Raw genomic sequence first — 53,890 nt, forward strand, 5'->3', positions numbered from 1 at the left:
CAGTAGCAAAGAACATATTCGAGCATTGCAAAAGCACCTGAACTGGAACTGAATATATGCACGGGCGCAAGCTCATTTCCACATTCTTTCTACGAATCTCGAACTATCTCACTTTGTTACACACCGGTTAAAATACAGCATACGGGCACCACTTTCTGGGGGAATTGTAGTTTTGCTTTTTTACTTTAATAGACGGACACGAATAATAGATGTACCTCACATTTTCATATTCGCCGCTGTAAAAAGAGCAGTCAGATCAGTAACAAATCAATCTATATGGCATTCTCATTACCCGCTTTGCTCGTTTTGAATTGACCGCTGCGGCCCTCTCTCTTTCTACGCTCCGCCCCTCCCCATTTTTTCTGTCGCTCTTTCGACTGTTCGACTGTCTATTCTTCTTCTACTTTTGAGTCGTTAAGTGCTTATCAGAGCATTTGGATTTACCAAAAACCAGGTAACGCTGTGAATATGCCTCAGCTTGCTTTGACAATACTTCATCTACAGAACTCAACCGATCTAGCAAATATCATAAAAAGAACTTAAAGTCGAATGAATCTCAACAATCTCTTACCTCTCACAACACATCTCAGCTTGCCTATACAACGGTTCCGCTCGAGTGGAGCCCTTCCTTATTTGATTTGTTGTGCAACTTTTCTAACAAAAGTACTAGTTTATGTGTATGTGTATGTATGTATATATTAACACATGGCACATATTCGATTCAATTCAGTTACATTTTTAATTTGTTTGCAACCAGATTTGGTGTGGCTCCTAGGCCTGGCCTACCTTATTCGGCACACCTGCAGGCCTTATTTGCGCACCCGTGAATATAATATTTGCTGCGTATTCACAACAATATAAACACACATTCATATGTACGTTCGTATGCGTCATGCTCATATTTTTCAAAACCTGATTTTATACATTAGAATTCAAGCTAAATATTTACAGTTGTTATCGTATTGCACAAATTATAAGTCAATTCCGAGTCTATGTTAAAAGAAGTTTCCTGCGGAAATCATATTCTTATGAGAACTTGGAAAGTTTTATGGCACTTAGAATTATGGATTGATGGCACATTTTTGGTCGAAGTAACCTATTTTCAAGGTGAAATTTAAATTTTATTCGCTTTCGTAGAATTTAATGGTTTTTTTAATTTGAAAATTGTAAATTGGGCACAAGTTGATTTCAGTTCAATGGGGAAAGTGTACAAAAGACTCTTGTCAGTACAGCACACTTTTATAATGAAGTCGATGATTTAATTTTTACTTTCTTTTTATTTAGTTTCCTATATACATACTCGAACATGAGTCAAAATCAGTCGTTTTATGTTACACTTCTGAAATGGGCACCCGTGTTTTAGGTCAGAAGTTAGGACTATTTTTGCTGACTACCAATAATCGGAAGTTCCCGAAATGTTACTAATTCTGATAAGGCATCGAAATAAGACCGTGTAAGTATATAATTATAGGGCGTAGGATTACTTAGTTGCTAGAATATTGAAAATAATTATAAATATGTACAGATTTGGGAGTTGGGATAATTCGAGGATTAATTTCACACATTTTTAGCTGCAGCATAACCTATATTACGCCTTTACTAAGTTTTTCTAATAGCCCTGACAAACGAGCAAAATTAATGCGTCTTAAGCAACGCTAAGGCGCATTGCAATTTTATGGTGACAGACGGCAGACTTGTGCATTTAGACAGCTGATAGTGAATTTTGTTTATTTATTACAAAAAAAAAGTGAAATAAAAATGAATAAAATAAGTTATTAATAGAAATTTTGTTATTTTTGGAAAATCAATATAAATTTAACGAATAAATTCGTTTTTTATTAACTACGCTCAAAGATAATAAAATTAATAGCAATAATTGATTGTAATGAGGTAAAATTGTACAAAGGGTGCGAAAAAGTTAGGAATATTGGAAAAAATGGATAGCAAACTGTGCGTTGTTTATTTTCTGCCTTTTAAAAATATTAAAATTTGTTTTTGTTAATATACTTGCACATAATTTAATTAGCAATATAAAACTGCTTACCTTTGATGCTGTAAACGCAAAGGAGGCGGCAGACTTCAACCGACATCTGTCAAAAAAATAGCAAAAATCGGCAATTTTTGAGCAGTGTTGCCTACTAATATTTGGTAAATTCAGCTAAATGCACGAAATTCTTGTGCATTACAAACTTGCATTAACATGGCACTTTCTGAGAAAATTTACGAAAAGAAAATAGAGATTTGAACAAACATAAATCCAACTGAGTTTAAGGAGTTGTATACAGTAAGAAGACCGAATAAAGCGCATTTTCCAGAATTCTTACTTATACATTTATTGATCCACGAATTTTTATACATATTATCTTTTAACTGCATTTTAAGACTTACCATTAGTAAAAATATTTTTTTGGAAAGGAATTACAGCGGAGGTCCTCTCAAAAAATACGTTTTCCGGTGACCACAATATCTCTGAACTGAATTCTCTGAAATTAAAAACAAGAAAAAACGTTAACTTCGGTAGCACCGAAGCTAAATACCCTTCACAGGTGCATTTCTCTTAGTAGCTATGTGTTCAGTTTGTATGGCAGCTAAATGCTATAGTTAACCGATCTGAACAATTTCTTCGGAGATTACATTGTTGCCTTAGAAAATAATATATACCAAATATAATGACTATATCTTGTCAAATGTGAAAGTTTTCCATACAAGCATTTGATTCCGATCGTTCAGTTTGTATGGCAGCTATATGCTATAGTTAATCGTTCTGAACAATTTCTTCGGAGATTACATTGTTGCCTTAGAAAATACTTTATTCCAAATTTTGTGAATATATCTTGTCAAATGTAAAAGTTTTCCATACAAGAACTTGATTCCGATCGTTCAGTTTGTATGGCAGCTATATGCTATAGTGGTCCGATATCGGCCGTTCCAACAAATGAGCAGCTTCTTGAAGAGAAAATGACGTTTGCAAAATTTCAAAACGATATCTTAAAAACTGAGGGACCAGTTCGTATATATACAGACGGACGAACGGACGGACAGATAGACAGACGGACATGGCTAAATCGACTCAGCTCAACATACTGATCATTCATATATATACTTTATAGGGTCTCCGACGCTTCTTTCTGGGTGTTACAAACATCGTGACAAATTTAATATACCCTGTTCAGGGTATAAACGGAAAGGAAACGGATTTCGTTAAAGTAATGTTAAATCTAATAATTAATTGGAGGAATAAACAAAATAAAATTATATGAACAAATGTTGGCTTCTCAAAAAAATAATCAATTTTTGATAAAAATTTCGGCTTTCAATTGTTTATAAAAAAAAATTGTGTTGATTAAATTTATATTAATTACTAAAAAATATATTTAAGAAAATCGTGTTTAATCGTTTTAGCCATTTTCGAGTAATTTTGGTCACCGACTTTGAAAAGACCATTTCGAGAAAAATGAGAGCGCTCTGAAGCAACTGTTCGAATTTGCGTGTAACTTCGAAAATTCACCGGAACGAAATGATTTCTGTGTGTATTCGTAAATTCTTAAATACATTAAGAAAACAAAATAAAAAATTTATTTTTGAAAATTCTAGCTGTATAGTATAACCACTCAAAAAAATGGGATATTTTGCTGCAGCGGATGCTCACTAAACTTATTATAAGGTGGGTGAAAGCTCACTTTAAAGAATTGTTTTGCCCACAAATATTCCAGTACCCAGGCAGACAATCTTAAATTATAAGATTATTGAGGCGAATTAATTTAGCCGAAACTAAATATACAATCGCCTTAAGCTACCGAAACCTGAAATTAAAGTTAAGATACCTAAATCAATGAAAAATTCGTCCTTGACGGAGACGAGTAGAGCCTGATTTGGGTTCGCGTCCAGACGGAAGAGCCTGCCCTGCAATAATTTGCAATATTATGCTTGGCAATTTTAACGCCAAGGTGGACAAAAAAGGTAGCTTCGTAGATACAATAGTTGGAGGATTCAGCCTCCATGGTGAAACTTCTCCAAATGGACTTAGTCGACTACGCAGGGACTCGAAAGATGGTTGTATGCATTATGTTGCAGTGAAAGTGTAAGTCCTGGAGATGACGAACCCCATTCCCCAATGGATTACGAACCCCGGGAAGGATCGTGCTTCTTTGCATGATATGGTCGTATGAAAGCGAACCGGACAATGGGAACTTAAGTGTGCTCTGTCCAATCCACAAAAAGGGGACCGGCAATCTGTGCCAAATACGGTGGGATAAGTTTATTTAATATCGCATATAAAGTCCTAAGTAATTAGACCTTATCAATGTTGCTTTATACCTAGAAAACCTACTATCGATCAAATTTCGACCGTGTGCTAAATTTTGGAAAAGTTACGTGAAAAGTATAGCGATATATTGTTATGTAAAGCTGGGTCACAGGCCCACAATGTAACCAAAGGTCTTCCACATCAACATTCACTAATTTAGGAACGGAAAAGTCTTTGATCATGGCTCTATAATGTTTCCCATTGAATGTAATATTATAGGTGGTATAATTTTTGAAGAGATATGAATCAATGATTCCCTTTACTCATAGAGCAAAGCCAATTGTGACTTTTTAGGAAAGCAACGGGGTCTCAATAATGACTTGTGTATAATCATCTCTCCAAATGTGAGAATTTTGTTCACAAAGGTACCCATTCAACCAAAGTGAGTTTCATCGGTGAACCAAAATTTGCTTGTGAAAATCGGAGTCGGTAGTCAGCTCGCATTCACTGAATGTGCGGCACGCCTAATATTCGGTCGGTTTTAATTCCTACACGAGTTGGATATTGTTGAGCGTGGTGGTGGACTCATTGGCTTCTTGCTCATTATTCGTTCGTGTAAACGTGATGCGAAACAGATCGATGGTTGCTTGAATTACCGACTCTGATCTGGGATTAATGTTTAAAGTCTCCGAAAAAACGTCTAAACAAACTTCCGTTATTCTTACCTATTGAATGTCGTTAAAGAAATCAAACGATCTTTACACTTTTTTGTTTCTTACCCTTACCTTTTGTTTAAGATAATATTTTTATTAGACTTCCATTAGGCATTCGTTAACATTATTAATTATACCTCGATTCTTTATAAATTACTACTCGTTACGCAAACTTTTAAGTAAAGTTCTAACGTCATTTGCACTACAATTCCTCCGCTGAAACAACAGAGAAAAGAAGAAAGAAACAACGCGAAAAAGTCAAGAAGCGCATGCAAGCGGTAGAATAATCTTAAGACGAACCAGCTTAAAAACAGAATTGTGTCGCTTTATAATAATCTGCAAGAATATAAAAATAATAAAAAACAAATGAACTTTGACGAAAATAATAATAACAATAACATTCAGCAAATGTCAAATGTTTGCGTAACTTGTTGTTGATATTTAAAGCTACACTCCCCACCGGAGCACCACCGACATGTTTCCCCCGTCACCAACGTGCCGCCACAACGAAATGCCCTTGGGGGAAGCGCGCTTATCGGCAAACTAATGCGATACTCTAACGCGTCGCACCAACACGCCCGTGTTCCAGCTGCAGGCGCCGAAGTGCTGCTGATTAAAGAGCCACCGACGCAACCAACTACGCCCTCACCACTCTCGCCGCGAACATTTGCGACACATTGCCCACCATCGTTTGTTGTCGTTTTTGCTAGCTGCCTACCTTCCTACCGCCGCTGCTCACTCGTACTTTTTAGCAGCCTCGCACTCGTGCAACCCCTTCTTCGACTTGCCTTCGCGTTGAGCATTTCGCATTTCGCATTTCGCATTTTCGTTTTCATTTTCCTTCAGCCATCATTTTCAGCACTGCCGCACTTTGGTCCATCCACCTTGCTGCTTGTGTATATGTGCATGCATGTGTATCGACTTGGTATCTCAGCTGACTGACTGACTGAGTGGTGCTGGCGAACCCCTGTGTCGCTTGTTGTTACATTCGGCGCTGTTGCTGGATGTTTACTGCTGTGCGGCACACAAATTTCTAGTACAGTGACTAAGTCGGTGTCGGTGTCGGCGTCGGCTGTGGCAGCGTTGACTTCAAACGGCTCATTGCGAGGAATGTTGCATGACACAAGGAAAAAGCAAAAACAAAACAACGCGTGTGCAGTGAAAAACAAAATAAAAGTAGCAACAACAATAGCTACTGCATTGATAGCGAAGGCGAGTCGACATGCAACAGCCAGTCAGTCAGCCAAGCGAAGGCAAAGGCAGTAGCAGCAACAGCAATAGCCAGAGTTGAGGCGACGCAGCCATGCGAACAGACATGCAACCAGACGCCTGAAAGCGGCGGCAGAGCGACAGACAAAATGCTGTTCTTTGTTATCCTTTATTATTGTTGCATGCTGCAAACTGAACTGAAAATACCACGAAGCAGAAAAAATACAAAATTTCAAACATCCACGCACGCACAGATATCTACGACAAGTGACGTCAAATGAAAGTATACAGATAAAATAAATATTTTATGCAAAGGGATATTCTTGTTTAATAACTTAGCCCTAACCCTCTTCTTATGTAAATTTTATGCACTTTTGAAGCTCAAGTAGAAACTTCATAGATTCAAAATCCGGAATTGGTTCACGATATTGGTTTGGAAAACCTTCCCTTGTGTAAAATGTTATATATTTTATTTTATTTGTTGCTGGAATGATAACACATACTGAAATACATTTTAAAAGCAATTGGTTGTGGTGAAACAGTGGCAAGAATTGCTTTCTTGTTAAATTCCCGTTCCGAAAAACTGTCTCTCAAAATGCGCTCGAGTTCAGCAGTCAACAAACAGCCTCCTACTACAGGGTTTTTCAATAAGAGTGATGTGATTTCTTTTCAAAGAAACAAAACACAAATTGTTGAGGAACGTTTTCTATTTAATGTGAAGTACAATCGATACAATTAAGTTCTGAATATTACATCAATGAAATGGCATCCACGACTTCTTTTGCAGGAACGAATTTAATGAACCCAATCTTCGAGTACTTTTCCATCACTAAATCAAGTCGCGTGCCATGAATAGCACGTTCAGTATTGACTGCTAAAGCTTTGCGAGTCAGGTTTATTGCTTGAAACCAATGTCTTCAAATAACCCCACAAGAACTAGTCTAATGATACAAAATACCAACTTCTTGGAGGCCATTCAATGTCACAATTTCTTGAAATAATCAAATCTCCAAACTTTTCCCACAATAATTCAGTTGTTGCACGTTCTGTGTGGTACGTAGCCCCGTATTGTTGAAATCAGATGTTGTTAAGGCCATCTTCTTCTAATAGTGGCAATAAAAATACTTAGGTTATCATGGATCATTGACAGTAACGCATTATTTCGAAGGAAGTACGGACCGATGATTTTACCAGACTAAAAACCACATCAAACTGTCAATTTAGGTGAACGTAATAGTTGTTCATGAATAATTTGTGGATTATCCAAATCGACAGTTTTGTTTATTTACCGCACCACTCAGATGAAAGTGAGCCTCAACGGAGAAGACGACTTTCTTAAAAAAATCGTTATCGTTTTCAAGCAAATTCACGACGTTTACATTGGTCCAATGGCTTCAGTTCTTGAATGAAAACAAATCTTAATCCAAAATCCGCCAGGTTAGGGTTTAAAACAGTAGGGTTTTTGAGAACGTCTTGAAATCAACATATTGCGGTTTTCAGCAAAACTTGTCTGAACGACACAAATGTTTACATTACGCCACTTGAACGATTTTTTTTAATCTTACGTGTGTCCATCAAATCGGAAAGAAATTATAATTTCCTTTGCAAACGTGTTCTCTAAATTGTCGCATAGTGTACCTTACAAGTGGTGTATTTCTTATACAACAAAGAACGTAGCAAATAAGCAAAGAGAAGCATGAACACAAAAGTAACAAAAAATCGATGCTTTCGTTCGATATTCATCCCCATTTTTCCAGCTTTCCATACTTCCTATGCCATTCTTTATGCATTTGCTGATCAAACATGCGCTTTATTTATAAATATGCAAACGCAATCTTAAGTGCTATTGCAGGAGGTACTACCATTAAATAACCCAAGTGACGAATAAAGGGCTCCAATATTTTCCGCTATTGCTTTAAATTTTAAATGGAGGTCTTAGGCTGCGAACTAATTGAAAAAATTGCCAGTACCAGACATCGATTTTTTATTGATTTTTTTCTTTCACAGATTCCCCTCAAAAATAAATCACTCTATTTAACATCGAAACACTTTAGAAGTCCAATTACTCTGTTTAAAATTAAAATACTTATTATAATTTAGATGGGAAATTAACCGATAAAGAACTCAAGATAAAATGCAAACTGTCTTTATTTTTTTCTCAACTTTATCCGCCGCCATACTCCTTAAGCCAGAGGAAAGAAAAACGTTGAACTTTATTCTGCATTTTCTCAGCACTAAAAATTTGTTAAAAAACGGCGCATTGGTGGAATAGCTTTGCGGTGACGTTAATACGTAAGGGCACAGATCGAAATCGTAGGAAATAAAACCCGAATAAGGTGGTGTTTCATCACCTGGATGATTTAATTTTCGCTAGTAAACTTAGTCCAATTCTTTTGTGTTTGGAAAAGGAAATAAAAACGAATTATTAGTATTCTTGAATATACAGTGGCGATCATATAAATAACATAACTAACATCTAAAGGAATAAACCTTAATTCATCATAACATTTTTATTTGTGCTTTATTTTAAATAAATACAAGAAAAAACTATAACTTCGACAGCACCAAAGCTATATTTCCCTTCACAGACGCATTCCTTATATCATAATAATGTATAAGAGATATTGGCATTATCGAGTCGAGCAAGAACACGTTTCATACCCAAATATTCACCAAGACTCACAAGAGATGTCGAGCTCATCAGCTGAAATGGTCAAAGATCGTCCAGAACAGAGCATGTCTTCAATGATCTCTCGACCGCCTTTAAAGACTTTGAACCACTTGTGGGCTTGAGTTTTTGATACTGCACACGAAATTCGGTTAGAAATATAAATTTGAGACAAATCCTTTGTTCGATATTTTTATCCATTGAACTTAACAGCTGCTGTAAACAATCTGGTTGACAGATCGAGCTCATATTTGTCCTGGCAACTTAGCAAAATACATTTTTTTGAAATATCATTTATCCAGAGAATTAAATTACAATTTGCGGGTGCTTTTCTGTCATAATTTTCATGTCCAAAAAAATTTTCATTTCATAAATAGCACATTATAGATGAAAAATGAAGAATGAAGAAGAAGAAGATGAAAAATGAAATATAGTAAATCGAGGAAAATATAAGTAATTATTTACTGTATTCTGCTTCCAAAGGCAATATTTCATTCTCCGCAAACTACCAGCCAGTAAATTCTCGAAATCATATACATATCAAATTTTTAAGAGGTTTATAATCCGGTTTTATTGGGCACGAGAAGGGAATCTGCAATTAAAAATCCAGTAAAATATTCACAAAGCTCTACTGTGAAACAGATTAAGATCATGAATTTCGTAAATCCATTCCACACAGTGCCATGAGAGTATGATACATCATTCTATATGGCTCGATTTACCCTAGCCTTGAAGAAACTTTTTCTTTTCTTCTTCAATCGGTTTTGTTGGTATGTGTGAGATCAATTGACTTTTCAACAGAATTTTGAGATTTTCTGTCAAACTGTCATTAGAGCGGGTCAATTCTTTTCAATTCATTCTGAACAAGGCGAAGTTTATCTTTTAGGGATTATATAATTTCTTCATCAGCTTTTAAGATATCCGAACGAAGTTCAATACGTTGGAGCAGTTTAACATTCTCTTGATCATTTGTCGGAATCGACCAGATCATATAGCTGTATCACATTACTCCCATATGTTATAGATTACTTTGAAGAGGATGAATATGATTTGGAAGAATAAATTTCACCTTTCTTTTTGATCAAAGTAAGTAAGAGGACGGAGGCATGTGTAGAAGTCCACGCAAGTGAGGAAAGTTCTCTGAGCGCCATTCACTTGGGAGTCGCCAGAAACGATTCTCTTACATATGACTCAAGCAACTCACGACTTATGGCCTTGTTCCAAGTATCGTCTGGGTAACCAAAACACATTCGTTTGAAAGCGATCTAAGGTGAGAAGGCGAATTATCCTTTCAGGGCTGTGCGTGTGGTTTTGGTTTGTTACGTAAAAAACACCCGCAATGAAAAGGACCCAACATCCTCCGATGAGAGACCCCCTCTTGATGACTACAGCAAACGTATTAGGAAAACTGACGTTGAGCAATACCAAAAGCTCCGTTAGGATCGGGAAGGAGCGCTCCGAGCTGTTCAATGCCAAACGAGGTTTCAGACAAGGCGACTCCCAATCGTGCGACTTCTTCAATCTGCTGCTGGAGAAAATAATTTGGGCTGCAGAACTTTATCTAGCAGTTACAATCTTCTATAATTGTGTATAGCTGCTGTCGTACGCCGATGATATTGAAATCATTGGGCTCAACACCCGCGCCATTAGTTCTGCTTTTTCCAGAATGGATAAGGAAGCAAAGCAAATGGGTCTGGCAGCGAACGAGGGCAAGACGAAATATCTCCTGTCACCAAACAAATAGTTGTCGCACTCGCGAGTTGGGTCCCACGTCACTGTTGACAGCCCTAACTTCGAAGTTGTAGAAAATTTCGTCTATCTTGGAATTTAGTATCAACGCCAAGAACAATGTCAGACTTCAAAGCTAACGCAGAATTACTTTTGCCAACAGGTGCTACTTCGAACTGAGTTGGCAATTGAGAAGTAAAATCTCTCTCAACGAACAAAGATCAAATTCTACAAGTCACTCATTATTCCCGTCTTGCTGTATGGTACAGAGGTCACTCATTATTCCCGTCCTGCTATATGGTACAGAGGCATGGACGATGACAATATAATGATGAGTCGACGTTACGAGTTTTCAGTGAAAATGAAGAACGACTGAAGCGCTGTTATAAACTCAGCTATAATGGCATAAGCGGTGTCTACGCCAATAAAGAAGAAGAATAATAAGAAGACAAGATCCATTCTCGTCGAATGGATTTGTAAAATGTACCTATTTTATTTACTTACACCGGTACTGGTCTCTTGTTTGTACTTTTCTCTTTCATTACTCTGTTCTAAGAATTATGACGGCTAAATGCGTTTTTAGTAGTTAGTGTTGGATCGGTCGAAATACACTTAAAATCTTGTAACGACAGCCGCTGTTCATCATAAACAAGAAAAAAATTGATTGAAAAGGATAAGAGAGATTCCTTGACCTTAAGTTTAAAAGAGTAAGCTTATAAGTATTTAGAAATTGCAACTTTGGATTCCATTTACTAATGTACATATGTACATACATATGTATGTAAAATCCAGGTTCCCTGGTGAACGAGACTGAACACTTTTTAAACCATTTTAATCCTCTTTTATGCGTTTATTCTCGGGAGTAAATCACCGTTTAATTGTCGCAGTGATTCCCGACTTACGGTACACATCACTCTCCCTCCGCACTTTTCGCATGGCTCATTTTTTATGGCTTGGCCTTTCCAGCGAAGCACGTGACAGCAAACAGCCAATTGACACTTTCAACCGTCAGCCATCAACCACTACTGCCTCGATGACGGTGTTGATAGCAATCGGAAATGGTCTGTCATTGCGCCGGTATCATCTGTATGTGTATGTACCTACATATGTACATATGTATGTGGGCATGAAAATACATTTGTTGAACTCTTCACCTCGGTTCTAGTCGCTGGTGCACTTTCGTCAACACTTGTTGAGCACACGAAATCAGCAGAATTATTCAGAAATGGTAAATGTGATTCGTAAACATACATACATATGAGCAACAAACTTGTTATATGCCGGCATCTGTAGGTCAAATTGATACATTGACATATGTCAAATCTCTGGCAGCGAGTGTATTTTCGGTACTTTTTCACATATGTATGTTCGTTTATATTTAGATATACGTACTTACTCGTATATGTAAGCATATATGCACTTGTCGAGGGAATATTTTTGGAAAAATTTGCACATGTTGCGTTAGTAATTTTTTTAGGGTGATTACTTGGCGTATTTCGTGCCATGTGGCGCTTTTGTTGAAGAAGAAAGATTATGGAATCTAGTGATGGTGGAATTGCCATTGATCGATTCTTATCTGGTAGTTGGATCGTTTTATTTAATATTAGATCGATGTTAAATACAATAATCCATTGTTGAGGTATGTACATGGTATGTTCGATATGTAATTACTAAAGTCCCAAACCGCTTGCTTCTGCCCTCAGTCGCTTTTAAGCGCTGCCTTAATTTATCGTATAAAGTTCATAATTTCTGGATCTATCTAGGAATAACATAAGGAAGAGGGATAGGGGTAGTGTTATGGATAGAGATAAGATTATTAGAGATGTAGATAACTATAGAGATTATGGAGACAGAGATAGGGATACGAATAGGTTGAGATTTTTATAAAGCTATAAATAGATAAGAAGAGAGATACTTATACTACTTATACTTTACATGCTCAATCTATGTCATCGTAAACTCATAATTTAAAGCTTTCGAATAAAAATATTGTATCAGAATTGACCTAAGTGTATAATCAGGGTACGAACTTACTGAAGCTTCATAGGAATACATAAATATGTACATACATATACATATGCTGAGACGTAGAAAGTTTTCGCACAAGTCTACTTCAAACTTCCATCAAATATTATTTTATACATACATATGTACATATTAAATCACCCATGGGCCTCGAGACAGTGGATCCACTATCGCTGTGAATTATACGAAAACCTACGAATATGTGCGAACTTACCCGCATGTTGGTGTAAAAATACTGGCGAAGCAAATATTAACCAACATAAGGCAAATGAAACGAATACTTGTAGAACCTGAAGTGGAATAAATTAAAATTTTAGTTGAAAATTGAAAAAATAATGCGAAAACCTCAGATAAAAATACGGCTGCTAAAAACATGAAATACGAAACGAAGCACAAAGTGCGATGGCAGATAAAAATGCCTACAAAATAAAATGCCATTTTTTATATATAGTGGCGCGATATATGTAAGTAAGTGCTAAATATATGGTATATAAATATATATCCATAGAGGCTACAGCAGTTGTTCATCATAGTGAGACTGCTGGTTATTTTAAAATCAACAAATGGTGAACTATTTCTAAGGAAAGTAAAATATTTAGAATGTGAAAATATTAACATTATAACACAACTCTGCTAGTTTTCAATACTAAACTTCGGCCCATTCCGAAAGGCACAACGTACCACATATTACCATAAATTCATTTCATAAATTCAGATTATGCCTCAGAAACGAAGTAGTATTTCAATATTATTCCGGAAGTGACATAGATAGCCATAGAGGTATCAGTAGAACTGCTGCTCCGGGTGGAAGCCTCCTTCAGATTAGTGAGTGCTCATTCCGAGCCCGGCCACAGCGGTATTCCAGGAAACTGCAAGACTGATGAGCTTGCTAGAAGTGGTACTGCGGTCTCGATAAATGTGTCGTTGGCTTCTTGTGGCTCTTTACTCAACTGTTGGGCCTTCAATCGGCTCACGAAGCATTGATAAACTACTAGTAGCTGTGCAGTCGCATGATGGCCAAAGGTAAATCGTAATAGGGCTAGTGAACTCTTCGTTTACAGCAAAGTCAACCCTACAATGGTTGTAGGAGCTCTTACCGGACACTATGCAATCGTTTTGGAGAAAGATGGGTTAGAGTCATCTCATCATTTCCTCCTTGATTGTTCCGACTTTGTCAAATCAAATCAAAGACACCTTGGAACTCCTAGTTTTAAACATCCAGGAAAAAAGCGGAAAAAGAAATAAGCGTTGATCACCCAAGCAAATTTGCGACAAATTCAGGCGGTAGAGTTTTTCACTGGCTTCACAAAGAACCATACATAACAGTCTACGGGTGCCCGCAGAGTGTACGCGTAAAGCCGAGCCGTGCGCATTTTCCTATTTATGCAACACTCCCAAACATACGTATATGCTCGGCTAGGTTTTTAGCGATTTACATTTAGTTAGCGCTGGTGCCGTAACTAAAAATGTAGAAACTTTTGTCAGTAGGATACAGTTCTATACTAGAAAGGAGGTAATTTTTTCTTTAAACGAAAGCGCACAAAATGCTGTTCATATATAGAGTCGGGCCCTACAGTATTCCTATTTGCTGACTAAAAAATCTTTGGTTGAAGAGCCGTAGCACTAGGGAATCTACATAATGTAAGCATTGAACTATGTACATATATCTCTAAATAGTTTGACGTACAAAAATTCATATTCTCCACCGATCTCAATCTGGTGGTTGGAGACTGTTAGCGACATATGCAAGTACAAAAGAGCAAAAGTCCGAGACGCCGTCACCGGCGTTTCTGTCACGCAAATGCCACAAAACGGCCGTTATGCTTGCACACTCATAGGCATGCATACAAACTATATAATCTGATATATACTTAGGTATACATATGTAGTAAATATGTAGCTGAGTGTGTCTTTGCATGCCTGCACTTGTGTGCAGTCTTAAATGTTTTCCAACTTTGTGTAGCTTTCGGTGTTGTTGCTGTTGCTGCGACCGTTGCAGGTGTCTCACAAAAGCAGACCCATGGCAAAGCACGACAATGGTCCCAAGTACCCAAAATGCCGTCATCGCCACGCCAAAGACGCAGGCGACGCAAACACAGACGGACGGTCGGACTTGCAGTTACAATGCTGCCCAAGTCGAAAGCGGAGCCATTGGTCTTTTGAGACTCTGTGCTTATTTATTTATTTATTTTCTGCTTTTTCAACTTTTCGTTATCTTTTCTGCTTGCTATTGTAGCAGTCGCCGCAGCTGTCACAGTAACTTGCTTGTGTCTTAGCTTTGAACAGCCTCAAGCACCGGGGCCACCGTCAACAAACTGTGCGCATGCGTTTGTTTGCGAGCAAAAAGTAGCGATGACAACAACAAGTCCGCAGCAGCGGGGGGCCTGCAACGCATTTGAGTGCAGCGCAACTGTGCTGGGGGCCAAACAAAGGCTGCGTCTCAAGGCAGCTTAGCTGTACGACGAAACCGAACAATTACAGCAACAATGCGATCGATCCAACAAACGAAACGAAACCAGAATTTTGTCCCATGTGAAGCGTGTGCGTCCGCGCGCTGCGATACGATGTGAAAAGTAACAAAATCAACACACTAAAAATAAGAGACAAAGAAACGAGCAAATAAAACAACGCTGCTTACAGTGCGCCGTTCGAAGTTGAAAAATGTAAATATGGTGGCGGCATTTTTGTGGCTCCCCTGCCCCAGGCAAGTACCACAAAGAGGATGTTGTTTGCTACGAGCCTGCAAGAGGCGTCCGCAAACCTAACAACGAACCCGCAATGTGGTCGCCTGTTTTGCGAATAATTGTTGTAATTGCAACGGCATGTAACAGGCAGGTATCACTTTCTTGCAACGCCGGTAGCCTCTTGCATCGCACTCAGTTGTCTCCAATAGCGCCCAACCGCACTCGCTCCGGATCTGCTGCAAATCAACCGAGTTGCCCATCAGCCATCGTCAACTGGTGAAGCCATCTTCACGACGACCTCTGTTGCAGGTTACGCAGGCGCAAATGAGTCATGTGTCGTTGTTACCCAACCGATATCGCACAGACGCAGACACGGACACACAAACTGCACAGCAGATGCCAACCGGAGGCGACGATAAAAGCGGCTTAGTGCATGGCAAGGCAAAAAAGTTCAATCAAGTTTATACATACGCAAGTTTATTACACGCATACATATACATATGTATGTAGGAAATTTGAACTCACTGGGTACTTGATCAACTATGAAAATAGACGCAACGCATATTTTAATTATAAACAAGAAAAAACGTTAACTTCGGTTGCACCGAAGCTAAATACCCTTCACAGGTGCATTTCTGTTAGTAACTATGTGTTCACTTTGTATGGAAGCTATATGCTATAGTATTCCGTTCTGAACAAGTTTTTTAGAGATTACATTGTTGCTTTAGGAAATAATATATACCAAATTTCGTGAATATATCTTGTCACATGTGAAAGTTGTCCATACAAGAACTTGATTCCGATCGTTCAGTTTGTATGGCAGCAATATGTTATAGTGGTCCGATATCGGCCGTTCTGACAAATGAGCAGCTTTTTGAAGAGAAAATGACGTTTGCCAAATTTCAAAACGATATCTTAAAAACTGAGGGGCTAGTTCGTATATACATATACAGACAGACAGACAGACGGACAGACAGACGGACATGGCTAAATCGACTCAGCTCGACATACTGATCATTTATATACATATGTATATACTTTGTAGGGTCTCCGACGATTCCTTCTGGGTGTTACGAACTTCGTGACAAACTTAATATACCCTGTTCAGGGAATAAAAATAACCACACAAAACTGGAATTTACCTTATGTCAGCATATACATACTTACCGTACATATTATGTACATATATACTCACACGCATTTGTATGTATGTGTGTATGTATATATGTATGTATATCAATCGCTACTAACGCTTTTAGTCGCATCTCGTGATCTGGTTTCCCGTAACTATCAACAATACGTAATGAGGCAGCGACAATAACTTTGTCAATGAAATAAAATATGTGAATTTTTCTCTTTATTTTCTCGAATTGAAAATGCATAATAACACTCAATGGATCAACTTCCAGCAGATGCAAAGTTCAAAAGTAAAGATTTCTACGTAAAACCATGTCGAGAAGAGTCAAGTTCAGGCAGTGGGGAAGATTGAATTCTTTTCCAAATTAGTTATAAAAAAAAAATGTTACTAGATAAAATATATAGAAGGCTCGAATCTGTGCTTCGACCCCTATTTAGAGGTCGAGTCGGAATCTCCATCCGGTTCAGTTAAAAATAAAAACGAGCATATCATCTAGAATTTAATTAAATTCTGTCTCTTTAAAACTGCTTGTTTGGAACATTCAAAATAGTTGGAGTTAATACAAAATTTGCTGAATTTCTTTTGCTATATTTTAAACATTACTGATTTTGTAATTTCTTTCAATAACTGTTTTTCCTCTCAGAATTTTATAAAACTATTCATCGCTACAAAATTGCAAAAAGTTTATAAACTAGTCTTTAATAGGTTGAAGCTCAATAAGATCGCCAATATTTCAAGTTAGGGCAAAAAAGAAAACATACACAAACTGTTTACTCGCTAAAACAGTAATGATTAACTAAAAACAAGAACAAAATTGTAGACTTGTTGTTTGATATACATACTAAATAACTTAAAGCTGAGAGTAATCGGAGCTGAACAATATGTTCCAAGATTGCAGCGTTGTCTATGCCAAATTTCTCAAAGATGTCTTGTCAAATAAGGCAAAGTTTTCTATACAAGAACTTCATTTTGATCGATACAGACGGTCAGACAAACAGACGGACATCTCACGCTGATCGTATATATATATTTTTATAGCGTCTTCCCCATTTTCTTCTGATTGTTACGTACTTCGTCGCTCACGCTGTTCAGGGTAGAAAAGAGGCTGATCTTGTAGAGGCTTTATGGAGGAAGAAGAAATGTACGGTTTTACAAGTCGTTAACAGACAAAGCTAGACCAATGGTTTGAGTAATTGGATGACGCCGACTTATTTCCATTTTTGGCGTCGAATTCAAATAACGAATAGCTAAGCAATATTCACATGTATTATTAATAACCTATCATCTCCTTTGACGAAATAAAGAACTGGAAGCGCGAATTTCATGGATGAATAACAGCTGTTTTTTTTAAATGTGCGTTTTTAAATCCGACAATACTTTTTTCGGAATTGCTCTTTTTGACAGTTGTAACTGGTGATTAAATAATGAGAATAAACGAAATTGTTGGGAGGCACTTACTACATCCTCAAGAAGTCACTGATTTGTGTACTTTACGGGCAGAGAGAGTGATTGATTTTTTCTTCTTCTTCTTTACCGCTTTCGCGGTTATAGCCGAGTTAACAAAAGCCTTCCCGTCGTTTTCAAGTGCATCCACGTTCTTCTCCACCTGATCTCTCCAAGGAAGTGGAGGTCTTCTTCTTCCACCGGCGGGTACTGAATCCAAAACCTTCAAAGCTGGTGTGTTTTGTTCTGGAATGCGACCCAAGTCACGAATGCGATGACTGTTTGTTTAATAACAGGAGATATTTCGTCTTGTCTTTGAGTCGCCTTGTCTGAACCCTGTTTGGTATCGAACGGCTCGTACATGTCCTTCCATTATCCCGACAACCCTTTAGCTGTCGGTTGTGGTTCTAGGTTCTCGACGTCGAAGCTTCCCTGTGTTTGTTGACGGGCGCGCCTTGCTCTGCCTCTGTGGCTCTGTGTCATGTATTTGCTACAACAAGATAGTGGTCCCAGTGTTAGGTTTACTGGAGCCATGTCGTCCATCTATCACAAGATGATCGATCTGGTTTCAAACTTTTCGACCCAGAAACTGCCAAGTAGCTTGATCAACTTTCCTGTGCTAGAATCTAGTACTACAGACAACCATATTTCAGGTCTCTGCGAAGTCGATCAGCCTCAGCCCATTTGGAAAGGTTTCGACATGGAGGCTGAATTTTCCAACTATAGTACCAGAGATGCCTTCTTTGCACACCCTGGCGTTAAAATCGCCAAACGCAATTTTTACATCGTGGCGGGGGCAGCTGTCGTTAGCTCGCTCTTACAGCTCATAAAAGGTGTCTTTGGTCGCATCGTCCTTCTTTTCCATCGGGGCGTGGGCGCAAATCAGCGGTATGTTGAAGAACTTCGCTTTGTGGCGGATTGTGGCTAGCCGTTCACCCACCGGAGTGAACGACAGTACTCGGCGACGGAGTCTCTCTTCAACCACGAATCTTACACCGAATTTGCGCTAAAGGTCACAAATAGCTACTCGTCTCCTTTGTCCCGTCCAACGCATTTCTTGGACGGCGGTGATGTCAGGCAGGCAGCGGCAACTTTCCAATTTAGGGAAAGGATATTGCAGGTGCTTGCTCTTAAATCATAGTCCTTATTACGTTTGCTGTGGTCGTTATCAAAAGTTGGGTCTTTCTTCCAAGGCTGCTGTGTTTTTTTCATTGAGGGTTGTTTCTACGTGGAGGGTCCCAAATCCAGCGCACATTCTCACTAGGCGAGTAGTACAGAGTTTTACACACATTTATATAGCGAGCCGTTTGCTTCAAGACTGACGCCCGCTCGCAGCCGCACCTCAATTAGACTTCATTGATCTACATTTCTTCAAAAATGATGCCGGTGGCTTTTCGTGCCTGAATCGGAGCGCGTTGAAGTGGACAACCTTTGTTTCCAACAAGACGGCGCTACAAACCATACAGCGAATGAAACAGTATATTTATTAAGGAAATCTCGGGTCGTGGGCCTTTGGCGCGGCCTTCAAAATCGTGCGAATTAACACCGCAACTCAAATACCACTCTGAAATTTTGCACAAATCCCTTTCTCTTCAAGTAGCTGCTCATTTGAACGCTGATATCGGACCACTAAGGCTTATGGCTGCAATACGAACCGAACTATCAAAATCAAGTTCCGGTATGGAAAATTTTCTATTGTTGAAGGGTATTCTAGCTCTAGCTAGCGGTTTGTCATGTTGTTCCTGGAACATACAAGAACTTGTATATTTATGGTTGAGGTAAGTTATTCGTCTTATAAAGCAGCAGAAAACCCGAGCAGACTTTTTCGCTCCTGGTGTGACTTCTTTGTCCAATATCTCAACGCCTTTGCCTTTTTTTGTTTTACCTAACAACGATCCAACGTTTTTCTAAATTTTCAAAATTGAATGCGCATTTTGATCAGCATATTTACTAGAATCAAGCAAAATTGTACGACATCTTGTTTTATAAAGTGTTCACACTGGACTGACGAAAGTTTCGACCAACTTTCTTCAAAATAACTTGCCACACACAATCAGCGTCGACAGCAAGAAATCAATGTATTTTAGTGTGCCTATTGTTAAGTAGAAACAAAACATTTTTTTTGCCACAGTTATTTTAAATAATTGAAAGTATGTATGAAACGTTCAGCGAGAATAATTCATTTTTTGTACACCGAGCTTTTATAGGTTCGCTTAACAGAATTTTTTGCTGCGCGCAGTTTGCGCTGCTTGTGAATTGCAGCGTGTTGAGAGCGAGCAGCCTGTCGAAGATAAAATTCAATTTTGTCCTTAAAATTTCAACAAATTCCAAATGCGCTTTTTCAATACAGTTACGCAGCAGAATTTTATATTATTTTTGTTTTCATTTATTTATTTATTTATATCACATTTCATATGCACACGCAGCAGCCGCGCTAACTTGATATGCATGCGAGTGTGTGTATGTGTGTGTGGGCTTAATTTTTTTTGAGTTGCCCCGGCTGCCGCAGCTGTTATTGTCATTTCAATCGCTCGGCAGATGTGCGTGTGTGTGTGTGTGTGAGTGCGTGAACTGAAATTGCGTATACGCGTTGTTGGCCGATGTCAAAAGCCGAGCTGCAGCAGGGCTGACGGGCGTGCTGAAAGAGATGTCGGCCATTCGATGCCCACTTAGCATAAATTTCATTAAAAACGCAGTTAAAGCTGTGGCCGGCGCAACAAAAAACCAATTTTAATAAAATAAAATGAAATAAAATATGCAGTTGCAACAAAAACCAGCAGTGTGTACAACAAAAAAGCACTGCCGTTTCTATGGCTGTGGCTGCGGATAAATGAAATGCTAAAAAAATTACTTTTCGCTTATTTGCATATAGTAACACAAAGGCCGGGAATGACGCACACACACACACACAGGCGCTCGCCACTGCATTCGTGCGTATTTATTTAGCCGCTTGTATGTTTGCTTGTGGCACTGTGTGTGAACGCCAGCGTTGCATAAATTAATAAACAAAAGTAAATAAATAGAAACAAAAAACAGCGGCCACAACAACAACAACAACAACGAAAAAGAAAAATTTAAATTTATCGTACGAATATAGGCAAAAATCAGTCAGCGAGCGCATTTCAATATTTTATTTTAAATTTATGCAGCTTTGGCAGCAACAAAAAATGCCAAATAACGGTATTACGAAAAATAAAACAAATTTAATGAGACAAAAATCCTGCAAAAAATGTACTTTTAACACAAAAAGGCATTAAACAAAATAAATTAAAATTGCGTCAGCGAGAGCTCCCCATGCATGTGTGCGGGTAGGTGTGTTAGCTAGCCGCCTGTTTTTGTTTTTGCTATGCTGTTTAAAGTTTTTTTGCCATCCTGTGGTGGCCAGCGCGATAGGCATTTTATTTATGCTCATATAAATTTATTTTGTTTTATTTTAAATGTAAAGTGCGGAAATTGATATGAACGCACGCACAATAGCTGCGGGCAGCTACATATGCAACGGTCCGTGTGCGCTCACGCACATGTGTTAGTAAATGCTGCCCACACGGACAAAGGATGCAGCAAGCGCCACTAGTGGATAAGCGAACGGACTTGCGCACACAAGCGCTGCTGTCGTCTGTCAAACGCACGCAAAATGCGTGAGTTGATATTTATGGAAATAAATTGTGATTACGGATTTAACAGTACACATAGTGCAGCGTCGAATTCGTTACGAATGTTGCTGAAAATAGTTTCTAAATGGATGAACGCTGAGAAACGTTGAGAGAAAATGCAAAAGGTAAGGACTGGACGGGACTGTTGTTCGACGCAAGGCGCACACATTTCGTTGTCAATTGCTGAATTCCGAACAAGCCACATAACATCGAAAACTATGAACCCAGTGGACTTCCCAAGAACGGTGTTTCGGATGAAAGGGTAGAAAAGGCTTAAAAATGATTTTAGATAGCCGTAAAATGAGGTTAATAGAGATAGCTTACATTCTAAGGAATTCCTTTTTAAGGTTGCCGAGGGTTCCGACTGATAATAGATACCAAGGTGTCTTCATGGAAGCCTTCTTGTTCTGACAAAGAGTGTGCTCACAGCAAGAAATATATTTAAATAAATAGATAGTCAAGCGACTTTGGAGTCATAGTGAAAGAGTGCCTTCAACTCTTAGTGGAACTAACATCTTATTTCATAATAAAACTGCAATTCCAGGATATAGTGATATTCCTGGTAACTGTGAAGCGGATGAACTAACCAGAGCATTCACCAAACGTCAAACGTATGTATTATAGATATAGCTGAGTCTCGGTGGAATCAATCCCTAATTTGCTGAACAAGCAGACAAACGTAACATGAATCGAATATGAGTCGCTCATGCCGAATATCATATTTCAAAAGCAATTGGGGCAAAAACTAGTAAGATTTTCAATTTAAATTTCGCGCGAAAACCAATCCAACGAATTTTATTTTAGGTTGGTATGACTGACAGTGACTTCTATGTCAAATCTCACATCAAAATAACCATTAGTGTTTAGTGTATGCTTGTCTTTCTGAAGTACATAAAGTGCATCCGGCGACTTTTACAATGACTGAAATTATTCAAGACAGAAGTTCCGAAACATTCAGAATGAATGTGAATGTGAAAAGCCTTCGAGAAAGAAAGCATGATTGGTTCCAAAACCACTAAATAAATAAGTCTTGGTTCTACTTATGCTTACGACCCCGAAACCAGACGATCAATCGGCCGAATATCGTGGCAAAGGTGAGCCAAAGGCCATGTCAAAGCAGGTCAAAAAACAAGTTATGTTTACATTTTTCTACGATTATCGAGAATCCGAACTCCTTCCGATCGGCCAAAATATCAATAAGGAATACTATTTGAGTGTATTGCGTCATTTGCGCGAAACTATTCGTAAAAAAAGACCGGAATTATGAGCCAACAACTCTTGGTTTTTGTATCACGATAAAGCACCGTCACCTACTACATTGATTCTTCGTGAGTTTTTTGACAAATTTTCAACCAATGTCGTCCCACAACCTCCGTATTCTCCTGATTAAATCCGTGTGACTTTTCGCTATTCAGGAAACTCAAACAACCGCTCTGGGAAAACTGTTTTGAGTCACTTCAGGACATTAAACATAAATCGCTACGCGTATTGACGGCTTTTCCGTCTAGGATTGGAAAAACCATTGGCACAAGTGTATTGGGGCTAAAGGGACTACTTTGAGGTAAACGACGTAGATTTTCAAGAATAAATTAATAACAATAATAATAATACCCAACGATTACCCTTCTCCCGCCCAACCGAGCGCAATTCGCAAACGAGCAGAATTAGTCGAGTCATAAAAGGCAAGAGAGTTTTAAGCGTTGCGATCTGAAGCTGCTCAGCTACAGAAACAAAAACTTCAACATCCAAAACTAAGAATTAGATTAAAGACTTAGATTTAATATTTTTAAATGTTATTTGTTAAGCGTAGATAAAATAATTTTTTTAATTGTAAAGAGTGAGTCTGTTAGATCAAATGTGCTGGAATGAAAAATAAAATCGTGACATATACGGCGGAATGGTTCGTTTAACTCAAAATTTGTTCTAAAAAATTTTAAAAGTTAAGATCTAGACTACCTGGTAGAGCGAGCGGAAACGTTAAAATTAATATCAGATAAGAGAGATGGACTGCAGACCGTCCCATTCATGAGTTTTACAATAAATATTATACCAAGCATTTCGCTACGACTAGCGGAGTAGATTTATAAGCTTTAAACGTTTCGTATAAGGGGTATGATTTAACCTGGAATCCCAATGCAAATGATTTAAGGCAAAAAGTAAAAATTGTTTTTTGTGGGACGAGCCACAATATATTATAATATTTTATTTGAACTTTTACTACGACATGGCAACATCATGTCAGCAAGTCAGCTGGGCCTTGCTTACAAGCAACGCTGAAACGAATACGACACAAAACGAAACAAGGAATACATAGTTAACCGTTAGGCTTGAGGACGCCCGCTGCTATTACTATATAGGACTACACATCATACGATCAACTCTCTTCTCCTGCTGGCAGCCACCGCGTGCGCATCGTACAATAACCACCACAGTTTTGAACCGACTCTAACTTTTCCGAATAGACTTGATGATGTATTAAGATTAAAATTGAGTTTGGGGTCCATAGTAACTCCTAGATCAACAAAACTGCGTACTTGCCCCAAGCTAAAGTTTTGTATTACATATGAAGTAGGGTCTACAGGTCTACGTGAAAAGGGCATCGTTTTACATTTTTTAAGGTTCAATGGCATATCATTTCTAACACACCAAGAAACTAGGTTGTTTAAGTCGGTCTACGTAAGAACAAATTACTCATAAAAAAACTTGCAACTGGCGAATAGAACATGAATTGACAAATGCAGCTTCTCTCTTTCTAGTTGCGAACTAATGTAAATTTTTTGACATGAAAGCACACTTTATAATTCAAAATCAATATACGTCATTGTAACGTTATATTAATTGAAACATTTTCCGAACTGTCAACGTTTGAAATTCAAATTCGGTCTTATTCGTTGCACATCTAAAACATTCATTGACATACATATATCCATTTATCACAGGTATACATATGTGCCTAAGCTTAGGGCTATTTATGTGTAATACTTACTGGTATTAATTAAGGTTGAGAATAAATTTAAGTTTAGTTATATTAAGTTAAGAAAAAGTTAGTTAAAAAAATATTAAGACAATGTATGGAGACTATTAAAATGAATTATACTCATATTGACGTTTTAGGCAGTTGGCGATCATCTTCTCGTTTTAGCTTGACAATCGAAAAATAGTAAGCTTGCGCCTTTAAAAGTGTAAAAAGAATATGCTGTTAGAATTTAAAAAAATAGGGAATAGCTACAAATTGACGATGTTTAAAAATGCTAGACTAGCAGGGTTGCCATCCATTATTATTAAATTAAACTTATTTCGCATTGCGTGATATCATTCGTTTGAAGATTTCAATGCAAAATATTGAGTGGAAAAAGAAATCCCACAATTTGATGGGGTTCAATAATGTGTAAAGTTAAAAATAGCTTCCACTACTGTTGCCATTACTGAACTGGTATAAAAAGTTTGGCACACAGTTTGTAATATACAGAAGGAAACGTGCGAGACTCTATTAAAATCAAATTCTTATAAGAAAAACTTTTTTATTCGACAAAATATGTTTACAAGCCATGCCATGTTGTCCGAAGAAATTTTGCTATTCTCAGTTCTATTATAACATTAGCGGTCAGGTCTTTTACGACGAGCCTCATCTGCTTGCATCGCAGCATTTGTGGTACTATGTTGTCCGGTGATACGCCCTGTGCTATCTGCTGTGCTGTCTGTAGAGTTCTTCTACATTAAATTTCGGGCACCGAAAATGTGCAGAGAATTTTCATTACTATTCCCACAAAAGGAATCCGGCACTCCGTTATCGTGCCCATACTTGTATGGGTATCCTCTAAAGCAACCGCGGTCAGTTAAAAATTGCGTCCATCCAGCTTTTCTCCGTTTAATATGCCGCTGCGTCTATCGCCCATCAGCCGTCTGCCGTGGTTTGGCCTACCTATGTTGGCCACCATTCGCGATAAGGCCGATATAACTCGCGCATCAATTACCACGCCCAAGTATTTTAGTGATGGCTGTGTTGTATTTGTATACCCGTCAATATTTAGAGTAATGGTCTCTAGTTTTTTCCTGCTCGGGATCGGAACTGCTTCTGTTTTCTACCCCGCTAGCAGAAGTTTCAATGAAGTTAGCCAGTTTTTAATTTTCTGGGTTATAGATACACATGGATTGGATTCGGCGTAACTCCTTACCTACTATTACCACCGCAATGGCGCCAGCGTATCCGATTATTTTAGTATCTTTCGGTAGAGGAAGTCATAAAATTCAGTCTATAATATTTTCTATAACATTGGGACCAAAACGGACCCTTGTGGTACCCCACTCGTTGACTTTTGATCCCCTCGTCAGTGTCGGAAAGATAGCTCTTTATAATCCGCAATAAATAAGCGGAAATTTTGAGTTTCTGCAAGGCTCGTATTATGTAGGGCCACGGCGCTGAAATGAATGCAGTTTTCAGTTTTCACATTAAATGTGATGCTAAATTTAATCAGCGATAGTCGAAATTTTTTTTGTTAAAAATCATAAGCACATTACAGTCCAATTAGACTATGCTGCTAAAGTTGATTTTTTAAAACTGAATTGCCAACAAAACTTTGAAAATGTGGTATCAACTATTTAAAATGTTAAAAAATGTCTCAGCATTCAGCACCACCCTAATGTGCGTTACAACTGTTAGTAAACGGCGTATGCGAGTATGTAAAATTAACATTACGCGCAAATTTCAAACATACGATGCGCATCAAATTCACGTTTGCATAAGTATCTGCCACGTTTCCATGCTTACATACGCACAGGCGCACTTGCACATACACACCCACATATACACATATGCGTGCGTCAAATGCACTCGCTTTGCAACTGCTTTGGCCATTGTTCTGATTTTATATGCACCAGATATTATTATGCCGATGGATGCACGCACATTTACAACAACACAAAACTTGTTCAATATGCCTACACACTTAAAATAACATATACTATACATATTATATACATATAAATATGTATAAATATATATAGTAACTAAATAGAAATTCATTTATTACTATTTGATATGCATGTGTGTGTGTGTGTGGGTGTTGTGTGCTGGTGCGGCTGCATAGAACACGCACACTCACTTACATTAACCTATGTAAATAAATAAAGCGTTTTTGTTAGGTTGTAAGTATGTAACACATACATAGCTGGCAACGCATACATGCAGCGTGTGTGCCTAGATATTTGCATAGTAGCTGCACATCCTGACCATAAGTTTGCAAAACGCCATAAAATATGCCACATAAAATGCATTTTTTCGCAATAAACTTAATGTCCGCCATCGTGTGGCAACACATTTGTGATAAATTATTTCTGTTTGTTTGTGGACCTACGCCAGCTGTGCGTGTGTGTGTGTGCGAGTTGTGCGATGCGCGCTGCACTTCAACACACCTTTAATTGACCGATCGCATTTAATTTTCGCTAAAATTTAAGTTTAGGCAACAATCAGAACTAATACTCATAATCAGAATACTCGTAGTTTGACGATGACACGATGGTTGTTAGGCCAACCTAGAGCCCTCAAAAAAGAGCCCCCTTCGTTTCGGGATAACTCGTTTAATTTGATGTCGTGAAGCTGTTTGAAGCGAACTCTTTCGCCATTTGAGTAATATTTTGAATACCGACGAGCTACTTTTGCCCTCTTATGGGAGCTGTCCTTTAAATCGAATTGCCTCGGAAATAACAGTTGATCCAAGTGGTGGTACTTTTTTCAATAGCCTTGTTTTGACAGATCACCCGTTAGTCGTGTCAAGCTGTAATGTTATTTTTGTGCAGTATTGTTTGCGTTTCACCATGGAAAAACTTACGCCTGAACAACGTTTTCAAATCGCTAACCTTTATTATGAAAATTCACGTTCTGTAAAGCATGTTTTTCGCGCGCTTCGCTCAACTTATGGTCAACATAATCGGCCTACTGAGCGTACTATTCGCAATGCCATTATCTATCTTGCAACTCGGCATTCATAATTGAATAATATTCGACAGAATAGACCACGGCCTGCACGCAGTGATGAAAAAAAAGCAACCATAGCTGAGAGTGTACAAGAAGACCGCTGAGAGTCGATTCGGCGCCGTTCACAACAACTCGGACTGACGTATGAAAGGGCTTCGCGCATTTTATGTCGAGATCTTAAATTGAAATTCAAGAACTGCCAGTTCATCCAGAAAAAAAAACATGGTTAGGTGTGGTTTGTGGGCCAGAGAACTCATCAGTCAATATTTCTTCAAAAATGATGCCGGTAAGAACGAAATCGTCAATGGCGATCATTATCGCGCCATAATAATCAACTCTTTTATGCCTAAATTGAAGCTGGCGATCTCGCTGACATTTTGTTTTAACAAGACGGTGTTGAGACTGGTTTCAATATAGACTAAATTATCTACAACTTCGAAGTTATGTCTGTCAACAGTGAGGTGGGAGCCTAGTCGCAAGTGCGACGGCGGTTTGTTTGACGACAGGAAGTATTTCGTCTTGCCCTTATTCACTACCAGATCCATTTGCTCCGCTTTCTGATCCAGTCTGGAGAAAGCAAAACTAACGACGCGACGATTAATATCATCGGCGTTCGCCAGCAGTTGTACACTCTTGCCGAAGATTGTACCTTCTCGATTAAGCTATACAGCTCGTATTACTTTCTTCAGTAGTAGTATGAAGAAGTGGCTGTCAAAAGCAGCTTTGAAATTGACGAAGTGGTGCTGCGTGTCGATCCTAGTTTTACAATGAATATTCGGTCAGTTGTTTATTTTCCAGACCTAAAGTCACACCAATAAGGTCCAATCAGTTTTTTAACCGTGGACTTTAATCTTTTACACAGTACGCTCTATAGAACTTTGCATGCAATGTTGTGGAGGCTTATCCCACGGTAGTTGGCTCAGATTGTGGGGCCCCCCTTTTTGTGGATTTCCGACGATATTTTACAAACAAGCTGAGGCATGAACGATATCAGTTCTTTGTTGCCGTATTTGTATAGCAATTCTTCGGCCCCTGCCGCTTAGTTGTTCTTCAAACACTATTTAACTGCTATTTGAACTTCTTCATGGTCGGGTAATGGAACGCCCTCTCCATCGTCATCGACTGGGAAATCGGGTTCATCATCTCCCGGTGTTATACTTTCATTGTCATTCAACAGGCTGGAGAAGTATTCTCTCCATAATTTTAGTATGCTCTGGACATCAGTCACTAGATCACTTCGGAGGGTTATACAAGAGTAGGATCAAGTGTGGAGTGGAAGATGCAGCCATGTGTAGAAGTTCACGCAAGTGAGGAAAGTTTTTCGAGCGCCATTCACTTGGCAGTGGCCAGAAACGCTTATTTTACATAAGGCTCAAGCAGCTTACGACTTTCGGTCTCAGAGCAAGTATCCTCTGTGTAACCAAAACACATTCGCTTGAAGGCGAGCTAAAGTGAGAAAGCGAAATAACCCCTCCCCAGAATTGTACGCTTGTTTTTGGACGCCACGTAAAAAAACACTACCAATGAAAAGAAGAAAACAGCCTTGGTATAAAGAGAGATTATACCATTCTACCCTACTAAACCTCTTCTCCATACTAATCTAGAGGCTCTCCTCACCCGAAAGTATTATTGAAATCGAACCTTGAGAAGATATAGTCTGCTGGTTCAGATGGTTTTAGATGGCGCTATGTTCATAATGTTTCTTATAGCAGAATTTCTGTTTCCAATTAAATATGTAAGTATATGTGCTGATGCAGGAGTACTATATTAAACGCGTCAGTCGAACATGACATATCAGCCTCGTCAAACTCTGCATAGGCTTCTCTCTGTATTCCATTTATTTTATTATTTTTTAGGGAACGCAGAATCACTCTTGCCAACAAGTGCTACTTTGGTCTGAACCTTCTTCTTCTTCTTAATTGGCGTAGACACCGCTTACGCGATTATTGCCGAGTTAACAACAGCGCGCCAGTCGTTTCTTCTTTTCGCTACGTGGCGCCAATTGGATATTCCAAGCGAAGCCAGGTCCTTCTCCACTTGGTCCTTCCAACGGAGTGGAGGTCTTCCTCTTCCTCTGCTTCCCCCGGCGGGTAGCCGCAGGTAGCCGCAGTCTTTTAATTCGCTGAACTATGTCGATGTCGTCATATATCTCGTACAGCTCATCGTTCCATCGAATGCGGTATTCGCCGTGGCCAACTCGCAAAGGACCATAAGTCTTTCGCAGAACTTTTCTCTCGAAAACTCGCAACGTCGACTCATCCGTTGTTGACATCGTCCAAGACTCTGCACCATATAGCAGGACGGGAATTATGAGTGACTTATAGAGTTTGATTTTGTTTGTCGAGAGAGGACTTTGCTTCTCAATTGCCTACTCAGTCCGAAGTAACACCTGTTGGCAAGAGTTATTCTGCGTTGGATTTCTAGGCTGACATTGTTGGTGGTGTTTACGCTGGTTCCAGATAGACAAAATTATCTACAACTTCAAAGTTATGACAGTCAACAGTGACGTGAGTGCCAAGTCGCGAGTGCGACGACTGTTTGTTTGATGACAGGAGATATTTCGTCTTGCCCTCGTTCACTGCCAGACCCATTTCTTTTACTTCCTTATCCAGCCTGGAGAAAGCAGAATTAACAGCGCGGATGTTGAGGCCGATGATATCAATTGTGGGGTCTCCTTTTTTATGTATTGGGCATAGCACACTTAAATTCCAATCGTTGGTCTGAATAGGTAACTCAAAAGTAAAGTCCTCTTTCGACAAACTCAGACCTAGAAAAGGGCCTTGATTCGCTTGGAATGTCCAATTGGCGCTACATTGCGAAAAGAAGAAACGAGTGGCGCGCTGTTATTTACTCGGCTATAACTGTCTACGCCAGTAAAGAAGAAGAAGAATATAGAGTTTGTTTACGGCTGGTCTCCAAACCAATGTAATAGTTTATGTTCCATTTTTCTACAAACATACTACGATTTTCTTCGATGATAAAACACGTGATAAGGCTTCTGTTTCTCTCTCTTTGAAGTTTACGAAAGTCTGCTTGAAGCGGGATTCTAAAATTACTCGATTAACTTAGACTGCACTCGGGTTTCCTGCAGGGTTCGCAGGGCTTTAAAGCAAGCATTTACGGTTACATAACGAACGTAGATATGTTCGTGTGCGTTGCGAAGCTTATGCGTTCATGTGCATTAATGTGGATTTTCCTATAAATTTATGCGTGCTTTAATGTTGCAACTAGCTCCCTCTCTCTTTCACACGCATTCAAACACGCATACTTATGCACACACTTGTATACCGTTATCAGCGTGCATTTTTAGCCGTAAACGTGCTTTGTCGGCGATTCGCACAGAATGTTGGCGTTTTTATCGCTCCCGCAACGTGCACATGCCCTGACGTATGCGTTTCGATGGAAAAATATCGCCAATAACAATAATAACAAACACCTAAAAGAAGTTAAGCAGCAACGGCACGAACAACAAAAATTAACATTTCAATGTTTCTCCCTCAACATTTACGCACTTTTCGTTGCATTTATTCTCACTTAAATTTTCCAATTTGCTTTGGAAAAGTGTGGAAATACACAAAGTAAAGTTGATTGTGCAAACGCTCTTAGTAGAGTTCTTCGTAATGCGTAGAAACCGTGGGTGTCCAAAATTGCACCGAAAGCGGATCACAAGACGGACAGTCCGGTATTAAATCCACGTTTGGATCCTGAATGAGTTCCCCTTTCCCATCGTAACAGCCCAGACTTTTTCGTGCCAAAAAAGAGAAATCCGAAATTTTTAAATTTTCTAAAACTTAAAATTAGCAAAACCAATGATTGGCTGTTCAGTCTTCCAAGTATAATTTGTAATTCGGCGTCTTCAATCAATTAACCCACGGCTTTCAAGTCAATCTGATCTCTTTTTGAGCGTTAATTAGAGGGAAAGGAGCTATTTTGCTATGATGAAGATTTATTTGAAGAATACGCATTAGTTGAATTTTGTTTTTACATCACCTTGTGCGACGTTTAAAGGTCTTTCTTAGAATGTAATTCTGAGAAACTGTCCACAAGCTCAGACTCCGAAGAGGGTCCGATATTTTCGACATTGATCGATGACTTGTTGGGATCGTCCTCCACTTCAGCCATCTCATCATCGGTAGTTGGTCGGTCGATAGCATTGTCAATAACAGCAAGACTTTGGGATCATCCACTTCCAGAACGCCAATTATAATGCGTTTTCGGGCCACATCAGCAAACGATTTACGGGTTTCACATCTTTTGTTTTTGGTCGTTTAAGGCGGTACTCGCATGTGAACGCATACATTTTACCACTTTTTAGGAAAATTTTTTTTATGCGACAACAAAATTCAATCATTTTAATTTTTTAACATATGTATATTTATTTGTATTTTGAAATGTACAAAAAAATCTTTTTTTCGTTTTTTACATTTTTAATATATATTTTTTTTTAAATCAAAGTAGTCCCCAACAAAAAAAGTGGTTCACTGGTCATGGTGATAGCGGCTGTTCATGTTGTCTGAAATAAAAAAAATCGAATGGATTATTATTCAGTAGTTCTGCTGCTATCTTCCCCACCAAATATATGTACATAATCAATTTCATTTAAAAAAATGTCGAACTTCAAAAAAAAGTTACGAGAATCTTGTTTTTAAATTAATAAACAATTCTGGTACGGACGATAACTATAAATGTCGCTTACGACACGTCGGCGACTATGGGCTGTAACTTATCAAATACTATGAATTTCGGTCTGAATTTTTCACAGCATGTTTTCAATAGGTTTTACTCTCAAAATATACAAAAAAAAAAATTGATTTTTTGAAGTGATTACATGAGAATACCCCCTTAATTGATGGCTTAGCCTTTTCAGTTGACATTTGTCTTGGAGCCGCAGTTGCTAACGCTTCAAGTTTGAAATTGAGTAGAACCACTTTCCCACAACCAATGGATCCCTAGAGCTCCTTTATAAACTCCTTATTAGTTCCCGTATTTTGAATTGATAATAACTTTCAAAAGTGTGTTGTGAGCCTTTTATTTCATATCCAAAAAGTTCGATATACCTTTAGCACAAAGCGGATATTTCAGTATGACACTCTAATTTTATTTATTTAACATATCTGTACTGATGAAACATGGAATCGAAAACATGCTGTCTGTTGGGAGATGTTTCTCTTGTCGATGTATGGGTTCTATATATAAGACAACTAATGAATTTATAGCGGTGTAATACAAGGGCGTACTTCAGAAAACTGTATATACTACCCTAAGGCGAAGAAAATTTGGTTTAATAAAAAGGGTTATCCGTTTCGAGATTCCCTACTTTAAAAACAAAAAACACAGAAACTTCAAATGTAATGGAGAATGGCAGCTCTTAAATCTCTTCTGATTGCTGCCAGAAACAGGTCTCTTCGCTGAACAAAAGTTGGCGCGAAAACGTCGGATCTCCTTGGAACTTTTTAAGAGCTCATGGACCGAGGCGATATCGCTTGGAAAGGTCGAGCGGCTTCAGCTCTTGACAAGCTGTATTCTGTACGCTTTCGTCAGTCGGAAATACAGCGAACGGCGCCGAGACGACTCTCCACGTTCTTCGTGTACACTCTCAGTCAAGGCTGCTTTATTTTCTTCTCTTCGTGCTGGACTTATTCTATTCGGTCGAATAATATCCAATAATGAATGCTGGGTCTCAAGATGGGTGATGATATTGCGAATAGTACGCTCAGTAGGCTGGTTTTGTTGACTACAAGTTGGTCGCAGCGCGCCAAACACACTCTTTACAAAGCGTGAATTTTCTTAATAAATTTGAATGATTTGTAAACGTTGTTTAGGTTTAAGTCTTTCCATGTTAAGATTCCAAATATGAACTGTCAAAAAAGGGCTATAGAAGAAGAGACTATCTCCAAACTTGGAGTACGCCATTAGAGCATTCAATAGTTCAAAAAGCCATACAAACTCTTTGCACTCATATTTATTTACTATATATTGTAAAATATACCTCTAACTGTATTAGTTTTCATTTTATATTAAAGTTTCTTGATATATCAACATATATAATCTCCACCTGACCAACTTTCCTCAACCGCAAAGCTTTGAAACCATCCCATGGCAACAAAAATACACAAATATATAAAACGCTCTCCCAATTTCACCACAACTGTTCGCTTTAATATTAAAGACTTAATTTCTCATTTGCATTCACGACGCAACGCACCGCAAACGTCAGCCAACTACGTACACACATACGTATGTATTGGATTTGCATACCGAAATGGCCGCGTGTGTGGCCGCATCCTGGAAATGTCCTGTTGGCCACATACAAAGCGCAGCCACCTATTAAATTTCAGCTTGTATATGTTTATCGCATATACCACAATAAATATATGCGCATATACCTAACACTTGCACGTAAATATGTATATAATATAAACTTACATATATATAGTATAGTATGTATGTACATCAGCTTTTCAATATGCTCATGCGTGCGTATATATCTAAATAAAGCATGCATTTGCTTCAAAATGTTCGGCCACGCTGTCATTTGTTGTAATTTAACCCTGTTGCTGTTGCTGTTGTTGTATTTATAGCTGCTGCACTCGCTGGGCGGTCGTTTAGTCGAGTATGCTGGCGGCAAAGCGCCAGCTGTCACTCGGAAGGCACGAAATTTCCTTAATGAAAGCCTCTTAGGCAAGGAAAGTGAGACATCTGCGAATCGAAAAATGCTTTCAGAGAAAGCCACAATTTCAATAAATGTCTTTAAATGACAGGATAATGGACGCAAATGTTGAGCATTTAAATTTCAAAGTTTTTATGTCAATTCTATAAGATGAATTGAATGCCAGTTAATGCACGCAGCTGCTTAAGGCAACTCGGCTTCCCTAAGCATTTATAAAGATCGAACATTTCAGAGTCCTTTTGACTTACAAGAACGCATCAATATGGAAGTGGTCTTAAAGTCGAAAAAAATACTCTTATAAAACTTGTGACTTTTGGAGAATATTATTTTTATATTTTATATATATTAATATTATTTATTATAAAGCTAAATGATTTGCCATTATGTCTTAAAATGGCTCGAATAAATTCCAATCGAGAGGCGAAGTTTTCGCCCACTTTTTCCAGCAAATGGAGCCACATGTCAGCAATAACACGCCTATTATGCTCTCCCAAGACGTCAATCGTCTCGGGCTGATCTTCACATAAGCCCATAAAAATCGTCCAGTGTTATTAAATCGCAGAACTTGGAAGCTCATCAAAACTTTGCTGTGTGGCATGTAGCGTCGTCTAGTTGGAACCAAATACAACACATCCATATCAACATCCTCAAATTAAGAAACAAAGCAGTCATTAATAGCGATCTATAGCGTTTGCCATTGACTGTAATTTATTGGTGGGCTTCATTTTTGCAGAAATATGGACATATGATTCCAGCTGTCCATAGAGCGCTCCAAACAGTGACTTCAACCAAAAGTGAGCTTCATTCCTGAATAATTTTCTTGTGAAAAGTGGGATCGGTGGACCCAAACGCGCGGCGTACTTGATAGTCGTTCGGCTTCAATTCTTGTACGAGTTGGATTTTGTAAGCATGCAAGCCAAGACCCTTACGCAAAATCTTCGGTAAAGTGAACGGGCACAGCTGCAATTGTTCCGCACGATGGCGGATGAACTCAGTCGGGTCTTCTTCGATACTCTGTTCCACAGCAGCAATAACATTTTCAGTGTTCACTTTAAGGCATCTCTGGGGATGCGTATTTTGCACTGGAGTAAACGTGGTTTGTTTAATTACCGACTCTGCTGTGCAATTATGTCGACCGAACTGAACCATTATTTTCGCATTCATTCAAAATTTGCAAAAATATTCGGTCATGGGAAGGGGACCCATAAAAAGAATTACAAACGTTTCCTTTCTCCTCTTTTATATATAATATGTTTACTGGTATATTAGTTGAGGTATCGGTATATTACTCATTCGTGCAGTTAAAGTTAAATTGATGTTGCGTATGTGTTGAACCTGACCATTGCACACCCTCAAAACGCCATTAATCGAGAGACATAATGTTCTATTACACTGTCGTAATAAGTAGTTAGTGGAGGAAGGGTTAAAATGGTTTAAATTTAAATATTCGGCTGCAACGAAGCTATAATTGCCTTCAATTGAGTGAAATTCCATATCTCGAGACCCGACCGACCGATTTCAACAAAATAGGGATATAGAATGTTTTTTATACTTATATGTCACATTGTGAGAATGAGCGAAATCGGACAATAACCACGCCTACTTTCCATATAGCACAACTTTAAATTCTACATACTTCATTGGTTCAGTTTGGAGCACACAAATCAAGAAGCAATTAATATAACGGGATAAAACTTTCTACTAATAATGTCTTAAGGGGGTATTCTACTCTCGAATTTTGGAAAATTCGATTTTTTATACTCTCGCGACAAAGTTGCTAAGGAGAGTATTATAGTTTTGCTCACATAACGGTTGTTTGTAAGTCCTAAAACTAAAAGAGTCAGATATAGGGTTATATATACCAAAGTGATCAGGGTGACGAGTAGAGTTGAAATCCGGATGTCTGTCTGTCCCTCTGTCCGTCCGTCAGTCCGTCCGTCCGTCCGTGCAAGCTGTAACTTGAGTAAAAATTGAGATATCATGATGAAACTTGGTACAAGTATTTCTTGGCTCCATAAGAAGGTTAAGTTCGAAGATGGGAAAAATCGGCCCACTGCCACGCCCACAAAATGGCGAAAACCGAAAACCTATAAAGTGTCATAACTAAGCCATAAATAAAGATATTAAAGTGAAATTTGACACAAAGGATGGCATTAAGGAGGGGCATAATAGGACGTAATTTTTTTTGGAAAAAATAGCAATTCAATGGATTGTGATCTTCGCCAGGATTAGTCCAAGTTATTGGGATACCGAATGGCATACTTTCACGTCTTCTATTTTACCAATCCATTAGACGGTTGCTTTTACACACTATATTTGGTACCCAATTTTCGTTCACTATAACATTTTAGTTGAAGTACATCTCGTATATTTGAACAAAATCAGTACTGAAATTTCCCCTTTTTTATCTGTTGAGACCGATCGAGTTATGTTAAACTACGTTTTTGCCAAAATGTTACAACTAAGCGAAAAACATCAAGATAAGTAAAAAATTTAAAGGGTCATAAAAAAAAACTGACACATACGAACGCCAAACCCTTTGAGGGTTTTACTATACCGACCTAGTACCATCACCCTTACTTGGAATTTCTCACCCCCAGACAACAATCCCAAAAATGTTCCACAGTGTAATATATACATTAGGAACCAATGATGATAGCGGAATAAAACTTTACACAAATACGGTATTTGAAAAATATGTAAGTGACGGATAATAAAATCTCGATTATCACTTTATCATGCGAGAGTATAAAATGTTCGGTGACACTCGAACTTAGCACTTCCTTACTTGTTTTTTCATATATTTAAAATTTAGACCCTTAAGAACATATCCTCCAAAGGATTTTTAAAAATTAAAATTATTTTAAGAGCTACAGTTACTTTAGTGACGCAGTACCTATCCCGGTTCGGCCGTATCGAATTTTTAAAACTCGTTTTTCTCGAAACTACTTTTTTCCACACGGTACCGGCATTATCTCAAGTTCTATACAACCGATTTACTTGAAATTTTGTGTGAACCTTCTTTATATTATTCCTTTATCGTTGCTACCAGCATCGCGTCAAAATTTTTGTTTTTAATGTTTTAAAAAAATTCAGGAATTTCAACAAAAAACCGTAAGAAATTATTTTTTTTTTCAGGCAGTCGCCATTTTTCAAAAATTTTTTTTCGTGTTTGCTGAAATAGGGACTATAACAGCATCCTTACTGATCTTTTTTTGATTGTTTTTTTCAGTCCACCAGGAGAGTCAGGATCAGTGTCACCAGGATGCGCCATTTTTTTTTACACCTGTCTCCCCCCCCCTCTAATTATTTTAATTTTTAATATTTCTTTGTAAAGTTTTTTTTCTGTATTCTTAAGATATCAAGAAAAACACCATAAAAATGGATAGTAAAAACATTAATTGCCTTTTTTTACGACACTTTAAAAATTACCTTATGCCCGGTTTCACAGTCCATACTTAAGTTGTGCCTAAATAAAATCTTAGCTAAGTATTGTTGCAAACTGAGTGGTCGTTTGCGTTTCGCAGTCAATGTTCAATTTCTATAAAATTTTATTATGATATATGGCAACGTTATGGGCAACATATGTTTTACAAATGTCATTCATAAAAATATGTTTGAAATATTTAAATTATAACAGACAATACATAAATTTGCGAGGAAAATTATATCAAAAATTGATGAAAACAACAAAAGAACCCCAAATTTCATCACTAGCGAGTCGGAGCACCTATTGGAACTGAAGGAAAAGTATAAGCTGTTATTGAGTGCAAACGAACGGACACTTGCCCTACGCTACGAAAGATGTCGCTGAAAATTCAAAGCAAATTCAAAACAAAAATCAGCTGTTATTTAAGCACTGCTTAAGTCTCCCCTTTTCAGTACTTAAGCATTACATAAGTATGAACTGTAAAACAATATTTTCCTGTTTTATCTTAAGTACAACATAAGTATGGACTGTGAAACCGGGCCTTAGAGTAGAATACCCCCTTAAGTGTGTGCCACCTTATGTTCAAAAATTATTTAAATCCAATAAAAACTGTTCAACGACTAGTTACCGAATATTTAGACCTCTATGGTTGACTTTTGATCGAAAATGTCGCTCAATGTGTGATATATACAACTGAAATTAAGGGATAATTCTTCTCTTATAATTTTATGTTTGTATGTCAAAAACAGGTTTAATCAGACCAATACTTCCCTAGCCCCCAATACTTAAAATAAAGATTTTCGAACCTCCGGGTGACTTTGTACAGCATATATCGGCCAATATGTGAGCCAGGAATAAAGTGATGTCCAACTTATGCCAGTGTGGGAGCGTCTCAAAAATAGCGCTTTCTATAACATTTTCCATTATGGCCAGATCGAACAAAATAATAATTTTTGGGCATTTACATTAAAACACCTAACATTTAGTACGAAAAAAAAATACTACATATACAGTGGTTATTTAACATATGGAGAAACTATTTATATGGTATGTTAAAACAACTGACTTCTGGCCTTTAATTCCCAATAAATGGATTTAAGCTTTTTGGCTCTCAAACAATAAATGTTTTTAATAATTTTCCATTGAAAATAATACTATGATTTCATGGCCGCCAGTATGCCGGTGCAAGCCTTTTGAATGGCCTATACGTCTGCATCCTTTCATGGGCAAATGCATTTTTCCGAAAAGGAAGAAGTCACACGGTGCCATATCAGGTGAATACGGGGAGTGGTTATTGGTTAAAATGTGATATTTGGTCAAATAATATTGGATTCTGAGCAATTTTAGTCGTCAGTCAATTTGTGCGCAACAAACCGTGCACACACCTTTCTTAAGCCCAAATGTTAGGTCAAAATGCAATAAATCGATGTTTTGGAGTCGTTCAATTCCATTTCCATGAATTGCAATTATGATTTCGGCTGATTTTCGAGGAATTCACGCACAGTTTTGATGGAATTTCCGGTGATCACGGATTTTGATTGGCCCACATGTTGATCGTCATTTGTGTCCTCACGACCACTTTGAAAACATTGAAACCACTCGTGCACCCTGCTACGGGATAGGCAATCATCGCCATAAACTTGTTTCATCAATTAAAACGATTAGGTGAAAGTTTTACCAATTTTAAAACAACATTTAATCTTGGCTCTTTGTTCGAAGCTCATTGTCGCGCCGATAACACAAACATACTGACATTTAAAACGCAATAACATCACTTCAGTGTCATGAAATTCTCACTGGACATTCGATAAAAATAGCGGATTCTAGCGCACCAGTCGACATTTGGATGGCGCCACCAGAGGGCGCTAGATCCAAAAAGTCCTGTTTACTTTGTAAAACACCTTGTATATGATTAGTTTTTAGTATGTGGCATGTTAATAGTTAAAATTTGGTCGATCCTATCCCAAACCCCATATATTAGATATAATGGTTTTCGTTTTTCTAACAAAATGTATGTGTTTGTCAATATATGAGTTATACTTGGTATATGTATTTATACAATTGCTTGGATATTGATCCTTAGGGTGACATTTTACACCATAGAGCATTTCCCTGGCTTTGATTTTTGTAAGTTGCAAGAATATAAAATGTTTGGTTGCACCCGAACTTAGTCAATATTGGATTATTTTTTTATTTTCAGATTAAAATCTCAAAAGCTGAGGAGCTAGTACGTGTATATACATATGTATATACAGACAGAAAGATAGACGGATGGCGTCACGCTGATCACTTTTATATAGTAACGTATTTACATATACTTTATGTATATATACTTAACATAAACTGTGCAGGGTATAGGTATGTACTTGAGATCACGTTACTCAAACTTTAAAGTAGGCAATAGAATATTTAAATACGCAAGTTAAATACGCAAACTTTTTTGTGATAATTCGAATATAACAGTTGGACACATTTAACAGTCAAAGAGGTTCACTTTTTATAAGGGGACGTTATATTCTCAAACCATTATCACTTTGCTGAATTTCTGATCCAAATCAATATTCCCATTTTAAAACTGCTCAGCTCTTCAGTGCTCAAGTATTGCCCGTGAAAAATACGGAAGCATACTTGTATGACAACTTGATAAGAGATTTGGGGTGTATAACGTAGTGCCGACAATCAAAATACCGTCAAGCCGATATGCCGACAATTCAAAATACGAGCAAAAGAAATTATAAAAGAAGGCAATAAATTTAATAAACAAATGGTTAATATGTTTCCTTGATCCCAAAGTAGAAAACACCACTAAACGAAAAAAGGCTATGTGTAGTTTATGAAAGCCTGCGGCCTTCTGCATGTACAAAAGTCTGATATCCACAGACAAAATATGGGATTACATTTTAATACAATTTAAATTTTCCAAAATAGTAGGATATTAAAACTCTCAATTTTGGCGAATCCTTCAAAACGATTCGTGGGAAAAGCAACAACTTTCAATTTAGTGATCTACTCCATAGCTCAAAATGCAGCCCCATCGACAGGGTAATTTTTAATTACAAAAAAATCGGGAATGTTGCGACCTAAATATTCCATTAAGATACCAAGGATCTTAACTAAGTCACTTAATTGAATTTTTCGATTATATTCTTTATGAAAATTCTTTTCTTTCTTTATAAAAAGTTGCGTTCAAAGAGCCTTCAAAGGTGAAGATATAAGATCCGGTGTGCCTTGTGAGCTCTTGGCCTGTGTAGAATTTTCACCGATTTCCGTCTCTCTTACGCACTCAGTTCAAAATATTTGGAAATTTTGAAAGAGAGAACACATCTTTCATCTATTTCTGATGGCTTCTGATGGTTTCAGAGTGAAGTAAAAGGCACAAAAATTAACAAAAGAAAAAAATTTGGAAAACCCACAGCTGGTCTTAGCAGACTTTGAACCCTGATCGTGTGATTCCAAAGAAAAACAATACAATTAATTTGTTTAATTTTTCGATTTGGTTGTATTTTAATAATTTTTATTTGTATTTTAGGATTTTAGTTGCATGTCTCCGAAGAACTGCCAGTAGATTAACTGTCAAACGCCGTTCCTCCTGCACTCCACTCACGCCCGTATGTATGCTATATATTTGCTTGATAGGCGAAGTATTTATGTAATTGTCTTATTTCTTTTAGTTTTCTTACAATATTATGCTATAACAAAACACTACTTACATAATCTTAAATATACGTACACATACAAACGAAGACTATAACGGTTAACTAAATGAACTATGAATAGATTAGGTGTAAGACGACTTACAGTAGTGCATTTTGTTAAACACATAAGCAAAACAAACAATATTTAACAGTTAGCGAACTAAACACAACTTAGATTAGAAAAAACAGATCTAGATATATACATTACAAAAAGTAAGTAAGCTAGAAATAAGGCAAAATTGTGGTGTGGTTTCGATTTTCTGGTTGCTCTGTCTTAATTTTACATTGTTGCTGTTGTTGGACACCAACTTTTTAACTCCAAATGGTTGAAATAATTGTATCAATGTGTTTTTTTCAGTTATTTGTTATTGCTTTTGCTGAATTTAACGAAATTTGAAACCAAATAAAACATTAATTAGTTTAGAGATTTTTCTAAAACTGCTGAGCACAGAATTTTACAGTTTTCAACTCGCTTTCAGATAGTTTCTGTGCTTAGTTTTGTTTTTAAAGTTTTCTGGATTTACTAAATACATTTATAGCTTATTTAATAAAACTAACTCTTTAAGTTTATTTTTATAAATTTTTATATCACAATAGAAAAGAATTCGTGTTCTCTTTTTTTGCTTCTTGATTTACATATAGCATAAGTAAATATGTACTCACTAATTTTTCTCAATTTTTACATTTTTTTAATATTTTTAAAATTTCGGTTTTGATATTTAAACTAAATTTAAACAAAATTTAACAAAAAACTAGCGGAACTTTTCAACACAAGACATTTTCTTCTTATTTTATTGAATTTTTCATACCCCTCAGCAATAAAAAAAAGTTATTTTTCAACTCTACTTCTTACCAGTCGGTATTAGTAACAGAAATTATCCGGAATTTTTTCTTTACATTTTGTCTTTTATGCTGTTTACTAGCTAGTGTTAGTTTGACTGACTTTGTTGTAGTATTTCGGCTGGAAACACATACGACTAAGGAACAAATTGATTTTTGCATAAATTCGAATGGCTTTCCAACCTTCAAAGTAGTTTGACGTTAGAAGCGCATATTTCGGTTCTTGACAGTCTGCTTTCATACTGACATCTGCGACCCTCGTAACCTTATAGTCCAGGATTAAAATCTAGTAATAAAATTTTATTACCGCAGCCAATAATCAGCAAGTTTCAGCGAGCTAATAAGCTAACTGATGAATTTTAAAAACTGTGTCTCTGTACTTATCAGCGATCTCGAGTAATCGCACGAATGAATGCACAAGACGTGTGGGGAATCAAAGCATATTTAAGTCAAAAAATTTAAAATCTTATCGAAATGCAAACAAAATTTTACGGAAAATGTTGGTATCAAATTAATTAAAATCAACCGAACTACAAACTACAGTTTTGCCACAAGTATACTTTACATTTTCTCAGTAGCGAACCCAGAATTCCTTTGTATGTTTTTACTTTGTAAATTCATCTGAATTTGAATAAAAATCTCCGATTGCGGAGAAGGGTTTTGACACCCAAAATCCCCCCGTGGATACGCATCTACATTTTCTCAAATTGTTTCTTACGACCACAGTTCCAGCCCCTCTTCTTGCAGTTCGAATTGCCTATTTTGTTTTATTTTTTATGCAAAGTTTTATTTCAATGAATTTTTGTTTTTTAGTTTGCGTTTTTTAGGTGTATTTTTACAGAGAATTTGTGTTATGTCTTTTAATAGCTATTGATTCATAATAAATATAGTTGTTTGCTGCTGTATTTATAAATTTATTTTTATTTTCAATATACTTTATAATATTAGTCTGCTCTTATTTGATTTTCTCTCGCCTAAAGAGTTGTGAGTCGAACTTTTTGCAGTTACAACAAAATCAGTCAGCCAATGGCATTACTGCTACCCTCCCTGGCATGAGTCATCTCATCCAGTTCTTCAAGCAAGTGTTCTGAGCACAGAAGCACAATCGAAGACAGTCGCTCCACACAACTTTTCGTCATTTGCATACGAGTGCAAGTTACACTACTCAACAAAACGGTATGAAGAGTGAAATGTTGACAATACTTAATTTTGTTTGCGTTTAAATTTATTTATAACATTTGCAAGATTTTTTTCCCGGTATAAAAGCATTGAAATTTGATATATTCAAACTCGTGTTTGCTTACATTTTGCATACAATTTTTCAAATTCACAAACAAATTAAAGGCCAATATTATTACAAGTGAAAATAAGAAAAAACGTTAACTTCGGCTGCACCGAAGCTAATATACCCTTCACAGGTGCATTTCTTTTAGTAACTATGTGTTCAGTTTGTATGGAAGCTACATATATGCTATAGTAATCCGATCTGAACAATTTCTTCAGAGATTACATTGTTGCCTTAGAAAATAATCTATACCAAATTTGGTTGAAGATACATTGTCAAATGTGAAAGTTTTCCATACAAGAACTTGATTCCGATCGTCCAGTTTATATGGCAGTCATATGTTATAGTTGTCCGATATCGGCCGTTCCGACAAATGAGCAGCTTCTTGAAGAGAAGCTTGCAAAATTTCAAAAGGATATCTTAAAAACTGAGGGACTAGTTCGTATATATACAGACGACGGGCGGACGGACGGACAGACGGACATGGTTAAATCGGCTCAGCTCAACATACTGATCATTTATATATATATGTATACTTTATAGGGTCTCCGACGCTTCTTTCTTGGTGCTATAAGCATCGTGACAAACTTAGTATACCCTGTTCAGGGTATAATAACTTCAAAACCAACACGAACTCAACTGTGGCCAATGCTTTAATTTCAGTATTCGCATTTAATTTCAATTTGCATGCTGGCGCTTTGTTACACAGTGTACAGAACGAGCGCAGCAGGCGCGCAGCGAAGGCGCGCCACACTGTTGTTGTTGCCAACGATTCTTACTTTAATATTTTCTATCGTTTTTATATGCACTCTTTCAGCGTGTGCTTTTTTGCTTTTATATGTGTGTTGTTTTTGTTTCATTTTTTTGTTTTTGGATTACTATGTGGATTTTTTTTAGTATTTTTTTTGTATGTATGCATGTAGTGGTTCAGAGCTTTACAGGTGTTCATGCGTTTGTTTGCATTAGTTCATACATTTTGCTGTGTATATGTATGTGTGTGTGTACAACAGACAGACAGACAAAAGTGAGGGTCGTTCGTGCATTTACTTTTGCTATTGTTGTGTTTTTTGTTTTATAATTTTGTTGTTGTTGCGCCTTAACTTTGTTAAAAATGAGCTCAGCCTTAACTTGATACACTAGAGGTGAACTAAATAGTGAACCTTGCGCCGCTAGAACTGACTCTTGGCACCGCCAGTTGTTGTGTTGCTGTTGTTGTAGCTACGCTGCCGCCGCCACGGTCTCGCGTTGCTACTTGTTGTTGGTTGCATTCCTGTTGTCGCGGGCAAACTATCATCGATTTGTTGTTGCTGTTGTTAACGTCCACTCTGCTGGCGTTGCTGCTTGCATTGCATCTACGTATTTCCTGTGTTTGTTGCTGATTTGCTTTTGTTTCGTCTACTGGAATTGTTGGTTGTTGTTGGTGGTGGTTTGGTGTATATTTTATATATATTTTAATTTCAAAAAGTTGTGATTTAAATTCAAGTCATTCGAATAGCGCTGGATAACCGCTACATTTGCTTTACGCGAGTGTTCTACTCGCATCATGCTCCAGGTCTTAGCTCCCGGCCATATCAACCCAAATTGCCGCCGCGATATTTGCTGTCTGCACGCATCGCCAATATACATATGTACATACAAGCATGTGCCGCACATACGCAGACATTTGCATGTGTGTTTGTTGTATGCAAAGTAAGCGCGACCAAAGCGGTGAGCCGCCATCGCAAACCAAGGCAAGTGGTTAGCCATACGTCCATGCATTCAGCCAGCCAGCCGAGCCGTGCCAAGTCAAGTCGCGTTGGCTGAGGTACTGGCATGCCAGCCGAGCCTTCCGGTTCACCGTTCGTCAGCCAACAAGGCAACCATGCGAGCAGCCTTCGCAGTAGCCATAATTCCAGCGCTGTTACATATCTACACACATGCGCACACCAATGCACATACATAGGGATATACGTATGTACATACATGAAGGCTTGCAGCACATACATATGAGTTTCAGCGTGTGTGTTCTTGTCTGTCCGCATGGTCTGCTGTGCGCTGTCTGTCTGGTGGACTGCGCTGTGTTGCGTGCCTGACTTCGTGTCCAAGTTAATCGCCATTGTTGCTGCTGCCGTTCTTGCTGGCGCAGCCTTGTTTTGGTCGTTGGTGTTTCGTTTCACTTTGTTCAATGTTTCTCCTATTCGCGTTTTTATTGGGTTCTTCATTGCTGTTTTAAATTTAGTACACGCCGTGTTTATGAGAAACGAAAGTCATGCATGCGTTGCTGTTGTTGTTGGTCGGTCTGCGCTGGCTTTGTTATATTGTACCACTCTTATTATTTCGAACATGTTTTTTTACTAATTTTATTCATCTTATTTTGTCGGTATTTTAATTTTTTCCAACGATCTGCACCCTTCTCAAAGCCGCCTCTCCTCCTTGGCGTTGCAGTTGTCCCCATCTCCGCCGCCGAGCCTCGTGCGCGCATTTAGTTAGTGGCGCGATGGCGAGTTTGCATGCTGACGATACACATTACTAGCCGCACGAGTGCACATTCGTGTGCACACACGCCCATATATTCAGGCAGACAGACATATACATATGTGTGTTTTGCATAATTATGGGTTGCCGCTTTGTTGCATTATTCCCGGACTCATGGTTGCAGTGGTGTATTCTAGAAAGCAATTAGGCGCGAGGCAAGATCAAAATTTAGACGCAAGAGATTGAGCTGATTTCGCTGGTTGATCACCTTAATCATCCGAAATTAAAGTGTGTTTATGTTAGAAAATATCTGCAAATTGTCTGCTTGCTGGTCTCTTCCTTACTAACCCTTTGGCTGCTCTACCCACGTTGCTCATAGGACCTTGAATTCCGAATTTGCGCTGCCATACCGAATTCGTAAAACAAACCTTGTTGCATTGTCGCGCCGAAGAATATTTGGCGCATCGTTGATTTATGCTGCGTGAGACGCATCATCTTACGAGCCATAGGCCGAGATTCAGTTTTATCAACTTCGGCAATTTCATGAACACGTCGATACCCTTTGAAGATAATTGCGTGCAACCGTACAAATCGATGGTCTTTAGATTGACCAGATCTTGCGCTAGCGTCTCTAACCCCTTGTCCGTTATTCGACTGCATTGCCCGATGTTAAGATTTTCCAGTTCTTGCAACGATTTCGAGATCTTCAACATACCCTGGTCGGTTATTTGGCACTGATTTAGGCTAAGCGAGCGCAAACGATAGAGTCCCTGTGCGATGTGTGAGAGCGCTTGATCGCTTATCTTGTCGCAGAAGCTGACATCGAGTGAGGTAATGCCGCTGCCGCCTTCGGTGAGATACGCCATGCCGATGTCGGAGATGTTGTCGCAGGAACGTAAATTGAGTTGCTCGAGTTTGGGCATACGCGCCAGATGCTTGAGGCCGCTGTCCGTGACGGAGACGCAAAAGCTCAGGTTTATTGACTTTAGTGACGTTAGACCTTGTGCTATATGACCGAGCGCTTCATCGCTGAGTCGTTGGCAGTCCTGCAGACCAAGATATTCCAACTCCATATTACCTTCGGCTGTTTCCTTACTCAAGCCAGCCAAGTGACCAATACCCTGATCGCTGATGTGCCAACAGGAACGTAAATTTAAATGTTTCAATTTTTTAAGACCCCACGCGATGAGTAACAAACCGGTGTTAGTAATGTTGCAGCAACCGCCAAGTTCAAGTGTCTCCAAGTTCTTAAGATGTTGTGCAATGCGTCCGAGACTCGTATCGGTGATTTGTTTGCATAACGAAAGATCCAGCTCTTTTAAATTCGGCAAATCCACGGAGAAAGCATGACCCAAATTCACATCGGCCACGTTAAAGCAACCGCTCAAATTTAGCGAGACTAGTGATGGCACGCCGAGTACAAGATCCTTTAACGAACGGCGCAGCGAAAGTATTTGCACCTTTTTAATGCCGCGACGCACCAGCGAATTGAAGAGACTAGGACTGGAACGCTTCAGATGCAACTTTGCTTCAACACCCTTCCACACGCTCTTCGCATATGCTGCATCACGCCAAGCAACACACACCTGAGCAGCGCGACCCAAATCCCGTACCGACAACTTCTGGAAGATCATTTCGAGTATTTCGGGGAAGAGATTGCTGATGTGTGTACCCTCGATAGGCGCTGGACTCTCCGGCGACGCCGGCCTATGCTGCAGATGATGATGATGGTGATGATGCTGCGCATGTGCGGCCGCAGCGGCGGCAGCAGCCGCAGCATGCTGGAGGTACAACGCGGGTGGTAATGTCTGCAGTTGGGGTCGATGATGCAACGCGTAGGGCGTGAAGCGCAGCAGATGGTGTGCGCGCTGTGTGAGGGCGGGAAGTTCAGTCTGTTGGTAGAGGCAGTCCTCCATGTTCCAAGCGGCCGCGGCCAGTTGTGTAGCATTTGGCAGTACGGAACCAGCGGCCCCACCGCCACTACCATTGCCGCCGCCGCCACCACTGCCACCACCATGATAGCTGGTCAGTGCAGCGGCAGTTTGTAGAGAAATAGTTGTGTGATGATGGAAGGGTAGTATTTCCGTGTTTGTAGCCATTGTGTATAACGTTGGAAGCTCTGTGTCGGAATTGATTGAAACGAATGCAGGGAAGTAAACAGTTACAGTGCTGAACTGTGTGCGCTTTATGATATTCGCTCTGCCGCTACAATTGGCGCTGAAGGTCAACTTAATCCAAATAGAATATTTCAGAGCTTAAGTGGCGAACAACCAAGATAGCTTGATTGTTGGTTGTCTTCTCGAGGCTATCAGTTGGGGCACATTTTGTCTTTAGTAACGCAGTTGGACGTCGCGACGCGTTGCGATACGGACCTTGACGTGACGTAATTTGATTAAACCTGCGCAAAGGGGCAATTTGAGCTGGTCGGTGTTATTATTTCGAAAGTCTCTTATTCTTGCTCGTACACTTAAAGCGACGCTTTGTGCATAAAGTTGATTTGATACGTTTCGGTCCCTACTCTGCGCGGCACTACCGTACGCGTTCGATATAATTCTTGACTATGTTTCTTCACTTCCCAGTTTATCTACTCAGCCGTAATTTTTTCTTATACTCTCACTATGTTTCTTCTACGAGAAAAACTGATTGCCGCTGTGATAATGAAATTACCGTATCAGTTCACAATTCAAATTTAAAAAAACACTTTTGAGATATTTTATATTGATATTTTGTGCTGACTAATGCTCCTAGGATTTCAGGACGCGACGCGACTATTTCTTTAATTTATTTACAGGAATTTTTCAATTTAATCACTGTACACGTGCTCATTGAGCTTGAAAGTGGCTTGGTTTATACTATTCCAGCGGTAATTTCTTATTTCTGTTGTTGACTTTACACTTCGCCAACGATTCCCGAATTTTTAACCGTTATGTTCAGCAATGTTTCACAGACTAAACTCGCTTGCTCTGTGTGTTTTAGTTTTTAAATGAATTGTTGACTTTCACACACTTGCATACCTGAGAGTGAGCGGAATTTACCACTTTGCTCTCATGAGCAACGCCGCTGTTTTCAGCGCTAAGGAGCAATGCAATATCTCTCGCTAGCACTGAGCACAGTGTTGGAAAACAAAGGAAGATGGCTGAATTTTCTCACTCACACATGCGAGTGACGCTCACAGATGCACACACACTTGCATGTGAAGAGCAAATCTTCTGATAAAGAACGGGCAAATATTGTTGACGCTAGGTATTGCCTTTGACTTTGAATTTCGTTGTCGGTGCGCATTGTCTGCTGGGCTGCTTTTTCTTCCGTGCGCTCCCAGCTCGAAAGAAAACCAGATAAGAAATTTGAGACTTTATTCTCTGTTATTTTTGTCCAGAAATACTACGTCTTTAGAATATTCATTTATTTTATTTGTGTACACTCCTAAATAAGTGTGTGTGTGCTTGTTTCTGAAATACAAATGTATGCATAAACATACATATGTATGTACATACATATGTGTCGATGTCTATATATGATGTTTATTGTTTAGAGCGGTATCAAATCTTGATTACTTAACATCTTACGTCACGTCTAGTATGTAGATCTTCTTACATTTGGAGCGATAATGAAAGGGGTACATATAGGGAACACAATGCAAGTGCATTTCGTTACTTTATTTGAAGACATACTTAAGTCAAATAATAACAAAACTATTATACTCCACAACAACATGTTGCGAGAGTATAAAATTTGCTAAATCTTCTTTTAATTCAGGCTATGATTATTCAAAGATTTTAGCCGAATGCCCGTTCAATTGTTCAATTCCAAATTAATCTACTTTATTTTATCTTGACTATCCACAGCTGAGAAGTCTTTGAAGACCTTGAATACAAATTAAAGATACTACTAAAGTTTATATTACGAAAACGAAGTAGTTTCTGAAGTAAACTAACATGGGGAGCGGACCAAAACTCCCCAAAAGGAGTCAAGAATCCTCAACTCTATTTTTAACCCTGCATATAGAGTCGAACTTTCATATGGCGATTTTCAAGGAGACAAAAACAACTTCATTATATAGAAAACTCGTAACACAGAAAGGTTTGAAGAGTTTATATTTTTACTAAGGCTTATTTCTTTACAGTTATTAAACAATACTAGGAAATTTTTAAACGCCAAATGCCCTGCTCATTTATATGGAATTTTATTTTAATGCTTCCTTAGTAATCAGAACACAAGTACATTGCGATTTGTTCCCAAAGTTTGGTGACAAACGGCATCTCAAACATTTTTAAGTTCATGGAATAAGTGGAAAGATGGATAAATTTTTGGCGGTTAAGGTATCCGGTTTAGATTGCGATTACGTGTAAATTTCTCAGAGACATGAGACACTACACTTTTGATAACAAATAATGCTTTATACAATTTATTTTCTCCCTAAATTTCTCTGTAAAGTGTTCCCGTAAAAGTGCCATTAATTTCATTGACTGAATAAATACCATGTCCTATGATCCAGGTACATTTAAGCTGAGTTCCAAGAAAGTATTACCATGCCTTAAAGTAAAATATTAGTTGAATGCGAGTTAGAATCCAATTAGTCCCTTTTAGATACAGTCGAACTTCCATAACTCGAATTTTCTCTAACTCGAACTAAATGGGTTGGCAGTAGCATTAAGAGAGTAATTAACATATAAATTTCTTTCCGTAACTCGAACTTCCATAACTTGAAGTTCTCCATAACTCGAACGAAAATACATAATTACGACTTCTATAACTCGAAGTAATGTGCTTTTCTCTCATTCTACAACTCGCAGTATCCTGGCCTATAACTCCAAGGCCTGGATGACTGGCCAAATTTTTGAAGAATGGGAACTGGCCGAAAAATTTTATTGTTTATTGAAAATTGCCCAGCACATTCTAAAGACGTACAAAGCAAACTGAAAGCCATTGAACTGGCATTTTTTCCACCGAATATGACCTCTAAATTACAGCCGCTGGATCAGGGAGTAATTCAAAACTTGAAAGTTTTTTATCGTACCAGAATAGTAAAAGAAGCACTAAAGCGTATAGAGGCAAACGAAAAACAAGATATTACACTTACGGATTGCATCAATCATGTAACAAAAGCTTGGGATATTGACGTCAAAAATCAAACCATAGCGAATTGCTTCAAAAAAGCTGGATTTGGTCAATACTCTGAATGGGAAGAGGAAGATGACATATGTACCTCTGAGTTTTTAAGTACTACTGATGAATATCGAAATGTAATTGAAGCTGATTACGAAGCATGGTTAAAAGCAAACAAAAAAACTTGCAGTGCTACTCTTCAGGATTATATTGCAGTAGATAATGACCTTTGCACAACTGGCTTTCCTACAGATGCTGATATTGTTGAGAATTACTGCCCTGAATTAGATGATCCAATATTAAGCGGAACGGAGAGTGACGGCGAGGGATCGGTAGAAGAAACTATTCACCCGCCTCCAAATGCTTTCCGAACAATGAATTTATATTTGCAAACAAATGACACTACAACTGATGAGCACTATACGGCTTTAAACAAATTAGAGTCATTTTTTACTGAAAATACAAAAAAAAAAAAAAGAAAATTTTCAGTCACTAATTTCTGAATACTTCACTTCACTGTAACTTAGTACAGTTTTCTGTAATGTGTGTTTTAAACAACAAATACATATTCATCATTTAATATACTCTAAAGTAGCAATTGAGTTTCTTTAAAAAAAAAAAAAATTCTATAACTCGAAGTCTCCCTAAGTCGAAGTTTTTTTTGGGATAATAGTGATTCGAGTTATAGAAGTTCGACTGTATTAAAAATATATATTAAAAATTTTGCAGTTAAACTCTTTGTTTCTGCTCTTGTAGAAGTAAGTTGATACCTGCAGCAGATTGCGCTTTACAGAATAATATATTTTATTTTTTTAATGTTTGTTATACATTTTATTACCTGAATTATCTATTAAACCGACAACACAGAAATGAAAATTAATTTTTGTTTATAATTACTATTATAAAAAAGTTTTATTTTTAATATACAAGGTATATCACAAAAATAACCCAACTTTGTATTTGAATCATACAACAATCAGTGTTGTCTACCAAGCACTATTTATAAAATTATTATAATAGGTTGTCAAACAAGTCTTGCGGTATTATCGCTAGTTGGCGCTGAAAGCGCGTAGTTCTAGTTTTATTCGTCGCATCGGGTCATGCTATACCTTTTTAGAAAGCTCATTTCACGCTAACACATGTTTGATTGATTGTCGTTTCTTTTAAGTCGTTCGTGAGTTATAGCGTCGCAAACATGGAGCAAAATAAAGAGAAAATACGGCATATTTTACAGTACTACCACGATAAAGGCAAAAATGCCTCTCAAGCCGCCAATGAAATTTGTGCAGTTTATGGACCCGATACAGTTTCCATTTCCACCGCACAACGATGGTTTCAACGTTTTCGTTCTGGTATAGAGGTGGTCGAAGATGCGCCATGCTCCGGAAGGCCTGTCGTCGAAAATTGCGATAAAATCGCTGAATTGGTCGAAAGAGACCGGCATAGTAGCAGTCGTAGCATCGGTCAAGAGCTGGGCATGAGTCATCAAAAATTCATTTCAATTTCAATAAAAATAAAAAAATCAATAAAAATACCGCAAGACTTTTTTGACAACCCATTATGTACATATGTATGTATATTTTATTTGTTCCATTTTTACCAAGAGCAATTTAAAATTCTATGTTAAACTTGAAACAAACTTCAGTGAAACATACCAATGATCAAAAAAGCTTATGGTGATTACTGTATGAGACGGACTCGAGTTTATACGTGGTTTACATTATTTAAAAATGGTGCTGAAGATTTAAACGACCACTAAGTGACCGCCAAGTCATTCAGGGTCAAGTAATCGTGCTAAATTAACCTAATAGTGGTTGAAAAATTCCGTGAAATCGTTGGTTTCGTTGCAAATTTTACTACGAAAAATGTGACTGAGAGATTAAATACGTTCAAAAACACTAGTGGTAGAGTTTTTTTTCACATGAATTGAATGAAGACCATGAAAGTGAACTAGTTTTTGGTGAAGAAACGGATTTCTCTCATTAACCCCCTTCAGTACCCGCCTGATTTATTTAAAATTTCAAAAACTAAAAATCAACATGAAAAGAGCTTTTAATGATAATATACCAGCCGGCGCAATCGTGTTGCCGAAGATTTATACATGCGCTGGTGGATCATTCCAAACGTCTTCTTTTTTTATAGTAGAAGGAAGTATCGAAAGCCAGAGTGCAGAACTTTAATCCGCTAAGCCTAACCTCTCCCATCTTATGTCTCTCCCACAGAACTACTGGACTACATATTGCCTCATGTGAGAGAAGAAGACATTTAAGTCTCCTGTATTATACGGACTGACTGACGCCTGATCTATTGTAAATGCTTCAATCTTATCATAATTCGAGCTGAAGCTTTGCTGACAGCTTTTCATTTTACGGATAAGTCGTATATAGAGGCGGTAAAATTTTCGATGGTGAGACTACCTCCAAGTGTGGTTTTCAACTTTTCCCTATTTTTACTTGAAAACCGAGGGCAATGATAGAGTACGTGTTCAGAGTCCCACTATTACATCAAGGTACTTCAACTTTGACTGTGAAATAATCTTACAATCTCCTATGTTCAGCAATATGTATGTTTTCTTCAATTTCCCTGAAGTTTATGAGTAAGACTTCTGTTTTCTGCTCAGCGAGCTCTCGACTCATGATAGCAAACCAACCAGATGTTTAGCCACTGCTACCATTATGACGTCATCCGCATATGCAATTGTTTTCACATATTTTGGTTGATGTACTCTAAGCATCCCGTCGTACATCAAATTCCATAGTAATGGTCCTAAAACCGAAAATTGCGGTATTCTACTAGAAAGAGTGTAGCTCTGAGTGCTCTCGTCGGTGTCGAATAACACTGTCCTATTTTGAAAATATTTTATTATTATGAATAAATAATAACTTTCAAGGATAATATAATGTGCATTTTATTCAATATCCCAAAAAAT

At 38.0% G+C, this 53,890-nt stretch overlaps 2 protein-coding genes across 2 annotated transcripts; one reads left to right on the plus strand and one right to left on the minus strand.

The window, feature by feature from the left end:
* Nucleotides 1-44,066: 44,066 nt before the first annotated feature.
* Nucleotides 44,067-48,788, minus strand: LOC120771143 (F-box/LRR-repeat protein 14). The gene has a single exon (XM_040099011.1). The coding sequence runs from the start codon at nt 47,952-47,954 to the stop codon at nt 46,347-46,349; it is 1,608 nt and encodes a 535-aa protein (XP_039954945.1). The 5' UTR covers nt 47,955-48,788; the 3' UTR covers nt 44,067-46,346.
* A 2,019-nt stretch (nt 48,789-50,807) lies between these two features.
* LOC120770122 lies at nt 50,808-51,723 on the plus strand. The gene is made up of 2 exons (XM_040097303.1): nt 50,808-51,293; nt 51,718-51,723. Exons 1-2 carry the CDS (start codon nt 50,808-50,810, stop codon nt 51,721-51,723), a joined length of 492 nt encoding a protein of 163 aa, XP_039953237.1.
* Nucleotides 51,724-53,890: the final 2,167 nt, after the last annotated feature.

The sequence above is a fragment of the Bactrocera tryoni genome, chromosome 3 (genome assembly GCF_016617805.1).
Source record: "Bactrocera tryoni isolate S06 chromosome 3, CSIRO_BtryS06_freeze2, whole genome shotgun sequence".
Lineage (NCBI taxonomy): Eukaryota > Metazoa > Arthropoda > Insecta > Diptera > Tephritidae > Bactrocera > Bactrocera tryoni.

Bases quoted from the DNA above. Each gene is read 5' to 3' on its own strand.
- LOC120771143 (XM_040099011.1), bottom strand. From the start codon at position 47,954: ATGGCTACAAACACGGAAATACTACCCTTCCATCATCACACAACTATT.
- LOC120770122 (XM_040097303.1), top strand. From the start codon at position 50,808: ATGACCTCTAAATTACAGCCGCTGGATCAGGGAGTAATTCAAAACTTG.